Genomic DNA, 72089 nt, shown 5'->3' with positions numbered 1-72089 from the left:
TCAGACCGCAGTGAGGGTGCTGCCTTCAGTCCAGCAGGCGACCCGAGGTAGTCCTGCAGGCGTCTGCATGCCTTGGCGTGACCTCCTATTTTTCCTTTATCCTGTTTCCTTTACTTATTTCAGAAATAGTGTATATTTTATCTTTCAGAATTTGTATGTAGTATTCTTAGATCGTCTGTGAAACTGTGACACCAAATTTTGGGTAGAGTTGTATTTAGGCTTTCGCAGTTCGTATTAAGATAAATTATCAGATTTTGTCTTCCGCTTAATTATTTCCGCTATTTGCATAATATCTACTCATCACTGATAATGGTTTAAAACTGAAAAATGTTAAGTAATTAGAATAATTTGGCTTGCCTAGGTTTCACCAATAGGCGCCATCACGACTCCCGATGGTGAAAAATTCGGGTCGTGACAATATGTATGTATATATACACACACGTAATGTGACTATTTTGATACTCACAAGGGTATAAATCAACATAGAATAATGTGCATTTACTCATTTTGTTTATTCTCGTTAATCCCGATTCTTAAAAAGAGAAACAAAATACCAAAAACAGCATACACTACTAGAATAATGCAAATCGCCCATTGATATTTCCCACGAAATATTATCAGTGGTAATTTTCACCAAAAAAATTGACAAAATCAGCATGAAAGTGGGGAGAAGAAAATTTTATCAAAATTTCAATAGTTCTTACAGGCTCTTCGTTTCCCACCCATTTATGTTGGAATATTATTGGAAATTAATTACATAAAATTAAAAAGAAATTCTCAAGGAAAACGGGGCAAACTAAAAAAAAATTGAATAGTTTTTATATTCCCACAGATTCTCAAGGAAAGTAAATATTAATATAATTTATATTTTTGCTAATAAGGATTTCCCACATTCTTAGGTCACACATGCTTCTTTTCTTTTGTCACATTCATAGCCTGTTTGGCCAAACTTTTTTTGTGTTCAAAAATATATATTTTTTGGCCAAAAATTTGAGTTGTTTGGCCAAACTTTTAGATGGAAAAAAGTGCTTTCGGGGAGAAGTAGAAATATTTTTTGAGAATTAGAAAAAAGTAGCTTCTCTCCAAAAATATTTTTTTGAGAATCATTTTTGAGAAAAATACATTCAGAATTAGTTTTTAAAAGTTTGGCCAAATACTAATTACTGCTTAAAAGTACTTCTCAAATAGATTAGCCAAATAGAAACTGTTTCTTACCAAAAACAACAACAACAACAACTGCCCAGTAAAATCCCATATAGTGGGGTCTGGGAAGGGTAATGTGTACGCAGACCTTACCCCTACCCTGATAGGGCAGAGAGGTTGTTTCCGATAGACCCTCGGCTCAGAAAGACGGAAATAAAAAAAAACAAGAAAAGAGAATTCATTAGTAACTCCAGTAGAAACCGTAATAGTAACAGAAGTATAGAAACCAAAAGATGAATGACATGCAATAACAATAACTAGAGTCTAAGGCCCGGGGCTAAGATAAACAGCAAGAATAGTATGGGTTCAACATAAACTGCAAGCCATCTAAGATCAACCCTAATCCAACCCCGCCTTACCCTCGGTATGAAGTAAGGAAAGCTTAACTACCCCTATCCTACAACCCTAATGTTTGACCTCCAAGCCTTCCTATTAAGAGCCATATCCTCGGAAATTTGTAGTTGTACCATGTCCTGCCTGATCATCTCTCCTCAATACTTCTTCGGTCTCCCTTTACCTCTTCTCATACCCACTACGGCCAACCACTCACACCTCCTCACCGGGTGCATCAAGGTTTCTCCTCTGCACGTGCCTGAACCATCTGAGTCTCGCTTCCCGCATCTTGTCATCCACAGGGGCGACGCCCACCTTCTTCCGAATATCTTCATTCTTAATCTTGTCTATCCTAGTGTGCCCGCACGTCCACCTCAACATCCGCATCTCTGCTACTTTCATCCTCTAGATATGGGAGTTCTTAACCGATCAACACTCTGCCCCATACAATATGGCCAGTCTAACCACAACTCTATAAAACTTACCTTTGAGTATCGGTGGCACTTTCTTGTCACACAAGACTCCAGATGCAAGCCTCCATTTCATCCAGCCCGCCCCTATGCGGTGAGTGACGTCCTCGTCGATCTCTCTGTCCCCTTGAATCATCGACCCAAGGTACTTGAAGCTATCTCTCTTGGGGATGATCTGTAACCCAAGCCTCATGTCCCCGCCTACTTCCCTCGACTCAGCGCTAAACTTGCACTCCAGGTACTCTGTCTTAGACCTGCTCAATTTGAAACCCTTGACTCGAGAGTCTGTCTCCAAACCTCCAATCTCTCGTTAACACCGACCCTCGTCTCATCAATTAAAACTATGTCATCGGCAAATAACATACACCATGGCACCTCCCCTTGAATATGGTGTGTTAAAGCATCCATCACCAAGGCAAATAAGAACGGGCTAAGCGCAGAGCCTTGGTGTAAACCCATAACAACCGGGAAATGCTTCGAGTCGCCTCCCACAATCCTAACCTTAGTCTTAGCTCTATCATACATGTCCTTGATCACTCTTATGTAGGCTACCGGCACGCCCTTCGCCTCAAGACATCTCCAGAGCACCTCTCTAGGAACCTTGTCATACGCTTTCTCCAAGTCAATAAACACTATGTGCAAATCCTTCTTCTTATCCTTGTACTATTCCACCAACCTCCTTATAAGGTGGATAGCTTCCGTAGTGGAGCGGCCCGGCATGAACCTAAACTGATTGTCGGATATAGACGTCGTCTTCCTCACCCTCACCTCCACCACCCTCTCCCAGAATTTCATGGTATGGCTAAGTAACTTGATACCCCTATAATTGTTACAACACTGGATATCACCTTTGTTCTTATACAATAGTACCACTGTACTCGACCTCCATTCCTCCGGCATCCTCTTCGTCCTAAAAATTACATTGAACAACTTAGTCAGCCATTCTAATCATGCTCTACCCACACACTTCCAAAACTCAATCGGAATATCATCTGGCCCAGTCGCTCTACCCCTACTCATCTTACGCAAAGCCCCCACGACCTCCTCCACCTTAATGCGCCTGCAATACCTAAAATCTCGGAGACTCTCCGAATGCCCCAAGTCCCCTAGCGCTATATCCCGATCCCCCTCCTTATTTAGAAAACCATAAAAGTACGTCTGCCATCTCTGCTTAATCTGGGACTCTCCCTTCAATACTCTACCATCCTCATCTTTGATGCACCTTACTTGGTCCAGATCCCAGGCCTTCTTGTCCTTGTTTTAGCCAGCCGAAACAACTTCCTGTCCCCGCTTTTCTCCCCTAATTCCTCGTATAGATGGCTAAACGCTGCATTCTTAGCCTCTGTGACCGCCAGCTTTGCCTCCTTCCTAGCCACTTTGTACCTCTCTATATTCGTTCTCCTCTCCTCCTCGCTTGTGCTCCCTGCCAACTTCGTGTATGCTAACTTCTTCGCCTCCACTTTACCTTGGACTATGTCATTCTACCACCAGTTTCCTTGGTGCCTACCAGAAAAACCCTTCGATATACCTAGCACCTTTCTTGCTACCTCCCTCACATAGTTCGCCGTCGTTGACCACATAGTGCTCGCATCTCCACTACTCCTCCAAGCTCCCATAGCGGCTAACCTCCCTTCCAACTCCAGGGCTTTATCCTTGTTTAAAGCTCCCCATCTAATCATCGGTCGGCCACGAGCATGCCTCTTATTCATTTTCATCATAATGCTAATGTCCATCACTAAGAGCCTATGCTGAGTCGCGAGGGTCTCTCCCGGGATAACTTTTCAATCCTTGCACAACCCTCTATTACACTTTCTGAGGAGAAGGTAATCGATCTGAGTCTTCACCGCTGAACTTCAGAAAGTAACCAGGTGCTCCTCCCTCTTTGGAAAAGTAGAGTTCGCAATCACCAGCTCGAAAGCCTTAGCGAAGTCTAACAGCGAAGTACTTCCTCCGTTCCTATCCCCACGGCCAAAGCCACCATGCACCTCGCCATAACTACCAACAGCCGCCCCAATATGGCCATTAAAATCCCCTCCAATAAATAACCTTTCAGTAGGTGGAATACTACGCACAATCTCGTCCAAGCCCTCCCAAAAGCGCCTCTTAACCTCCTCATCCAAGTCCGCTTGCGGTGCGTAAGCGCTAACTACATTGAGGGTGCACTCACCAATCACCAACTTAATAAACATTAAACTATCATTCACTCGCCTAACCTCAACCACAGACTCTCTAAGATCCCTATCCACCAAGATACCCACTCCATTCTTACCCCTCACGACTCCAGAGTACCACAACTTATAACCATCCGCATTCCTCGCCTTCGACCCTGCCACCTAGTCTCCTGGACACAAGCTATATTAACCTTTCTCTTCTGGAGAATCTTTGCCAACTCAATAGACTTACCCGTCAGCGTGCCTATGTTCCACGACCCGATCCTCAATCTACAAGCTCCCTCTTTCCCCTTACCCTCCTTTCCTCTCGTCCCAACCCCTGACCTCCTCCCCACCCCGCTTCTCACCCTCGGCACCCCTCGAGGACATGACCTTACTCTACCATCCCACACCACAACCACTATACCTACAACAAACTCTGGAAAACACTAACACGAACCCAAACTAGAAAATAACCGGTTGCAACTACAAGTATTCCAATAATATGCTTAAAGTGATGCTAACTAATAGCCACAAATTAACTAACATAGAGAAAGAGACAAGAAAACGGGAGGTACCAACTCCCGATGGAAAGAACCTGGAAATATGACTTGATGCACCCGGTGATGCTCCACTCTACTCGCTCGTATGTCTCGCGCTTGCCTGGACAGCCGCAACAATTCCCGCGAATATAACCTGGGTGCTTTGGAACCCGACGTCCAGCCCTTTGTGACTGCCAAATGGCCTGCTCTGCTACGCTTGCCCGTGCACCTCCTGCCTGTCACCAAACAACCACCAAAAGTGCTACCTGAAACACGCACAACAAACCACGAGACCAAGAAAAGGAGTGGACTGTCACCGGAACGGTCGCCGGAAAACAGTGCCAGTCCGAGAAATAGTGGTGCGACGAGAAAAGGTTCGGAAAATGGGAAACACAGAGTAGGGTGGTGTGGTTGGGCCGGAAAAGCAGAAGAAAAACGAGACGGCGCCGGTGGTTCGCCCGTCGCCGGCCTAACTGCTGCTAGGGTTAAAAGAAAGGGGAAGAAAGAGAGAGACGCGGGGAGGGAGAAAGGAGAGAGAGAGAGGGACGAGTAGTTACCTGGTTTACCTAGACGAGTGCCGGCGCGGGGATTTGCCGGTGGAGATGTTACCAAAAATACTTTTTTAAAAATTATTTTTGACAAAAGCAATTCTCAAAATAGCATGATTTTAGAACCTTGCCAAAATTCTACATTCTCTTCTCCCTTTTGTCTTATATGTGAACTTAAACATCAATTCCGTCCAGCAAGCTTGCGATTCCCTTCACTCCGACGAGTAGGTAAATCGATCTCTCTTCCTCTCTCTCTCCTTTCCCCTTTCCCCGATTTCTCCCCAAAATATACTTAGGGTTCCGCTACTGTATCGAACCCTAGATTTTTTATATGCTTCCTCTATTTCATTTATGTAACTGAAGGCAATTCCTTGATCCTTGGTGTTGTAAAGAAAACTCAGCAATAGTAGGAAAAGGATTTTGGGGGTTTAGAAACCAAATCCTTGTAAATACCAAATTCCAGTTGTAGAACTAGTTAAACTCGTTTCCATATTCTTTCTTTTGTTTCATGTTTCTTTTCCTCTTAGAGAAGGGATTGACTTTGTTTTAATTAACAATTTGATGTTTTTGCACTAGATATGTAGGTTTAAGATGTGCATAGTTAATTGATTGGATAGAACTATTTTATGATGTTTAACCTAACTTGTATGTTATTTTATTTGGAGGTAAGTTTATTTCAGAGTAATTTTACTCTCGTTATGTTTCGATGGACCAGCATTCTATGTTTGTCTTGCATTTGAAAAATAGAAATAAGTCTAACAATTTCTCTCTCTCTCTATATAGATAGATATATATGTTAATTCAATGGTGTTACCGTTGAATTAAGAGGATAGTAGATACCCACTTGCTGCTATGAATGAGGTGTATTATTAGCTTGCTAATCTCATTTTGAACTCAGAGACTGAGAATTATGTATTCATCATTTTAAGTTTCCTCTGTAAATCTTGAGTAGCACTAGTTTCACATATAGTTTTATCTGCTTTTACCAATCCTCTAGGCATCTGATAGTTTTCTTGATAAGTAATAAAGAATTTTATTTGTTAAATAAAAAGGACTAAGTTAGTGCCAAACATAGTTACAATTATATCATTGATGTACTTGTTGTAACAGTAGAGAGCTTTCTGTCAGAATTACACACAGCTTTTGTAACTCATATTCTTCTTCTTTTCTCGGTATAAAATATCTGGTTCATGTCTGCTCTTTATTGCGTGCTTTTGTCATGTGTTAGTTAGGTAAATGCTCTTTTCAAAATAAGATATTAAATTGGATCTTAAGGTCAGATTTGTATAAGTTACAATTGAACGATCTTTTTTAAATGTTTCTTTGGACTGAATCAAGCTGTTGCAACTACGATACTTATGTTCGCATTGAATGTTGCAACCATAATACTCATGTCCACTTCTCCTATAATCAAAAGATGTTTCTCTAGTTCCCAGAAGTACTATGTGGCAGAATTTATGATATTTTTTTTCAACCATAATCAACAATTGATATTTTGAATTTAATACTCCTTGTAAAACTTGTCTTGATAGGTTATCATTTCTTTGCTATAAGGAGATATTGATATAGGAGGCAGTTAAGCTTACACCCAATATTCTTTGACCATTAAGAAACTGAAGTAAGTTCTCTATGTGAGATTATATTCTAGTCTATTTGCATGTTATTTTAATTATTGAGAGACATTGCAATCTGTTAGAATTTTGTAGAGTGAGAATTACATATTTACCAATTCCTTTGATTACAAGACTTAATATTTTTTTTAAGAGCCATGATATTGATGCATGATAAGTATGTTAGAATTTTGATTTGACTTGGTATTTCTAAAACTGATTTCAAGCCCCAATTGCATTTCAGGACCAAACAAATCGAGAAACCATAAGAAATGATGAGCTCAGTAGCGAAACATGTATCCACCATCTTCAATCGACCGAACGTAGCCTTGTTGAATCCACTAAGTTGGGAGCAGCAGCTACAACAATGGCGGGGCATACGGGTGAAGGTGCGGAACAACAACTTAGACCAAGCACTGTTCTTGATGCAGAGGAAAAGCAGTCAAGCGGAATGGAACGCCTCATAAAGCGTGAACAGCTTCACCATATCAAGAACTCGGAGAAGCGCATCTTGGCTCGTAAGCTCTTGAACATAAACTCCGTTCTCAAGACCTTGCTCGTAAGCTCAAATCCATCCTCATCAAGAAAGTTAGGTATAAAAAACAAAAAAAACGAGTAATTTTCGACTTGGAGCGAAATAGATATAGAGGTTTCATATAGGCTCGTGGTGGATGTAGCCCTTTGGTTATGGGTTCATCCAAACCCAATATTTTTGACTTGGAATATAAATATGTATGTGCATACCTACTAAAGTTTCAATAACTATTATATCTGAACTCATAATTTTAGAAGTGCAATGAGTTCAATGCTAAAATATTTAAAGGTCAAACCCATCAAGTTTAAATCCTAGATCCTCCTTTGATATAGCTGAACCCACTAGTTTGGGATTGAGGGTGTAGGTGTTGTTTATGATGTTGCTAAAGTAAGGAAACGTTACTGGGAAGACTAAGCTAACGTTTGGCCATAGATTCTAAATTTATTTTGAAAAATCTGATTTGGGTGAAGTTTGGTTTGAAGATGAAAATGTGTTTGGACATATGTTTTCAAAATATATTTTCCAACTTTATTTTGGAAAAACATGTATATACTTTCCAAGTTTGGGAGTTTGGCCCAAAATCAACAATTGGGGTGATTTTGGAATTTGGGGATTTGCCAAAATGTGGGCAAAATTTATGGCCAAACATGAGTTTTGAAAATAAATCCCAAATTTATTTTGGCAAAATTCATGGCCAAACGGGGCCTAAGAATGTTGTGGATTTTATTAGTGCCAATGATGGACCGTGTTGGGGAGATAGCAAGCTGGTGTTATGATAAGCACAAGCTAAATGACATGGACTGATTGCTGATATTGACTAGAATTCACAGAGATAGTTCTATTCCTCAAGGAGGGCATTGGAAAAAGTAGAAAAATAGCAACTTGAGAACTTGTAGCTGGCTAAGTTATGCTATGATAGTGTAGGAAAGATTGCAATGCTCTAAATGGATCATATTGGGAATGGAGCAAGCTGCTTTTATGTTAATCACATGCTAAATGGCATGAATTGATTGCTGATGATGACTAAAATTTGCCGAGATAGTTATTTCCCTCAATGAGGGCAAAAGAGAAAGAGAGAAGTTGACTAATTTTTGCTATGATGTGTAGAAAAGATTACATTTATCTCAGTGCGAAAGGATTGGCTTCGTAATAAGCTTCAACTGCTTAGAGCGCATTGTTGCATATGGGTGGTTTACTGTGAGGACTTCCAGTTCGCCCTACCTTCTGCGCACAAGGTTTAGTTTAGCTTATTTAAGATGGGTGAAAATTTTAACTAATGTTTAGTTGCCAAGGAATTTGATTGACTCATATTAGTGAACAATCTCCAATTTTTTGTACGCGAGTTTTTTTTAATGAAGTAAGAAATTTCATTGATAAGTGTTGAGACATAATTAAGTAAATAAAAAACGTGTCCTCTCTAACAACTTATATAATTAAGCTTTTAGATGAGATGGTCACACGCTTCAACATGGTTTCATAGTAGCCAGAGATCCTAGGTTCGAGTGTCACTGCCACCAATATTAAAAGAATTTTTATGTGCTTGACTCATCTAAAAGAATCAAGCCCGCACGTGAGGGGACGTGTTGAAGACATAATTAAGTAAATAAAAAGTGTTTTCTCTCTTACCACTTATGCTTTTAGATAAGATAGTCACACACTTCAATAATAAGCATCCAGAAGATGCAAATAGTTACAAAAGGGAAATTAGGTCCAGTAGGATGACACTAGGTAAAGCTTAGGGAGCTAACACAATCTACGATCTGTTCGATACCATTCACATTGTATGAGTTGCTCCAACAAAAAAGCTTTAAAAGACACCTAACATTTAAGGAGTGAATGGAAGTTGAGATTCCATCGAAGCATCTACGGTTTCTCTCTGTCTAGGTACACCAAAAAAATGCATGCAGAACCATTATCCAGCATACCCCAAAAATACACCAGAACGTGCTCCAAATATCTCTTCTACTTTACAATGGAGAAAAAGATGGAAGACATTTTTTGCTTTCGACTGGCACATGTAACACCTATTGCACAGTTGAATGCCTCTTTTGCCAAGGTTATCTCGACTCAAATAAGGTTGCCAAAGGGTTGTCCCTGTTTAAATATGCGAGTGCATATCTAATGTAACAAAAGGTGGGGGTAAAAGGAGTCAAATACTAAAATCGTAATGCAGATAAGATCTAAATGTGTGCAATGTTTGCAGTTTATTTAATCACTGAACTACTCTAGTGCCTTGTCATTGGGTGTATTTTACATAGTGATGACTGAAGGGCAATTTTTTTTTATGGGTAAATAATATATTATATAAATATTTGCACTAAGCTAGTGCAACAGGCGTAATTACAGGTTGTGTAAATCAGCAATTGCGTCTAAAATATCATCTACATCTGGTTTGGAATTAAATATTTCTTTTGTATGGTTTATAATACAATGATTTAAGAAGTTGCACTTTACACTATTTACAAAAGGGAAGAGCTCAGGTGTAAACATCAGAAGTAACCACATTTTCTAACGATACGTGAAATTCATAGGTGTTGAATTGAGATAAGTTCCTTAAGTTGAGATACAATGTATGCAAGTGTTTAGATTCTCTTATCTTTGTCATGTCGTTATTCCAAATTTGAATACGCTAGCTTCAGAGTTTAGGATCTCGCGTGCATTTCACTTAAATGAAGGGATTGGGCACATGGAGAAATGCAAGCACTATGTAGTCTATTTGTTCAATCTTTCTGTCTTAGAACTAGCATTCGTTCACAAAATGACTAAAATGATTCCGTTGAACATTAGCCATTTCTCGTCCTCGGTCACTGCTCATTGGATGTAGGGGATATTAGACATACCAGTCTGTCGTCGGTGCTCTTGTGCTAGACTCACCCCTCCAATTGAAGGGCCAAAAGTTGAGTGGTGCATGGAGAGTGAACTATAGGGCCCGAAGGGATATGAAGCTGAAATGTAGGGTGAGTACGAAGTCATGGGTATCTAGCAAAGCTAAAAAAAGGAGGCTAGGAGCTTTTTGTTCTTGGAAGGAAGTGTACTTTTTCCTAGTTTTTCTTACTGAAGATCATGAGTTACTCATGTTGTTGGAATAAGACTAAGAAAGGATTATCTTGTTCATCATTGTACTCTAAAATATTAGAGGCAACAGAAAGCATGGTGTCCAAGGACAAAACTAGACACCGGGTGAAGAATTTCTCCAAAAATGGCATCTAATTGTTATCCACACCACTGAGCAAAAGAAAAAAAGGATACATTGGGAAAGAAGATATGTGCACTCAGCTGTTTTCTTTAGCTGACCGATGTAATCCTTTTTGTCTCACTCTAATTGGGCACAAGCTTAATAGTAGAGCATGAAAATACTGGGGAGATTTTTTTTGATGAAGTAATGTATTGTATTAAAAGGCATCAAGAAGATGCAAAAGGTTACAAAATAAATCTTGGTTAACTCCATAGGGCAAAAAAATTCTAGAACCTTGAGTTAACCAAGAGCAAAAGCAATGGTTCACTAAACCATTGAGAGAGAATTAAGGAAGTCTAAGAGAGGAATAATATCATTTACAGGGGAAAGGTTACTCCAACTAAAAAGACTCATTAAACATTTTGACTTCAGTTGTCCGTTGGAAGTTGAAATGCCATCAAAACATCTTCGATTCCTCCCTGTCCATAAACACCAAAAAATACATGCCGGGATCATTTGCCAGATCTTCTTGATGGATCTATCAACTTCCCATAGGCTCCAACTAAGTATTGCTTCCCTTATGGTGTGTGGAATTGTCCAGCTGATACCAAAGAGAGCAAAGAACATGTTCCAAAGATCTGATGCCACTGTGCAGTGGAGTAGTAGGTGATTAACTGACTCAGAGTTTAGCCTGCACATGCGGCACCTATTTGCCATCTGAAAATTCCTTCTACAAAGGTTATTCTGGGTCAAAATAGCTTCATAGAGGGCTGTCCAGGAGAAACACTTTACTTTTGTTGGTAGCTTTGTCTTCCATATTAGCTTCCATGGCCAAGATTCAATCGTATCATTCGAGGCACTTAGCTTGCTATATCCTACCTTAACAGTGTAGATTCCTTTTTCAGAGTTGCCCCACCTTAAGTTGTCTGAGACTTGAGGATTTCCTCTAGCATCTTCAAGTGTTCTGTATAGGTCTAATAGCTGATTTAGCTCCCAATCCTGCATATTTCTTCTGAAGTGGAGATCCCATGTGTTTCCTTCTCTATTTTGTGCTATAGAAGAGTTAGGGTCAGAGGCAATCTGGTAGAGTCCTGGATGAGAATCTTTCAGGGGTTGATTGTTGAGTCATCTATCCTTCCAGAATTTAATGTTGTTGCCATTCCCAAACTTATAGGATACTTTTTGAAAGAATGCTTCTTGCAGGTTGTTGATGTGCTTCCATGGGCCAACTCCATGTGGAGCTATATTTTGCTTGGTGCACCACTTGTTTTGTACCTCATATTTGGCATTAACTACCTTCTTCCATATGCATGTTGATTCTTGAGCATACCTCCACCACCATTTCATAAGCAGACTCTTGTTGTGCTTGGTCAAGTCTCTGATTCCCAAACCACCTTGGTTTTTGGCATGATCACTTTTGGCCATTTCACTAAATGGAATTTATGACCTTCACTATTTCCTTCCCATAGGAATGATCTCCTAATTTTGTCCAGTTCTTTCTGCACCTTACTTGGCATAGGGAAGAGGGACATAATGTAGGTGGGGATACTGTCTATAACATTGCTGATTAAAGTTAGTCTACCACCCATAGATAGATACTGCATTTTCCATGTTGCCAATTTTTTCTCCACCCTATTACTCCATTCCATATCTCTGTTGCCTTGTATTTTGCTCCTAGCGGGAGGCTTAAGTAAGTTGTAGGAAGTGAGCCTATATTGCAACCCATTAAGTTAGCCAGTTCCTCCAAGTTAGGGACCTCATTCACTGGTAGATCATGCTCTTCAACATATTGATGTGCAGCCCCGAGATTGCTTCGAACAGAAATAGAGTCAAGTTTAAGAATTGCAACTGAGATCTCTCTGCTCCACAAAATATTAAGGTATCATCTGCATAGAGTAAATGAGTGATTGTGACTGAGGTATCTATGTTGTTTCCCACCCTGAACCCCTCAATCCACTACATTTGTTTTGCCTTATCTAGCATTTTACTTAAGCCCTCCATGGCTAGGATGAATAAGAATGGTGACAGAGGGCCACCTTGTCTTATTCCTTTCTGAGGGGAGAAAAAGCCCATTGGAGATCTATTCACTAGAATTGAGTACTTGACTGAAGTAAGGCTGTATTTTATCCATCTGATCCATGTGTCCCCAAACCCCATGGCTTTCAGCATTGCAAATAGGTAGGACCAGTTGACTTTATCAAAAGCCTTCTCAATATCTAGCTTGCAGAGAATTCCGGGGATTCCTCTTTTCAATCTATCATCCAGCATTTCATTGGCTACAAGTGAGGCATCTGTGATCTGCCTATTCTTCAGGAATGCACTTTGCTCTCCAGAAATTAACTTCCAAATTACTGTCTTTAGTCTCTCAGCTAGAGTTTTGGCAGCAAATTTGTAGATACTTCCAATGAGACTGATAGGTCTAAAATCTTTGAGTTCTACTGCTCCTTTCTTTTTGGGGATGAGAGCAATGAAGGAGGCAATACATGATCTAACCATGAAGCAATGTTTATGAAAGTATGTGAGAGCCCCCATAACTTCAGTTTTGATGAAAGCCCAGGTCTTTTGGTAGAAAGCCATGGTGAATCCATCAGGACCTGGGCTTTTATCTGGAGCACAAGAAGTTATTGTTGCCAGTACTTCTTCCTCCTCGAAGGGTCTTTCAAGCCATTCTTTCTCAGCTGGTGATATGCTGACCAAACATTCAAAGGTCACAACAAGCCTCCATTGCTCATTTTCAGTGTACAGATCTTGATAGAATCTTAAGATTTCATTTTTGATTTCATTACTATCTTCAGTGAATTCTGCCCCAATCAGAAGCTTATCAATGCAATTGTTTCTCCTATGCGAGTTGGCCATCTTTTGAAATTTTTTGTGTTCATGTCTCCTTCTTTGAGCCACAAGCACCTAGATTTTTGCCTCCATGACACTTCTTCTACCTTTGCCAGTTTTTTTAACTCGAGCTTTAATTGCATTAATCGTTCCTTTTCAAACTGAGTCAAGAGTCTGTTTTCTGATGATTGGTCCAGAATAGTTAGCTCTTCCAGGAGCTTGGTTCTTCGAGCTTCCAACTGACCAAAGATTGTTCTGTTCCAGTCTGTGATGTCTTTTTTCAACCTCCTCAATTTTTGTACCAATATGAAGTCTGGACTGCCCCTGATTGAGTAACTGTTCCACCGTTCTTCCATTTTGTTCCTGAAGCCTTCAGCTTGAAACCATATGTTTTCAAATTTGAAGTAGGGGGGATTTGCTTGCCAGTCACCACATTCCAACAGGAGAGGCCTGTGGTCTGATTCAACTCTTGGCAGGGCCAACTGTTTGATTGCTTTGAAATTGTCATTCCATTCTGGTGAGATTAAAAACCTATCAATTCTGGAAGCTTGCAGGGAATCCTCCCCCTAAACCAAGTGAAATTGGCTCCTTGAAGGGGTATATCTATGATGCCTAGGTCTTGAATGATGTTTGAGAAAGATCTCATTGCCCTGGACCTTCTAACGCAGTTGTATCTTTTGCTTTCATATCTACAAACATTGAAGTCCCCTCCAATTACCCATTGATCCTCCCAGATGCCCCTGATAGCTGCAAGTTCGTGCCAAAAGTTCTCTCTCTACGTTGTTGTGAGGACCATAGACTCCTGTGAAGCACCACTTGAAATCTTCCTGTAAGCTTTCGAGCATATATGAAATTGTATAGTGTCCTTTATGTATTCCCCTATTAGACCATTGCCTTTTATCCCTAAGCACAATGATTCCACCACTTCTCCCAATTGAGTTCAGAGTGGCCCAATCGACCCATCTATTTCCCAAACTTGTCTGATAAGTAGAGGTGACCAGTCTGCAATCTTTGTTTCTTGAAGACATACTATATCAACTTTCCATTTTTGAATTAGTGGCTCTATTATACTCCTTTTTTCTGCTTCATTGAGACCCCGCACGTTCCAACTAAGAATTTTGATCTTCATCCAGGGAAGGCTTTATAGTACCTGCCCCTGACCCCTTCCTTCATTCCATCCGAATTCATTCCCCATTTTAGTCTTTCTAGCTTCAAAGATTGTTTTTTCTTCCCCTTTTCACTTGCCTTAATTGAGGATTTCTGTTCCCTAATTTGTTCCTGTCGTTTTTGTTCCATACGAAGGACCATACCGAGAATCTCGTGCTCAAACCCGGAAAAATGGATACCAAATGCCTTGCATGCTTTGACCATTACTGATTTGGTCCATCTTGAAGTTTTGATGCTACCGAAGAGCTGATATGTTGCGTACTAGAGGACCCAGTTCATACCAAGGGAGAGAGAGAGTATCACACGAGGAAACATCAGATTCTGAACTACTTACAACTTCGAATTGCTTAAAGATGGCTGAGATGGGACTATCGACATTCACTATCCAAATGAAAAGATCGAAGCCCTTCTATGGCTTCTATTTCAGCAGCAATTGGGTTGAATTGATTAGTGAGAAAAACTGGGTTGTTTTTATTGACACATGGGTCTAATAATGGCCCAATTACTCTCCATTTCACTGAAGCCCCTCTTTGTTTCAATTTGGGTTTTGGGCCTCGTTTGTAATAGACTTGGTCCATTTTTTGGCCCATTCTTTTTGCAGCCACATTTCCTGACTTGTAATTTTTGAATTGGGCTGGTCCACACGGCGTGTTCTGCAAGGGAGTCTTGTGTACCCCTTTTGAATTAAAGGGGCACGAACACCTATGTTGCTTGGTTTTAACCGCTGGGTTATTAACCATTGAGTTTTCCCCTGTCATATGCAACTGGCTCGAAGAGGCGATCGCCGGCGATGCCTTCAGATCTGATTCCACTTTTTTCCCTTTTAATGTAGCTGATTTCCCCTCACCATCCACTATGATTCTTGTTGGTTGATCTTCTAGGATTGAAATTTTACATCTCATGCCTTCTATCATCAGGTTCAGTTCCTTAGGAATTTCTTCGAATTTGTTTTGAACACAAATTCTAGCTCAGTAAAAGTGAGATCGATTCTTGGTATCTTCATCCACATTGATATAGCCTCCACAAAACTCTCGAATATGACTAAAAGAGTGTTGTCCAACCATGCAATGGGATACCAAAAGCTTTGACCCACTTATGCCCTGATTCTTTGGTCATCGGAGACGACCCATATTCCGGCGACCACCAATCTAAGGATAGACGCCTGCCGTTCCAGTACCAGTCTCCAGCTTTGACTCTAGCAGCTTCTTGTTTTGATGGTAGTTCAAATAGGAACTTGTTATGAGCTATAGGGGTGATTCTAAGGCCGACCGTCACTTTCCATCTTATGAGAAACCATTTCTGTATGACTTCTGAGTTTGGGCTTGAGTTGAATGGATCATTGAAGCAACCTACTAAGCATTTCGCTGAGAAATCTTCTGTTTCCCCTTTGGTTCTGTCTTCCACCTTCTGTAAAGGCCAACTCGAGATTTCCGCAGTAGCTTTGAATGATCTTTTTTGCAAATCTGTAAATTCCTTGTACTTGTAATTTGATGCTTCCCCAAGAAAGTGTAAAATTTTGCCTGATATGTCTCCCCAGCCTTTGTTATGAACCATCTCTGGGATGATTATAGCTTTTTTCCTTTCCCCTACCCAGACTTCAATTCTGAGATATCTACCATAGCTGTTGTAGTTTTGGTAAACTCTGTAAATGTAGGCTTGAATCTTCCTCCCCCATCTTCTGTAAAGATTGCCATATCCCCGCGATACTTGCTGTATTTGCTCACAGATCCATCGTACGTTTTCTTCGTCGATCTGAATTTGACTTGTAAATCTTCGACCTCGTTCTATCCATACAAACCATTTGTCAGTTCCTTTACAATCTTCGATGAGCTCAAAGGATTTGTCTCCTGAAATGAAGAAGGATTTCCTCCCCATAGAGACCAGGGAGAGGACTCGCTGGGAGGAGGAGATCAGAAAGAAAGTTCAGGTGGCACAATTCCCAAGTTAGAGCTCATTTTAGGAAGAGAAATTTTTGCGTATTAAGGTAAAGTTGAAAATACTGGGGAAATTAAGTTGTAGAAAATTTTAGAGCAAATGAAAGTGATACATTCAGTTTATAGAAAGGTTTGTACTTGACCTTTCTAATATAAACAACATTTTATAGCATATGCACATGGATTTAGAGGAATATTGTGAAGCTTTTAATGCGTGAAGCTTTGACTCCCCATTTATAAGAAAGGAAGGGGAAAAAACGTAGGTATTGCTAATCTCAAACTTGAAGATAGGATCTTGCATCTGTTGCCATCCTTTTGGCGTTGTTTTTTTTTTTTTTTTTGATGAAGTAAGGTATTTCATTATAGGCATCAAGAAGATGCAAAAGGTTACAATAGAAAACTTGGTTAACTCTTAGTACAAAAAACTATTCTAGATCAGGGAGTTAACCAAGAGCAAAAGGTAATGGTTACTAAACCATTGAGAGAGAGCTAATGAAATCTATGAGGGGGATAATATCATTTACAGGGGAAAGGTTACTCCAGCTGAAAAGACTCATCAAACATTTAGACTTCAGGTGACAATTGGAAGTTGAAATGCCATTAAAACATCTACGATTTCTCTCTGTCCATATACACCAAAAAATACAAGATGGGATCATTTGCCAGATCTTCTTGATGGATCTATCAACTTCCCAGAGGCTCCAGCTAACTGCCGCATCCCTAATGTTCTGCGGGACTGTCCAACTGATTCCAAAAAGAGCAAGGAACATGTTCCAAAGATCTGCTGTCGCTGTATAGTGTAGTAACAGATGGTTAACCAGCTCTGAGTTAAGCTGACACATGTAGCACCTATTTGCCAACTGAAAATTCCTTCTGCACAGGTTGTCCTGGGTCAAAATAGTTTCCTTGAGGGTTCTCCAGGAGAAGCACATTACTTTTGTAGGGAGTTTTGTCTTCCATATCAGCTTCCATGGACAATGTTCAATCATATCATTAAATGCACTTAGTTTACTATATCCTGCCTTCACTGTGTAAATACCCTTTTCATAATTGCCCCACCTTAAGCTGTCTGAGACTTGAGGATTCACTATGGCTTCTTCAAGTACTCTGTATAGGTCAAATAACTGATTTAGCTCCCAATCCTTCATGTTTCTTCTGAAGTGGGGATCCCATGTGTTCCTTGCTCTATTTTGAGCTATTGAAGAGTCAGGGTCAGAAACAATCTGATGGAGGCCAGGATGTGAATCTTTCAGAGATTGATTGTTGAGCCATTTGTCCTTCCAGAATTTAATGTTGTTGCCATTCCTAATCTTGAAGGATACCTCTTGAAAGAATGCATCTTTTAGATTGTTGATGTGCTTCCATGGGCCAACTCCATGTGGGGCTCTGCTTTGCTTGGTGCACCACCTGTCTTGCACCCCATATTTGGCATTAACTACCTCTTTCCAGATGCTTGTTGTTTCTTGAGCATACCTCCACCACCATTTCATGAGTAGACTCTTGTTGTGCTTGGTCAGGTCTCTGATACCCAGACCTCCTTGTTTTTTTGGCATGATCACTTTTGGCCACTTCACTAGATGGAATTTATGGCCTTCACTATTTCCTTCCTATAGGAAAGTTCTCCTGATTTTGTCCAGTTGTTTCTGCACCTTGCTTGGCATAGGGAAGAGGGACATAATGTAAGTGGGAATACTATCTAAAACACTACTAATTAGTGTCAATCTTCCACCCATGGACAGATACTGCATTTTCCATGTTGCCAATTTTTTCTCCACCTTCTCTATTACTCCATTTCAGATTTCTGTTGCTTTGTACTTTGCTCATAGAGGAAGGCCTAAGTAAGTTGTTGGAAAAGAGCCTATGTTACAACCCATTATATTTGCCAGTTCCTCTAGATTAGGTACTTCATTCATGGGGTAAATCATGCTTTTCAACATATTGATGTGCAACCCTGAGATTGCTTCAAATAGTAGTAGTGGCAGGTTTAGAAACTGCACCTGAGATCTCTCTGCCCCACAGAAGATTAAAGTATCATCTGCATAAAGTAAGTGAGTAACTGTGACTGAGGTAGCTGCATTGTTTCCGACCCTGAACCCTTCAATCCACTGCATTTGCTTTGCCTTGTCTAGCATTTTACTCAGACCCTCCATGGCTAGGATGAATAAGAAAGGGGACAAAGGGTCACCATGTCTAATTCCTTTTTGGGGAGAGAGAGCCTACTGGAGATCTATTCACAAGAACTGAGTACTTGACAGTTGTGAGGCTGTACTTTATCCATTTGATCCATCTTTCCCCAAACCCCATAGCTTTCAACATTGAAATTAGGTAGGACCAATTGACTTTGTCAAAAGCCTTCTCAACATCTAGCTTGCAAAGAATTCCAGGAACCCCTCTTTTCAGTCTGTCATCCAGCAATTCATTGGCTACAAGTGAGGCATCTGTGATCTGCCTATTCTTCAGAAATGCACTTTGCTCTCTAGAAACTAATTTCCAAATTATTGTCTTCAATCTCTCAGCTAGAACTTTGGCAATAATTTTGTAGATACTTCCAATGAGACTGATAGGTCTAAAGTCCCGGAGTTTTATTTCTCCCTTCTTTTTTTCTAACCATATAGCAGTGTTGATAAAAGTGAGTGAGAGCCCCCATAATATCAGATTTGATAAAAGTCCATGCTTTTTGGTAGAAAGCCAGGGTAAATCCATCAGGACCTGGACTTTTATCAGGTGCACACGAGTTTATTGCTGCCAGCACTTCTTCCTCCTCAAAAGGTCTTTCAAGCCATACTTTTTCAACTGATGTTATGCTGGCCAAACTTTCAAAGGTCGCAGTAGGTCTCCATTGCTCATTCTCAGCGTACAGGTCTTGATAAAATCTTAAGATTTCAGCTTTGATTTCATCACTGATCTAAACAATTGTTTCTTCTGTGAGAGCTGGCCATTTTTTGAAAAAAATTTGTGTTGTTGTCTCCTTCTTTGAGCCACAGGCACCTGGATTTTTGTCTCCATGACACCTCTTCCGCCTTTGCCATCTTTTTCAATTCAAGCTTTAAATGCATTTATAGTTCCCTTTCAGCCTGAGACATGAGTCTATTTTCTGTTGTTTGCTCCAGCAAACTGGTTTTTTGTGCTTCCAATTGACCAAAGGTTGTTCTATTCCAGTCTGTGATGTCTTTTTTCAATCTTCTTATCTTTTGCACTAATATGAAGTCTGGACTGCCCCCAATTGAGTAACTGCGGCACCATTCCTCAATTTTGTCCATAAAACCTTCTACCTGGAGCCACATATTTTCAAATTTGAAGTAGAAAGGGTTGGCTTCCCAATCACCACATTCCAAAAGTAGAGGCCTATGATCTGGTTCAACTCTTGGTAGAGGCAGCTGCTTGATTGCTTTAAAGTTGTCATTCCATTCTGGTGATATTAATAACCTATCAATTCTGGAAGCTTGCAAGGAATCCTCCCCCCTGAACCAAGTGTAATGAGTTCCTTGGAGGGGTAGATCGATGATGCCCAAGTCTTGGATGATATTTGTAAAAGTTTTCATAGCCCCGGACCTTCTAACACAGTTGTATCTTTCACTTTCATATCTACAAACATTGACGTCTCCTCCTATGACACATTGATCCTTCCAGATGCCTCTGATAGCTGCAAGTTCATGCCAGAAATTCTCCCTCTCCAGGTTGTTATGTGGACCATAAACCCTGTGAAACACCACCAGAAGTCTTCTTGTGAGCTTTCAAGCATACAAGAAATAGTGTAGAGACCTTGATGTACTCCCCTGTTGGACCATTGTCTTTTATCCCAAAGCACAATGACTTCACCGCTTCTCCCAATTGAATTCAGAGCTGCCCATTCAACCCATTTGTTGCCCCAAACTTGTCTGATCAAGAGAGGTGACCAGTCTTCTATCTTTGTTTCTTGTAAGCAAACTATATCAGCTTTCCATTTGTGAATTAATGACTTTATTGTACTCCTTTTTCTGCTTCATTGAGACCCCGCACATTCCAACTAATAATTTTGATATTCATCCAGAGGATGCTTTGTAATACCTACCCCTAACCCCTTCCTTCTTGCCATCAGAATTCATTCCCCATTTCAATCTTTCCAACTCTAATGGTTGCTTCTTCTTACCCTTTGAACTCGCCTTGATTAAAGATTCCTGCTTCTGGATTTGCTCCTGTCTTTTTTGCTCCATGCGCAAGACCATACCAAGAATCTCATGCTCAAACCCCGAAAATTGGATTCCAAATGCCTTGCATGCTTTGACCATCACTGATTTGGTCCATCTAGAAGTTTCTATAACTGCTGGAGAACTGATTGGTTGCATACTAGGGGAACCCAGATCATACCAAGGGAGGGAGAGAGTGTCACAAGAAGAGACATCAGCTTCAGAACTACTCACTGATTCAAATTGCTTTTAGGAATGGCTGCCCTGGAATGATTAACTTCATCTCTTCTGCCTCATCATCTGCGTCTGATGTTGTGTCACAAGCGAAGTCTCTGGCCAACTGGACTGCTCGTAGCCCTTCCAAGGCTTCTATATCAGCAACGATAGGGTCGAATTGATTTGCAAGAGTGATAGGGCTGTTTTTATTAACACATGGGTCTATTAGAGGCCTAATAGCCCGCCATTTCGCAGAAGGTCCTTTTGCTTTTTGTTTGGTCTGTGGGCCTCTTTTGTAATACACTTGGTCTATTTTTTGGCCCATATTTTTGACAGCCTCTTTGCCTAACTTATTATTTACAAGTTGGGCTGGTCCACGTGGAGGGTTGGCCCAAGTTTTCTTTTTTACCCCATTTGAATTAAGGGATTTTTTCCTATCTATACCATATATGAAACCTTATTACTAAAAATGTGCATATTTCCATTATTACCCGCCATGTTTATATCTTTCCTACAAAATTTATACCATTCATTAAATACCCAATATTAAGAGCTGATTCCTTCCAAATTAGGCGCCTACAAATCTGGGATAAATATTTGAATAGCTTATTCCTTCCAAATTAGGCGCCTAAAAATTTGGGACTAAATATTTTTTCATATTCACATCAGATTTGTTTCCTCCTTTTTCTGTAGGCTTCTCTTTCCTCATTTTCCACGTATTTCTGTTTCTCTAAGTATATACCAGTCTTCCCTTTCTAAAGTTCAGGGTCTTTTTGATTTGGTTCTCCTCTTTTTTCTTTTAGGAATGGCTGAGCATATTTAAATATGCAAGGCTTTGTTTTCGTCAACTATTCGAAGGGAGGAGCTCTTGTTCTTGACGGGAGTGAGCTGATGCGCTTGGGTCAACAAGTTTTCTACAAAAAATCTACAAATAAACTACAAATCAGTTTAAGTATGTATAAAGTAATATTGTTTTAATGGTATCTACAAATTACTATATTTATACTACAATTAAACTGCAATCTATATTGAAAAAAATGTTGACTACAAAATTTTCTCCTAATCTACAAATTTTCTACAAAGAAACTACAAATCAGTTTACGTATGTATAAAGCAGTATTGTTTTGAAGGGTATCTACAAAATTACTACATTTATACTACAATTACACTACAATCTATGTTGAAAAAAATGTTGACTACAAAATTTTCTCTTTATCTACAAATAAACTACAAATCAGTTTAAGTATTGTATAAAGTTGTATTGTTTTTAAGGGTATCTATAAAATTACTACATTTATACTACAATTAAACTACAATCTTATGTGGAAAAAAATGTTGACACCAAAATTTGCTCTTCATCTACAAAATTTCTACAAAAAACTACAAATAAACTACAATTGCACCCACACTGTCACACTTATATTGGATCAGATGTTTGTTAACCTAAGTTTTTTTCTAGTTTGGTCAAGAACTTGTGTGTCAATGCCGGATAAGTGTGACACTTGAAGAATCTCTACCTTTAAAGAACCTCTAAATTGCCTAAAAAGACAATTTATTTAATATTGAAATAATATAGACAAAATGGAGCCGGAGGTTACAGAAGATTCATATGGCTACCCCACAAATTTACAATTGAGAATTGTTGAGTTGATTGATCGATTGAGGAAGTCTTTTGTGTCATACATCTACTCTCGATCTCGTAGTTGTTAAAATTCAGAACAATATCTGACAATTACCAGAAATTACAATAACCGAAACAATGGGTTTCATATTGAATCTCTTTGGCTAAAAATCTGATTATACTCAATGGGTCTCATCTCTGTATTTTTTGAGAAGAAGAAGGAATGGAGAAGAGAAAGAAATGGGAGGGGGAAAACGACGCTGGTCAGATCTTAGGAATTAAAGGGAGAGAGAAACGTGGGATATATGGATACCTTTAATTAAGGAGTAAAAACTGCCCATTAATTAGACCCTTAATTAGGTATGGTATAGGATTGGTAATTTGGTATACGGGTTTGTAATTAAATCAAACCTTAAACATTGAGGGTAATAAGGTTTCCTATGTGGTATAGGAAGGTAAAAATCCCTTGAATTAAAGTGGCTCGGTCGTCTATGCTGCAGGTTATGACTGAAGGGTTTTCCCCTGTCTTCTTCCATAGGCTCGAGGAAGCGACGACCGGCGGTAACTTCAACCCTACTTCCACCATTTTTCCTTTATCTGAAGCTGCTATAGCATCTCCGTCCGCAATAACGTTTGATATTTGGTCCTCCAGAATTGAGATCTTGAATCTCACACCATCAATCATCAGTTCCACTTCCTTTGGGGGGGGGGGGGCTTCGACTTTGCTTTGGACACTAATTCTAGCCCAGTAAAAATGAGTTTTGTGCTTAGTGTCTTCATCCACATCAATAAAGCCTCCACAGAGCTCCCCGATATGGCGAAAATAATTTGTTGTCCGACCATGCAATGGGATACCAAATGCTTTGACCCATCTTTGCCCAGTTTCATTCTCCATCGACAAAGACCCATATTCCGGCGACCACCATTCTAGGGATAGGCGTCTTCCATTCCAGAATCAATCACCTGCTTTGACTCTTGCTGCTTTTTGTTTGGAAGGTAGTTCAAAAAGGAATTTGTTGTGAGCAATAGGGGTGATTTTGAGGCAGGCTGTCACTTTCCACCTTGTGAGAAACCATTTCTGTATGACTTCAGTGTTGGGACTTGAGTTGAAGGGATCATTGAAGCAGCCAACCGAGCATTTTGCTAAAAAATCCTTAGCTCCACCTAGGGTTTTATCATCCTCCTGCTGTAGAGGCCATTTCGAGATTTCAGCAGCAGCTATGAATGGTCTTCTTTTCAGATCTGTAAATTCCTTGTATTTGTAATAATGTAATTTGAAGCTTCCCCAAGAAAGTGTAATATATTCCCTGCTATGTCTCCCCATCCCTTATTGTGAACAATTTCTGGAATGATAATTGCTTTCTTCTTGTCCCCTACCCATACTTCAATTCTGAGATATCTGCCATAGTTGTTGTAGTTCTGATAGACCCTATAGACATAAGCTTGAATCTTCCTCCCCCATCTTCTGTAGAGATTCCCATAACCTCGTGAAGCTTGTTGCATTTGCTCACATACCCATCTCAAGTTTTCTTCGTCAATCTGAATCTGGCTCGTGAATCTACGACCACGTTCTATCCATACATACCATCTGTCAGTTCCCTCACTGTCTTCAATGAGATCAAAGGATTTATTGCCTGAAATAAAAAAAGATTTCCTCCCCATAGAAGGAGAACACCGGAGAGGGGACTTGCCGGAGAGAGGAGTTTAGAAAGAGAAAAATACATGTGGCACATTTCCCAAGTCAGAGCTTCTTTTTTTTTCTTTTCTTTTAGAGAATGCTAAAAGAACATGTGTGCTCTTTCCCTTGTTCTTTCAAGTTTTGTGATGTGTGCCATGTATGGAGCTTTATGTCTGTTGCCAATTCCATCCACTGTTGCCTAAGCAAACTGCACTTGAGATGTTTGCCATTTGCAGATGAAATCTACTCACATTTAATTGTAAAATTATATTTTGAGTCGTGAAAAGTCATTTTATGACTCGAAATTCCTCTCCCAGAGAGAAAAATAAGATATGCATTTGTTTTCTGTTCACATTTTGTGGGTTTCGAGGCATTTTTTGTTGAGACTCTCAGCTACTATAGCTTTGCATGATTCTTTGTATTTTCAATTTTTTCAGGATTAAAGTAAAACACTTTTCATACATTGCCAGCTTCCTATATATAACTATTCAAAGCTGCTTTCATTTGTCAATTGACGGCCATGACTGCTCTGCCTGCAGGGGTTTATAAAGAAGGATGTTCCAGCAGAATTTCTTCATCAACTTTCTGGACTTGGCTGGCTGATTGCTACGGAATCGCCATTTTCTTGCACCTTCCTACGTGGACTACACCTTTGAGAATAATTTTTTGACTTCAATGAGATTTCTCTCCTTGATGTAGAATTTTGGCAAATGTTAATAGAAGATCATTGCTAGTTTGCTACATAGTGTCGTTTCTTTTTCCTCCTCGGGACTAATGCTTAATTCGTCAAATTAGATTGCAAAGAATGCAGCCAGTGGTGGACGAGATCGCCATAGCCAAATCTGATGAGGAAAAGTAGCCGGAGAAACTGATGGAAAAGATAGTTATATTAATAAAAGCAATAAAAAAGTTACCTTGATGCCAAAAATTATTAATTATACTGTGTATCTTCTTCTAGCTTGTATGCTGGAGTTTGAGCAATGCTTTTGATGTTAGGATTGACATTTTTCGGGAAAAGAAGAAATCCGCAACACCAGCAAGAGTTGAACTTCAGTATGAATTCATTTTATTATTTTTCAGTGTGCCAAAAGATAAAGTACTACGTAATAATAAATGTGACATAGGTATATTTTAAATTTGTTTCTTTTTTATTAGATATAGCAATACAGTTATTTTGATGTTCTCTAGAGCAAAAACCTAAAGGTCGTTTGGTAGTCGGTTATATGGTAAGTTATTCATGTATTAGGAGTAACATAACTAATATTATGCTTGGTATTCATTAGTTACTTTGTACAAAAGTCAACATAACTAATACTATTATATTTGGTTACTTTTCATTGAGGTATAAGTAATATATGGATAAGTTATATAACAAATTTATGCAAAGTAGAATGTGGAATAACTAATACATGTATTAGTAATACATGAATTAAACAATCAAATGATCAAATATTTATTTTAAGTTACACATTGTATAATTAAAATAAAGTAAATATTTAACAAAAATTGTTTTTACATTACAATCCATAATTTACTAATTTATGTTTTACTAATCTTTATATTACTAATTCCTTCATTGTTAAACCACACATAACAAAATCGTGGAAATGGCATGGTGTGGCCAGTTTTTAAGATACTATTTAGTATTTGGCCAGCAATCTATGCTAAGCATATATAGCTATTACTTTGTTATAATTAATATGAATAGACGTTTTAGCCTTTCTTCATTTCTTTTCTTTTCAACCCTTTTTCATTATCACAATCTCAAAACCCTCGCTTCTCTCCATTATTTAAGCTCTTGTTTCTTCTCTAAAATTTGGATATTCAAAATCAATTGGGTGTTCAAAATATTTGTTTGGAAACCCATTTCTGAGTTGCTTCTACAGATTTGGACCATTTGGGATCTAATTTGCTAGGGTTTGTCGAAAATTTACGAAGCAGATTTTGGAGAAGACAACCACCTGGGCTTTGTTGATTTCGTGAAAATTAAATCAAATTAGTTATTGGGATGTGTTTGTACTGCTATTGGGAAGTTGTATTCCTTACTTGAGTTTGTTTTGTTGGGATTAACGGGAATCAAATTCAGTTCCTGATATGTCCTTAACTTTTGGACATTAAGCGAAACAAGTAAACGTTAGGACATAATTTTCTAAACGTCCTGAAATATTGAAGGAGGAACTGATATTGAGGACAAACGTTTTTGAAATGTCCTTAACTTTTGGACTGTAAGCGAACCATGTCCTTAATAGTTACACAACACTCATGAAGTTAAGGACACCATCTCCTTAATATTTACACTGCACACATGAAGTTAAGGACATGATGTCCTAAAGTTTAACAATAGAAGGTGCAATACAAGACACTTTGTCCTTAATATTTACACAACACTCATTAAGTTAAGGATACCATGTCCTTAACATTTACACTGCACGTATGAAGTTAAGGACATGATGTCCTAAAGTTTAAAACAGAAGGTGCTAATTCAGAACACTTTGTCCTTAATATTTACACAACACTCATGAAGTTAAGGACACCATGTCTAGCACAGGAGTATTTTTGTCCCGTAGGGTAAAAGTTTATTAAAGCATTGGTTAAAGAGTAAATACATTTTAAATAGTGGCTAAAGAGTAAATACAACTCTAATTAGTGGCTAACTGTGCACTTTCCCTAACAAATCTTACATAACTAATCTCTACATAACTAATTCCTACATTACTAATACCTACATAATACTAACCAACAACCAAACGACCCGTCACCTCTTTGTAAATGGAACATTGTCAACATGAACAATAATGGGCCAAGAATCCAAATTTCTCAGACAAAAGTATCCATCTATTTCTTTTGTCTTTTCAATTCTCTTTCTTTTTTTTTGGGGGGGGGGGAGATAAAAAAAGAAAGTTATGAATTCTTATTTTCCTTATTTCACAAGATCCTTTTAAAATTCTTTCATAAGGGAATGATCGGTGATGATGCAAATAGAGAAAGCTAAAAGAATCTAATTTTCTCTTAGTTCTCATAAAATTATCCTCTAATTCTTTTGTTTTTTCAAGTTTTTTGGATGACGATGCACAATGAACAAGTGAGACAACAACAAAAAGAAAGTAGTAGGTAGACTAAGGTATAAAATAAAGTACGAGTGTCACTTCTGACTCGAGCTTAGATAAAAGAGTCCAATGAGTTCACTGGTCCATCTATAAAAATTCAATAAAAAGCTCAAGTGAGAAAGTCACGATTCATTGAATAAGATCTGACCGAAAGTGAGAGACTTTTAAAGTCAGAATGGGTAGCTACTTGGCAATCATTAAGCAACCACCTAAGTGATATAACACATGTTAGAGTTACAATCACTGAATTGCAACTAAAATTCCAGTTGATAAAACTCGTTAATTTGATTTATTTGAAGAATAATTTCATTTCCACTTATACATTTCGATTATATTTTGATGAACTTCTTTTCACTTTCAGCAATTCATGGTAGAATGAATCGGTAAAAAACTTATGATTGCACCAACTACAAGAAAAGACCTTATGATAGTCAATACGAGGCCTCAACACCCATCAAGACTTTCAACCCTATAAAATTATGAGGAAAAAAAGAGGTTCCTTCTATCACCTTCAAATGTTAAAAATTATGCTCCTAGTATATGCTGGATTTGTTTTAATTACTACTTAAATCTTTCCTCTACACTTATTAAAAGAATTTATAACATATTTAATAATACTTGCCTTATTTTTCTTTTAGCCAAATAGCTCAACAAAAAAATGTTTTTGACACTCTAAGGGGTCGTTTGGTATAAGGTATAAGAAGATATAGTACTGGTATAAAAATTTAATACCATCTTAATACTTTGTTTGGTTAGCAAACCTGGTATAAGTTATCCCATGATTAAAATTAGTATTGGGATAACTTATACCTTGTACAAGATAGGGTAATTAGTGCCGGGATAACTTATACCTTCTTCTTAGAAATTATGCAATTATCATTTTTAATACAACATACCAAACAATGAATAAAAAATAATATCACAATAACTAATCCCATCATAACTTATACGGACATAATCCATATTCAAACCAAACGACCCCTAAAAGGTTGGCCAAACAAAACATAAATATAGCCTTTGGAAATTGTAACAAAGAAAATAGGGAAGAAATTCAAAAATAGCCAGATTTACAACTGGTCGTTCAAAAATAGCCCAGTTTCAAAAGTAATCGAAATTTAGCCGCTTTTCATGTAAAGATAAATCTGAGCGAAAATGCTGTTCAAAACCCTGAAAATACGCTAGTATATTATACTGGAGTTCTAACAGAAATATGCTTGAACTCCAGCATATTATACTGGAGTTCCAGGATAAGTATGCTGGAACTCCAGCATAATGTACTGGAGTTCCAGCAAGTATAATTGTCCAGTATAATCCAAACTCCACTATATTATACTGGAATCAGCAAAGTATACCGGTCCAGCATAATATGCTGGAGTTCATACACAGGTGTACCGAACTCCAGTATATTATGCTGGACCGATCTCTGTTACAGCAAAATAATGGCTATTTTTCATTGATTTCGTAAACACCGATTATTTTTGAATGACCAATCCGAAAACTGGCTATACTGTGCTATTTTTACAGAAAATAGACGGTGAAATGGACTAGTTGGGCAATTTATAGTGAGGTTTTTGCCGGAAGCAGCAAGGGTTTAACTGTTTTAAGTAGAAGAGGGTCTTCAGAAATTGCTCCTTTCTTTGGGTTTGCATGTAAGAAATGGAGGGCGTTAGGCTTCGGTTGTTGTTCAAAGACCCCGACATTCTAAGTGACTTGCAAAAAACTGAGGGTTTCAAAAGGATTTGGTTCCTTCTCAAACCCCAACTACACACAACCATCAATGATCTCTCTTCTTATCTTCTCCGCACTTTTCAGCTCCATGCTTCTTGTCCTCATGGCATCCTCCTCTCTGTAAATATTGAATCTTTTTATGTTTTACTTCAATTCTTGCTTCTACCTTATCATTTATGTATTCCATGTTGTGGGTTTTGCTTCTTTCAACACTGCTTAAGTTTAACTCCTGTGCCCTAAGATTAAAAAAAAAAATCTTTTTTATGTTTTCTTCCATTCTTGATTTTCTTTTTCTGTGCATTACTCATTTTGTTTCCTTCAATTATATAGCTTATTGTTTTTGGATTCCATGCTGTGGGTGTCTCTGTAATTCCCTCCCTCTCCTTTTTTTATTTTCTGCATGTGCCCTAAGTTAAAAGAAATTGTTGATTCTTTTTTTTGATTCCTTACATTCTTGAGTTGTTTACTGATTTTGTTTGCTTCAGTTATTGCCTATAGCTTATCTTTTCCCTAAGTTAAAAAAGAAAAAATTAAAATCTTTTTGTGTTTCCTTAGATTCACGAGTTCTTTTTACCTGTTGATTACTGCTTTTGTTTACTCAAATGTGTCCCCTACCTTATAGCAGTAATTTTTGGATTGGGTGTCTTTTTGGTATGGAGTAAAATAAATAAATAAATGGAAAATGCTTTCCTTGATGAAATCAATTTGTAATGTTTGGTTACCTTGAATTGGGGAAAACATTTTCCCAGAAAGAATTTTCGAAAAATGACTTTGTTCACTTATAGGCGGAAGTTATTTTCATTTACAAATATCGCAGTTCTTACTCCATATTTACTTGCTTCAACCAACACTTTGACATTGTTGTTAACCTTTGATACTTGAAAATAACACCAAACCCCATAATTATTCCCTATCTTCTGGACAAGGGTACATACTCACCTCAATCAAGCACTAACGTTTTTCACGGAGAATGTCTTCCTCTGCAGCCAAATACACCCTCAATGTTGTGGATTTTCTTTTCTGAGCACTATGGTTCTCATGTGCACTTGATTAGTTTGCATTTTTTCTGTAACCCCCTCATTCTGTTCTTGAGTTGTTTCCTCTTGATTACTGTTTTTGTTTGCTTTAACTTTGGCTCCCAGTTTTCTTTTTTTTTTGATTCAATGCTGTGAGTTTTCTTCTCTGGTGCACTTGGTTAGTTTGTGGTGTTGAGGGGAACTGAAAAGAACATTATCTCTAGTTTGGGCTCACTTTCTTGTCATCTCATGCAGATGGATGGTTTTGTCTTGCCTCCTTTTGAATCAACATATATTTTGAAGGACAAAGATGTAGTCAGGTTTTGCTTGATTTTTGATTTGTCTCCCGCGGTTTCTCTGTTTCTCGTGTAGATTGAACTGCTCTAATCTGATATTTTTGCTTCAGTGTGGAGAAGAAAGGAGGCCATTTAGCTGTCGACGGAAATAATGGACAAAAGGTGATTTTAGCTGTCGAAGGAAATGATGGTCCCAATGCAGTTGAGAATCTCCAAATTGTTGAGAAGCAACCTGAAATTGATGGACCACTGTTATTGGCAAATGAAGCGTTTGACCATGAATCTTCTGACGGTGAAGAGTCTGAAGATGAGTCTTCTGACAGTGAAGAGTCTGAAGATGATTCTGAAAAGGAAGAAGAGGCAGAGCCAAAGGAAGATACTTCACACCGGGAAAATGCTACAATTTCCAAGAAAAGAAAAGCATCAGATCAAACGCTTCCTAGCTCAAAGTAATTCTGGATTTCTTGTTTTGGTGTTTCTGACTTGCCTAGATTTGTGGCTTTAAAAATGACATGTTGAATCCTTTGTTCATCATAGGAAAAAGAAACACAGTTCTGATGTTAAGGAGAAGCTTGATGAGCAGACCAAGAAACAACAAGATCTTACTAGCAAGAAGCAGAATAGATCTGATACGAAAAACAAAGATATGGAGAATAATAGAGGAAATGCTGAGAGTAGTGAGGACAATCCTATTACTCCCAGCACGAAAAAGTATGTCCTTTGGAAGCTGTAATCCCTTTCTTTGAGTTATTACAGCAGTATATTTTTTGGTTTTATATGTTCTCTTTCTGCTAACCTTCTTGATGCATTACTTTTGTAACTGGCTCTGTGCTCGCTTCTTGATTGAGGATCCATTTCCTTCGTATAGTTTCAAATACTAAAAGATAATTAAAGGTATTGGCTCTCTTGGTTTAGTTTCTGGCTTTGATTATGTATGCTCTTTGCTGGTTGCTCTGCTGTATAGAATATGATGTTTTTTGTATGTTTGGACTTTACAGTCCTATTTAAAAGGCAAGAACCCATTTTTCCTTCCATGTTCTGCAGGTGAATATTTTGAATTCTTATTCTTCTCCATATACTTCAAATTTCATCCGTAATTCAACTTTTGGTTGTGGTGGCTTGACAAGGTTAATCTGACATTATCATGCAAAAGGGGGTAATCTGAATTATAAAGTACAATTTGACATTCACGTTTAAAATTGAGAAATTGCTTACCCCTTGCTGTGGAGACCTCTTCTCTTTCGTGCAATGTTTACCTTCTCTGACTCTTGGCTGGTAGAGGCATTTGCAAGTGCGAGTTTTATCTCTTTCTTTATCTTGCATAAATGTATTTGATGTGTCTCTAGCTTGTCTCAAAAGTTCTCTCTTTTTATAGAAATGACGAGGTTCAAAAAAGAAGTGTGGAGAATATAGAGACAACAACCCCCAACTCTGATGCAACTAAAAAAAAGGTTCGTAATATTTTGTTACCTTCTCAAAAAAAAAAGGTTCATAAAATAGCTGTCTTTTTCCATCCATTTTCTGTTTACATAGAATTCTTTTACACAATTGCTTCTATTGGTCAGCAGAATTTGGAAGAAATAGTCATAAACTTTGAAAGATTAATATTTGATCTTCACTAGACATGAGATGCTTACATAGAAAGGCGAGATATTGCAATGATTATTTACATGGGGCACTTGCTCTCAGTCAAACTCACACAAGATTGATAAGATTCTATAGTAGGAGGATTACTCAATTCCTATGCTTGTGTGTTTTAGCAGGATAGCTGGCCAGACACCATCATTGGAAAAATTATATTGCAACGAGTACTTTTTTGGGTTTCAGTAAGCTAAAGATTTCATACCAGCAGGAAGTGGTGCTGGTATTACAAAAATGTACCTCCTCCTTTATCCTATCATATAACAAGTCTATAAATTCTTCCATGTTCCTAATCATGCAATAAAAGACATTTACATCAGAGGCCTAATACGCCAAGACACTTGAACTTCAAAGGGTGACCAGCATTCCTTGGCCTTCCGTTCCACAAAAACCATGCTATACACTATACAGGATGGAGTATTCTTCCAAATATTCTGCAGCTCCTTTGTGAGCTGCATCCTTGCCACCAATGAAACAGGTCCTGAGTTATTTTAACAAAGCAATGACACAGGTCCTTCCTCAATCTAACAATCGATAAAACTAGATCCCTCAGCGGACAAGTCACTGTGCATTTTGTAGTAAAAATGATCATTGTCTTCAATACCAATTCCATTGCACAACAGCAGACCCATTTCTCTGGATAATTTCAAACCCGTTTAAGCTTTTCAATTGTAGCATTCCATATTGCATCGTGTACTTTTTAATCAATCAAACGGCTCAATCCCAAACTAGTTTGTGTTCGCTGTATGAATCTTCTGAATCCATTCAGAGGATTCATCATAGATTGATTATAATTGTGCTCGCATTTTGTAAAACAACAACAAACCCCGAGTAATCCCATAAGTGGGGTCTGGGTTGGGTAGTGTGTACATGCAGACCTTACCCCCACCTAGAAGGTAGAGAGGTTGTTTCCGATAATCTAAAAAGATTATATTGCATTGTGAAGTTAGTAAAATACTAGTGTTTTTGGCTAGTTGGAACTTGGAAGTTGTTAATGGTTTAAGTTACTTTATTCTGTATATTAGCATCGACTTGTGCACATTGATAAATACCTTGGCTTGTCCAGAAAACGAAAATTCAGGGTGAATTGCATTTCTCAAATTTGCTTTTGAAAATCTAACTTAATTGTCTTCAAGTACTTAAATGTCAATTCTTTTGTCAGGGTCCTAGTAGAACTGCCAGGAGAAAAAAGGCTAAAAGGCAATGGTTGCGAGAGATGGCCAAAATTCAGGAGAAGAACGCACTTGTTGAATCAGAAGGACTGGTAAGTAATCAAATGGCGCAGATATGCCAACTATTACTGCCATTTTTTAAAATAAGGATGCCAACTATTACTGCCATACAATGTAACTTTTGTTGGGTAAATTCTTACAGCGGAACTGGAAAGAATTGCAAGCTAAAGCTCGAAGAGGAGAGCCTAGCCGCCAACCAGAGGGGCGAGTGACTGATGAGGCTAATGGCCAACCAAAGGGACACGTGAGTAGTAATATATTGATAAAACTTACATTCCCGTTGCTTCTATTTCATGTGCTGGAAACTTAAATCACAAACGTTGCAGCGAAATTGGAAGCAGCAGAAAACTAAAGCTAAAAAAGAAGAGGTAACTGGCCAACCAAAAGGACTAGTGAGTGATCTAACATAGACAAATCTTTTATTTCTACTTTGTTTTTGTTGACAACACAGTCTCACGTGTGTAGTTGCATTGGAAGCAATTTCACGGTGAAGATCAGAATAGAGATACAGATCAAGAAAAGCATGCAGAAGAAAAAAGCAAATCGTCTGGAAAATCATGTCAAAATAGTGACACAGAAGAAGTTGTTCCAGTTGAGATAAGGCCTGGGCATATTCGCTTTGAACCTCTGGGAAAAGGTCTTGCGCCCCTCTCTGTTTTGATTACACGTTCTCGTTCTCGCGATACACGCATATTTACCTGTAGCTCTTTTCCACTTCAGTAACTATTACACAATCTTGTATTTTATCAAATTATAAGATGATTGATTGTGCTGAAAAGTTGAAGTGGGTCATAATTTGGTGCTTGTAGTTGGGAATTGGCATTAATCTTTGTTTTCTGTCCGCGCCAAGGGAATAAATATAACATGCTCAAATTTGGTGTGGCATACTGATTGGTGCAGCAGGCCTTGGTTTAATACAACTTGTGGATTCTTATCAGTTATTGGTTTTCCTCGTTCGCTAGTCTTCTTTTTCCCTCTCCCTCTTTTTTCTTGGTGATGGGTTTTAGATTGTGTATTAATTCCTTGCCCACTCTAAAATACGAATCTGATTCAATGGTGTCAGTCTTGCATCTTCTTAATTTTTATGGAAAAGCTCTAACATAAATCTTCTGGCTGTTGCAGAACTAGTTTTGAAGCAGAGTCAAGTAGAAGTGGTATGTTTTGCTCAAATTGTACTATGATGCCCCTTTTTCTTGATTTTTCCTTGAAACTCTGTATCTTATTCCGAATGAAAAGTTTTAGATCTTGAAATCCAAGTTTTTGAGCATACCTTTTCTCAAGAATGTGTTACTGATAGTCCCAACGTGTCAAGCAATTACAATTTAACCTCAGATTGCTTAAAGGCTTAGTGGATGGTTAGCTGAAAGATGCACCAAAGAGGGAAAATAAAGGGGGGGACTCGTGCGCATATTCATCAGTTTTTACTTTTTCATGATGAACATGGAATTAAATGAGATTGTGCTACGAAATAAAGTTATGCAGCTATACTTTGTGGAAGCTCACATAATGCTATTAGTCTTATTGATTTTCACCATATTTCAGATGTTGTATTATAGTAACAATTGGAGAAAAGAAAATACTTTGGCAACCGTATTTTCATCCAATTGAATATTCGTGTTGTATCTGTTATAATCATTATTGGTTTTTTGTTAGTGTTTCATGGTTGGTGGATATTTCAGAAGTGCTTCACTAACTGTTGTAGCATAGACATGTTTATCCTTTACAAAGTAGTGACTATCTGCTGTGATAGGTATCAATAATCTTCAGTAGGATGCTTGATCCTCCTTTTCCTTTTTTCTTCCATTCTTTTTAGATGTGACGGCGCAAAAACCAGAAAATTGGTTGCCTTTGTAAAACTTATTTGATACATTTGCTCTGGAAATTGCACCATCTTTGATTAGCATAATGATATAGGTTACAGTGTGGGAGACAGGGCTAGTTGTAGGCATGTTGCATGAAATGAAATATATGCACTTAATGGGATAACTTTTCTTTTTTCAAGTGATGAATTTCCATATCATGTGCAGGAAAGTTTCAGGTGGAATGGCATGATGAGCAAGAAAAAGGGTCAGAAATGGGGCCAAGGGAGTGTCTCATTTTCCCAAAGGAATGATTCTCCTGGTTCAAACAAAGAACGTCCTGAGATGATGAATGGTGAGAGACAGAGATGGGGCCAAGAGAAAGTCTCATTTTCCCAAAAGAATGATTCTCCTGTTTCAAACAAAGAACGTCCTGAGGTGATGAATCGCGAGAGACAAAGATGGGGCCGAGAGAAAGTCTCATTTTCCCAAAACAATGATGCTCCTGAGATGATGAATCGAGAGAGTCAGAAATGGGGTCAAGAGAAAGTCTCATTTTCCCACAACAATGATTCTCTAGGTTCAAGCAAAGGACATCCTGAGATGATGAATCATGAGAGACAGAATTGGGGTCAAGAAAAAGTTTCATTTCCCCAAAACAATGATTCTCTAGGTTCAAACAAAGAACATTCTGAGATGGTGAATGGTGAAAAAGAGCCTCGTTGTCATGAATCAATTGACTTCAATACACTTCCTTTTCTTTCTGGTGTGCCCAAGGTTTGTTCTTGTATTCAATGCATCTGTTGCACTGATATATTTGGTTAATTGAGACTCACACGACGCACTCACAGTCTAGTATTTATTGATTTGAGTAACACGCAATTTTAGTATTTAGACAAACTGTTCTCCAAATTTGGCAGGAAGGTCTTGTGATTGCATACCGGTTGCTAGAGTTATCATCAACTTGGACCCCTGAAGTTTCCTCCTATCGGGTATATAAGTTATCTCCATCATATTATGCACTTCTGATTGATAGGCTCATGATAGTAAATTCGATATTCCCTTCTGTTATATAGGTTGGGAAAATATCGTGGTGTAATTCTGAAGCAAATAGAGTTCTGCTGATGCCAGTAGCTGAATTTCCAGTCATTTTTAGTGAGGATGAGTCCTCAAAGCAACCAGATAGCTCTATTTATAATGAAGACGGATCTCTGGAGGTACTTCAGTGAAAGTTGGCTGACCCCCTCTTGCGTGTCATCTGTTATTATTATGCATATTTTGAGTGTCAATACTAAACCACATCTTTTTTGCAGATAGAGTTTTCAGCACTTCTTGAAGTGCGTCTGCTGAAAAATGGTACTCCAGACTCAGCAGGAGTTCCTGGTCGGGTTATTGAAGGTTCTGCTGCCAATGAGTCCACTCCAATGATTGGAAGCAGTAAAAAGAAAACTGAAACCCCATCTACTGGTAATTTTCGTTGTTTTTCCCATGCTTAAGGAATGGTATTGTTAAAACATAAAGTGCATGTTTTTTTTATCCTCTTCTTTTGGGACCTTATAACTGACTGTTGCAGGAGTTGCAGAAGTAAACAATGGGAAAAAAACACAATCTACTCCTTCAGGTGTGAACTACTAATGCTTTCCCGATTACTGAGATGATTACTGATTTATGAATTCATTATTGTAGTTTAATTTCATAGCTAGATCATGACGACCAGTTCCTCTATGTTGATTTGCAGGGGACGGCCGAGTGAACCTGTGGGAGCAATTCAGTGAAACTCTAAAGGCCAAGAAGACAGAATTATCTCAGGAAAGTAGTTGGGGTAAGCCGAGTTCCGGGAAGAGCTCGTCGTCATATCGATCCATGAGAGGCGGTGCGCTGGGCCCTACAATGGCCTTCCTAAGATCCCAGAACAAAATTTGAGATGAAGTTGAACTTGCATATTTTGTTCATATTATATCATATGTTAATATGCTTCATTCTCTAATTTTGAAAAATTCTCACTAATGAAGAGAGTGAAACTACTTTTTAACTTTTAACTTGTCGATTATGAAAGTATCCGGGGAAGTTCTATATAGACTGTTTCTTAAATTCTGATGAGCTTTGTTGTAAACCTGTGTTCTATAAGTAAAATTTGTCAAATTATTGGAATGCAATATCATTGGTCAGATACACCTGTTAGTTTTGGTGGACATAGTATCCACTCCTCCGTATTACTACTATTCAACGGATTAAACATGTAAAATTTCAAGAATTGAGTTCAGGGAAGGTGAGCGGTAGTTAGGTGTTGCTGGAGAGATTTTGAATTTCCGTGAGAGAACAATTATTTCACATGAAACTCTTCGAATGAGTGTTTCAATTTGAATATCCAAGTTTAGTATTTGCCGATAATGGTTTGACCCTAAGTATTTAACGGGTACAGTATAATGTTTTCTCACGGGAGGATGGGCCGAATCATGCGCGCAAGTGTTCAAGAAATTTGGGGAAAGTGCACGGTTAGCCACTAATAACACATGTATTTACTTTTAAGTCACTGTTTAAAATGTCTTTAGTCTTTAGCCACTACTTTAATAAACTTTACCTGCCCGGACGAAAACACTCTTCTGCTCATAAAAGTTCAGGACCAAGTTTTCCTTAACTTTTGAACTTGTAACTCTAAGTTCAGGACTACATGTCCTTAACTTTTGAACTTGAAACTCGAAGTTCAGGACCACCTGTCCTTAACTTCTGTGCTTGTAACTCTAAGTTAAGGGCTACATGCCCTTAACTTTTGAACGTGTAAGTATAAGTTCAGGACCTAATTGTCATTAACTTTTGAGCTTGTTAGTATAAGTTCAGGACCAAGTGTCCTTAACTTTTGAACTTTTAACTGTAAGTTCAAGACCAAGTGTCCTTAACTTTTGAGCTTGTTAGTCTAAGTTCAGGACCTATTGTCCTTAACTTTTGAGCTTGTTAGTCTAAGTTCAGAACCAAGTGTCCTTAACTTTTGAAATTGGATGCACCAAACCGATTTTGCAGAACACCATCCTCACTGACTTTTGTTGCTTTCATTGTATCATGTCTTTCGTATACAATTACTAAATCTCCATCTTTAATGCAGCGTTTAAAGGATAATTTATTTGCTGGATTTATCGGAAGAATCGTTTGGAGTATCAGGTTCAAAGGAAACAGTTTTCAACGACTCGAAAATATGAAGTATGGGGAAATAGAAGGGAGGGTTTATGTGATACATAGGAAAGTTTTAGGTTTTACAGTTTTAATGGGATAGATCAGGAACCTCAGTCGGGTTAATGAATGTCGTTGATCTAGGCCCAGGTACCATTGTATTTTCATTTGGGAATGAAAGAGTAACAACGTCCTTTCATATTAATTTTAATAAATTAGTGATTACTTTTGCTTAGCATTAAAAATTGCTGGATAAAAAATAAATACCACTTTAAATAGTGGCTACCCCATACAATTTTTACAAGAAATTTCATATTACTCTATTCATTTTAATTTAGGGAAACTACCAGCTATATTCATTTATAAGTAGCTTATTACAAAAATTGGTCAATTCATGAAATATTATTAATATTAGCCAAATATTACCATATTAGCCAAATATTACCATATTAGCGAATTAGCTATTTGTGGCTAAAAACAGGTCAAATCTTTTTTTCTTGAGTGGGTATTATTAGAATAGATTGGGTATATCTTAAGGAGTTTGGATCTCAGTTTTGGAATGATTTGGCAGAGTTTTGAGGTGGGTTGAATTGAAAATTCGAAGTAGAAGATGAAACATGAAAAAAATGATATGTGTATTATCATGTGTATTATTTGTGCATCACATATGTGTTATATTTGTATCAAATGTGTATCATTTGTGTATCACATATGTATTATATTTGTATCAAATGTGTATCACATGTATATCCATGTATATCTGTGATGCGAGATACATGCGTGGTACATGTTTGATACATGTGTCGTAGAAGAATTTTTTAAACCCGATTTTAATTACGAATTTTGATACCAAATCAGTCCAAATCACCTCCAATCTTCCTCAAAATTTGTATACTAATTTATATGTTTTCAATGTCTTTCAACCATACCCATTGAAAAAAAAAATGTTTTGCTTAGATTTTTGGATCTTGCATATGTATTTTTTTTTTTGTATTTCATCACCTTGTTTGCTAACCCCATTCATAAAATTTTCTTTCCGTCTTGCATCTAATGTTGTTGATCACGCTTAAAAATATGGAAGGAGATCTTTGCGTGTGATTCTTGTACAGAAAGAGACTTATTTATTTGGGTTTTCAATTTTTATGTGTTTGGATAGTTTTGGTAAGTCTATGATTAATGGCTAAAGGTTGGTAAGTTGGAACTTATTTGGGACATTTATGTAAGATTCCCTTTAATTTATGACACACTTTCCTATTAGTTCGTTTAAAAAAAAATAGATACATTTTTATATTTAAAAACAACTCAACTTTAAACTTTTCATTTTACGCATTTTACCTTTAGTGAGAAGTTTTTATAGTCACACAAATATAATAACCTTACAAAGCTTTTACCCTTTAAGATTTTAAAACTATAAATTTCCAAAAAAAAAATCTTTTTTTCTTTTTTCTAAACTTCGTGAGTCAAACTACTTCATATAAATTGATACGGAAGGAAGCAGTAGCTATTTCTATTCTCATGGAGGAATGAAAGATTAGTCAAATCATGCGATTAAGTGTCCAAGAAATTTCATAAGCTATTTCCACTAGTGTCACCCCTAAGTATCGCAATATTTGCAAGAGTTTGGCATTTGAAAGAAAGACACCCTTGACTATTTCGAGCCATGTGGTATTTGCCATATTTTATGTGAAATATTGGTTCACTCACAATTGCAATTCGCTTTTTAAGTGAATTCACGTCAAAACACAATTAAAATATGAAGAATTAACCTAAATAACTACCCACCAATCGCTTAAACTAAAAATGTCAACTAAACTAAAAATAGCCGGAGATGTATAATAATAATAATAATGTGTATAATTTACGTATATCGGCTAAAAAAATAAGCAATAAATCCAAAAAATATTTCACGCACATATTAATTGAATTAAGAAGCTTTGGAGCCAAACAAGCCCCCTCCTACATTGAACAATTTATGATGAAAACATAAAAAGAGAATTTGGGGTATGTAACAATGCTAAAAGTTCCACGCACATATTGGTGGTGAGTGTACTAGGAACAGGGATAAAGGAGCAGTACACTTATTTTCAACAAAAAGTATATATATATATATATATATATATATATATACAGCAGCTTGTTTGCTCTTCCTCAGATAAATTTGTATCACATCACACAAGCAGAAACCTTCAACTTTCACTGCCTGGGATGCTCACACTAACCAGAAGGATTGAAGAAGCAACCGATCGACAACGGTGTTCTATCCCTACTACATCTAATATGTCTTCTCAAGTGAGAAACAAGGCAGATGTTTAAGAAGCTGCTCAGGTTCCTCACCTTCTTTCACTATCTGCATTCAACTCAAAATAACAATAATTATATTTCAAACAAAATTACACACACACCCAAGAATTATTCTTCTGCAGCCACAGATTTATTTTAACTTAAAGCTAGTCTCTCTACATCACTTGCTTGAAAAGAAGTTGAATACAAGTTTCAAATTTTAAACAAAAGACATTGCAGATATATGAGACATTAAAGGAAGCAACAACTAACAAATAAGGAAAGAGCACATTATCAATTGTTTCCGTTTGAATTAAAAAAGTGGAATAGGTACCTGAACAAGAGAGCTAGTAGCCAGGCCCTTCTGAATAAGAAAACGGCGTCCAACTTTCTCCCAATGAACATGACCATCCTCACACATGGATTCATTGTTGATCACTTGATTTGGACTTTCCTTCCATTGCACATCACGCCCTACCCAAATGTACAAACTATTGGAACTATTTTCATCTAAATTCAAGTCAGGAATGACTATGATATAGACGGACCTCGAATCAAAAAACCCAGAAGCCAATCCTAATTTATGCATAGAAGGCCATTGGTAAAGACCTAAATCAGTTGTATCTGCAACTACAATTGGATGGTCATAGAAACTGCGAGATACATCGTCAGGTTGAACTCCATTTGGGAGTTGATTGTCAGTAATCGAACTCTCAGCATCCAACATTAACTCCTCTTTACTAGTATCGGCAAAATCTCCGTCATTAAGGTTGTCACACTCCAGACACTTTATTGTATCGTCTCCAAAGCTAGGGAGAGAAAATGAGGATGTTCTCACCAACTTTGCTGAAATTTGAGTGGAATCATCATTGCAACGTAACATCATCCTAGGAGGAGGATGACTGCCTCTGCGCTCGGCTAGTGAGGGGAAAGCTTCTTTGTACAGTAAACAACTGTTTGCCTGTCCAAGAGTATGACAGGTTGGAAATGCTTCCTCTGCTGGAAGGGACGTTTCTTTACAAAGTAAAGATGAACTTTCTTTGAAGGAATCATTCTTCACAAAGTTAGGATCTTCGTATTCAAATCTTGTAGGTGAAGGCTGTGCAGATAGGTATGCCAAGTCGGACCAATTAGAAGATGAGGGAGAAAAGGTGAAAGAACTGGAGTAATCTGAGGTTGAAGGTGAGAGTGAGGGGGATGTGGTATCAGACTTTGGTTTATTAACAAGAAAACAAGAGAGAGAATCAAGTGAGCTAAATGAAGGTGATGGCGATAGCAAAGGCTCAGAGTCAAGACCAGAGTTCCCAACATCTCTAAAACTTGGACTGCTGGTTGCATAAGAAGAAAAGGAATCTGGTGAATCACACTGAGGACTTGAAGGTGATGAAGGCAAAGCAGGAGAGATTTCTTTACTTGTGTCCATTTTATCGAGTACAGGACTCGCTTGGCCACCAGTATGACTGTACAATTTGGAGGCTGTGATAAATTCTTTCATTATTCCACTGGAAAACTTTCGCCTCAATCTACTCCATCCATTCTCTCTTGCAGGAAGACGCATCTCAGATTCAGTACCTGATAATGGAAAAGGTGGAACAACCCCACCAGCAAGTGCTTTGTAGAAAATTTCAAAATCAAGGTCATATTCACCAACCTTCTGTTGACCAATATACTGGATGATATTATCAGTAATCGTGCCAGTAGTTCCATCTAACAAACTTGCTTCGACCTTGGTCTTTTCTTTGCTGCAACCACCAGTGAAGAAGCTCCCATGGCTAAGAGCACTCCAAAAATCAGAAGGCTCTTTGCCTTCATTGATAATTATAACAGGACCTTGAGCCTTTTCATAGCGGATTACCTGAAAGGCTGCGGCCCTGGCGTTATCTGACATTACAGAGTCACAATGCTTCCCAATCCACACGTATATAGCAGAAGGAATAAGAACAAGGAAGGCTCCGCGAGAATCAAATCCTTCAGCCCCTGCCTCATTCAGCATTTTTGGTACCAAATGAAGGGGATCATATGGGGAGTGAGGTGCCATCCTGTACATTCTAAGCACAGAACTCGGACTCACAGGTAGAGCATGCACTCGTTTCTGGCACTGCAATAGTTGGCAAGCAAAACCCATATTCGGGTTTGTCACTCCTCTTGCAGCTTTTACATGCTGGAATGCATCTTCAAAGCTCAACCCCTCTTTCCACATAAGATATGCAATAACCAAAGAGGTTGATCGGGACACTCCTTGGTAGCAGTGCACAAAAACTCTCCCACCTTGTTCACGAACATCTTCAAAATAATCAAAGACATCATAGAGAATACTCGTTATATCCTCAGTTGGACTATCCTGCAGCCAGAGTGTCTTGTACACGAGATCATCCTTAAAGTATTCGGGACAACTAAACCCTACACAGTTTAAGACATGAGTGATTCCATTCTCATGGAGAATATCACGATTCTTTGCCACGGTGTCACTTCCTAAATAAATGTGATCCACAATCTTAGAGCATTCCTTATTGAAGAAAGCAAGCTTGTCTTTCTTGAATTCAAATTCTCGCGGAACCCGCTTAGTAGCTGAACCTACATGGGTGCTGACTGGTCCAAGCCTAACACCTGGAGTAGGGGGATTATTAGGCCATACGCCAAGATCATCCGACCCAGCACAAGGCCACTCCTCAGCAGTTGGTCTGGTAATAGAAAGAGGCTGAAGGGGTGGCAAACAAGCCCTTGCTTTACTATTCCATTGTGGTTTGGCACTGGACTTAGTCGGGGACCTATCAGACCAGGAAACAGACCGTGCATACGTTTTCCGATTCCCACCAGGTACCCTGTCCTTCTCATCTACCCCCAACATTTCTAGACATCAAAATAACCAATCACAGCCATATATATAGGGTTTAGTCTAGGAAGGCTCAATTAGAGATGCTGACCATCCAAGTCTCAACTGAAATTCAAGAAATCCAATGAGAACCCAGCTGAAAGAAACACAAAGAAAGCATCAAAAGTGAACTTGAGGTAAAAAGATCAAATTTTTATCTAAAATTCAAGAAATCCGCATACTAGGAAAAGTAACAAGAAGCACAAAATGAAAATGCCCTTTCTGTGGCTGCTCAAAGTTGAAAGCATCAAAAGTGAACTGTGAGGTGAAAAAGATCAAATTTTTACCTATAATTCAAAGAACCCCATATGAGGATCCTTCTAAGGAACCATAAAATTTCCTTTTTTGTGGTTGTTCGGAGTTGAAAAGAAACAAACCATTCAAATATTCAAACTTTATGACAATTTTCCCCCACCTAAAACCCTTGAACATATCTCCTCTATTTTTTGCATGCTTAGCAGAAAAAATAAGAGCAAATCAAACACAAAAGACGACTTGGTAAAACAACGGCAATTATGGAATTCAACGTAAAACAACACAACCCACATAATAATAATAATAATAATAAAAGAATATAAAAAGTCCATTCAAATATTCAAGCTATTGAATTGCATAAAATATACTCCTTATAATTAATTTAAATCAAACAGAAACAGTAGTCAGAATAAACTCACTGGAAAAATTCTGGTAGTTGGCGTGCTTGTAGCAGACATTTGATTCTTGAAAAATTACTGCAAAATTGTATAAATAGAAAATGATTGATGATGAAAAAGAAAAGTGAAGGAGAATGAAAAAAGAATGGGAAAATTACCAATTCAAAGATTGTTGTCGTTGAGAATAGGAAGAAGAAGGGAGAGAGAAGAGGAGTCGCAGGTAAGCCAAACAAAAAAGTGAAAATGACAGGCTGGCAGTTTATACACTCAAAACAGAATCGGTCAAACTGCCATGTCACGCATGATGAACTTTTCCCTCACGGGAATTTTCTTTTAATTTAATAATTCATGGTTCGGTTTGAATCGTTTTTTCCCTAAAAAAAAAATCAAATCAATTAAGTCGGTTCTTCCAATATTAGAACCAAACCAAACCAATTAAGTCGTTTTTTTTTTCGATTCGGTTTATGTCGGATTTTGTCGTTTTTTCGGTTTTCTCGATTATTTGTCGATTTTTTCTTAAATATAAGACATACATTACCAAACACATATTCCGGCGACCACATTTTTAACGTAACACAATCAAATTAATTGCCCTTTGAGAAATCTATTATTTACCAAAATATATTGATGATAATTGAATCAAATAGTGATGAATAATTTAAGGACTCAACTAAAAATATACTTATTTTTAACACGAAATGGATTCTTACACTTAACAAAAGAAAGCTACGAATCAAACTAGAATGTAAAGGTAAAGAACTATACTAAAAGTGCAAACTATTAACATTTACCATAAAAATTTTGAAACTTTGTATAAAAATATACACATATATAGGTGTAATAATAAATTTGAAATAGTTACTCATATAGTCGGTTTGGTTCGGGTTTTTTTCTGATTAAAACCAAACTCAAACCAAATTTGATCAATTTTTAAAATTCAAAACCAAAACAAACCAAACCAAGAAGTATCAGGTTTTTTGGTCGGTTTGGTTCGGATTTTTATGAACACCCCTGCTAGCAATCAAGAATAACCTCATTTGATACAAAGGATAATACAAAAAATTTAGTCCTAATTGTATTTACACCAAACAAATCATGCATTTTGCATAAAATTTTATTATTTAATCAAATTTAATTGATATAGATTTTCATTTTAATTTTTGACTGTCGCAATTAGATTATTTGATTAGATATAAATTTCAAGTATTTCTTCCGTTCTAATTTATGTTTGATTGTTTAAGAAAAAAAGGCAAGACTTTTAAAATTTGAAGTCTAAATAAATCATAAATATTTGTGTAGTTATAAATCGATTCATTAAGGGTAAAATAAAAATTTTAAATAAGAAATGTGACATTTATTTTGGAATTGACTAAAAAGAAAAAAATACTATATAAATTGGGATGGAGGGAGTGTTTTTTCCGATACTAACTTTACGTTTGTCATTTTGAATTTAGAATTCAAATTTGATTTAGTTAATAGAAATTAAATTTAGAGGCAAAAGTTTTAGATTAATATTTGAGAATTTTTGTGTTTAGAAAGAAAAGCAAAATGTTTTTCTAAAACCAAAACAACTAAAAACAGATTTTGCAGTATCAAAATGTTATCCAGAAAAGCATTTTCTCAGAAACTACCTAAGCACGCAACTCTTTTCAAAATAATTCTTCAAAAACTATTAGGGCCATTTGGCCATAGAACTTTTTTCATTTTTGTTTCAAATTTTTTTATTTTTTTTCGAAATCAATAGGCCATAAAATTTTTAATTTTCACTTGAAGATGAATTTCGCAATATTTTATAAATTTAAAAAACTCTAAAAAGTTATTTTTCAAAATTTTTCACTTCAAATCACTCCCAAATTCAAAAATAACCAAAATTGTATTCATGACCAAACACAACTTTAATTTTCAAATACGATTTTCACTTGATAGGATTGGGAATCCTCCCGAACAACCTTTCAGTGACTTCATAATATAAATATCTTAATTTTTATTCATGTTAATTTGTAAATTATTTATTGTTCTTTTTTCTTTTATAGTAGTTGTGAAATAAATATTTTGAAACAATAGGTCAAAAAAAGTTTTAAATGTATGATAATCACATAAATCTTTTTTAAATGACTAGTTAATAGAAGAAAGTTTTTAATTGTGTTTAACTAGGCAAAAAAATATCTTATTCTTAAGTTAACTATTGAAAGAAAAAAAATCATTGGATTAACCTATTACGTAGGATTAAAATTCATGAAAAGGGGAGAATAAGAAAGACAAAAGGAAGAAATTAAATAAAAAAAAAACAGAAAAGAAAATTGAGTTATTAGAGTCAAATTAAAACTGCCGACCTACATCTTGGACTTTCTTTATAATCAACCTAAGGCGTGGAGAATTAGAGAAACCAAGAACATTAGAATAAAATAATTTTATGGCAGTATTATTATTTACTCATATACTATTATAATTTTTTGGATTTAGTGAAGAAAAAAATATTTTTAAACGAAAGCTTTTAGTAGGAGTTGTTGCAATCAATAGTCAAATAAATTGATGGGCAACGTTCAAAGTTGTAACCTATACTGCTAGTAGACTCAGGGCTGTGGACTACAACTGGAGTTTGATTTGACATTCAGTATTTCACTTATTATAACTTATCTTCCTTAAAAAAAAAATAAGGAAAGAAAAAGAGCAGTTGGGAGTTTATTTAACGGGAGAAAAATTTAATCAAACAAATACTCCATGTTAAGTTGGCTATGGAAAATATAGTTTTCGATTTTTGGAAATAATTTTGAAGTAGTTTTACGAGGTTTTTTGTTTGGGAATAAAATAAAATTTATTAAATCATAAATTAATATTCAAACCGTTTACCCACTGTTTGAGCAAAAGATATTTTTTTGTTGAGAAAAAGTTGATTTCCAAAAGTTGCTAAGTTTTTGAAAGAAAAAACGTGCTTTTAAGAAGAAATAGAAGCAATTTTTGAGAAATAGAAAAAAATAGTTTCTCTTCAAAAGCATTTTTTTGAAAAGGACTCTTGAGAAAAATACATTTTGAAGCACTTTTTAAAAGCCTGGTCAAACACTAATTAATACTCAAAATTATTTTTTAAATTTAATAGCCAAACACAAACTACTTCCCATCAAAGTATATTTTTTGAAAAACTCTTATCAAAATAAGTTGATTTTAGAAGCTTGACAATTAGAGCCCGTTTGGATTGGCTTAAAAAAGTGGTTTTTAAGCATAAGTGCTTAAAAACACTTTTTAAGTGTCGGAGCTTGTTTTTATAAATGAGCAGTTCCGTGTTTGGAAAAAAGTGCTGAAGCTGAAAAAAAGTTGTCGGGGTATTTAGTAAACAAATGCTAGCAAACACTTTTTTCTGTTAAAATGACTGAAATATCATTAAAGATGTTAACACTATAAAGATATTACTATAATATTTTATTCTAAATTAACGCACATACAAATAATTTATAATTAAATCACTTTCAATTTCAATTAATTATCTAAATATAAATTTTTTCTTTAATAATATACAATAATAATTATTTGATCAAAAAAGTGATTTTTCCGTTCATAGCTTCAGATTCTTGGGTAACATATAAATTCATTGAAATATTTGATTTAGAATATAGTTTCAGCAATTAAGCAAAGGACGGATTCAACCACACAAAAAAATTTAATTGTTATGTAACCAAAAAAAGAAGCTAAAGAATAATATTTACAAAATATTAGAATATATGAAACATTTATTTAAAAAGCTACTGTTGGCTTCCCTTTTAGCACTTCAAAAAAGTTAACTAATTTTGGTGAACATAGCAGCAACGATAAACTGGAAAATGGTGATGAGAACTAACACTTCAAATAGTAAGGGAAGGGTCGTTTTGGGGTTTAGAAAAAGTAAATGGAATAGTAAGGTAGATTACTTGGTCAAACATAAGGAGCTTATAAGCCAAAAAGTAATAAGTTAGGGTTGCCCAACTTATTGGTTTTGGCTTGTTTTGGATATTTTAGCTTAAAAATATGTAGCTTAAAAGCACTTTTATAGCCTATCCATGATGAATTATTATATGCAGCGGAAGCAATCCCAGTATCAAAATCACATGTAATTTAGACAACTAGCATAAACGGGATTTCACGGGTTACCTCTTGAAGCGTGAACATATCTCTTCTACCACGTGAGCCTTCAGTTCCATAACTTCTCAATGGAATCTCCATCACCCGCACAATCGTGATCCTCGAACGTTCCACGGTCTTCTACTGTGTTACCCAAATAATACCCGAAAATAGCAATTTCGTGTGGGCGAAATTTCTAGGAAAACTTGGCTGAAAATTTCAGCCACCATGTACTCATCCCTCTAGGTGGAAAACCTTATGTATTTATAGCACAAGTTTTAAGGGTTAAGACCCTTTTCCAAAACCTGTTAGGTTTTCTTTTCCACCAGAAAAAGGATTCCTTTATTTCCTATTATTTAGGCACAGTAGGGACCACAGAATTTAATTAACAAGGCTTCCAATTATGGAATTAATTTGTAATTTTCGAAATTAATATCCACCATAATTAATTACGAATTATTCCACTAAAAATTCGTAATTACACTCCTTATTCAATTTCGAAATTCATCCATTAAATCTTATTTAACTCCCCATGTTAAGATTCAGATACGAATCAATTAAATTAAATTACTGACGATTTAATTTATTGATTATTTCCTTTAGACTTTCGCTTAACTTATTTCATGTGTCGGATACAAAATCCACCGGCCGGGTTTACACATGAAAACTTATAAGCTTTCATAAAGGTATATCATCAATCTCTAAACCGAGACATGGATTCCATCAACTAACTATTACTTCGCCAATGTATATTATTATTATCCAATTTACCAGGCATATTGACCCACGAAAGAATCTCGCCTTTTAATAAATCAAAACAATAATAATACACACAGCTAATAATAATTATATCAAGATTAAGAGTATAAGTACATTTAATGGCTAGAGAGTTTATTTTATTAAGTCAGTATAAAATACTTATCTCTACCTGGTCCGTTCAATACATACAAAATGTACTAGCACAAGAAGTTGGAATTAAACCATTCCCATAATCAAGATTAATTATATTTAATCTTGTGCTACAATCATTCCTGATGGTTTGTCCAATTCCATCATTAGATTGTGAACTCAAACTTTATACTTATAAGAACCGATGATTTAATCTTCCGTGTATAAGCTAAACTCTATACACTAAATCATCTACTATATAAGCAAAGGACACAGACTATTATATGATCTATTTAAAACTTTATTAAAACTGAATAAACAATTATTTCATAATAAATACTATATCTAAACCAAACTCATGGTTAATAGTATATATCCCAACAATCTCCCACTTAGACTTTTAACCATGATAATTATTAGAATATACTATATCCAAATGCATGGTTAATAGTATATGCCCCAACAATCTCCCACTTAGACTCATAACCATGCATCTACAACTTTCTCAGGCATTCTTTTACATGACTATTAAAAGTCTTCACCAAATAAGGTTTTGTTAAAGAATCTTGCCAAGTTATATCTGATGCAATATTTGTCCAGTAGTACTTTGTCGTAATTATCTAGTTTGGTATTAAACTCTTCAGAGATCCTGTTACCGAAACTATCCCAAGAATGAACACCGAACTATAATTTTCTTTAGCTTTCTCCCACTAAGACGAAGTACCACTAATATTACCTTCGTTACCTCACGACATTGAAATATTAGTGACTTCTTACTATAGTGTTCAATGTTCAAACATCACTCCCACTCGATAAAGGCATATTATGTCTATTAACGTTCTCCCACTACTTAAATGCAATGGAACGTCAATTCTGACGTGTGGGTTTTGATGTTCTTGAACATCTAGTTATTTCTTTGCCCAGTTCCTGTAAAAATAGTTTACTTCTAGGAACATGTTTTATTAAACAGTCCTTATCTAGAAAAATGCATTTGTTTTAACAATTGCCTTATTTTCTTTAGGACAATAAAATAAAGCTTCATTCGTTTTCTTGGATATTCGATAAACATGCACCTATCCATCCTTAGTTCCAACTTACATATCTGCTTTCCCTTTCAGCACATATGCGGGATAATCCTATATCTGAACATGCCACAGACCAAGCTTACATTCAGTCCACAGTTCTATAGATGTCCCAGGTACTAGCTTAGAAGGAACTAAATTCAGAATGTAATTTGAAGTTTCCAGGAAATATTCCAAAAATAAATAAGGCAAATCTGAATAACACGTCATTAGTCTATCCATATCCAAAAGAGACTTATTTCTTCTTTCTACTACACGACTCTATTATGGAGTTTACGGTGTAGTCAATTGAGATGTAATCCCTATTCTGATATGTAACTAAAAAACTCTTTAGAGAGATGCTCGCCACTACAATCAAATTGTAGTAACTTAATATATTTCTTTGGTGCTTCTCTATTTCAAGTCTTAAAAACCTTGAATTACTTAATTCATTAAGACTTACAGTGCATCAAATAAATATATTAATATTTTGAGTAATCATTTATGAACGTCATAAAATACTCAAAATCTATCTCTTACGAGTATGTTCATTTAACCATACAAATCAGAAAGGATTCATTCTAGCTTATCACTAGTTTTATTTCCTTTTAAAGGGAAACATCTTTTAGTCAAATTTCCTTCCAAACAGGATCCACAAGTTGGTAGTGCCTCTACTTTCAATGAACCTTAAGGTCCATACTTGACCAACTTGAAATCCTATCCAGATTAATATGACTTAGATAAAAGTGCACAGATAAGTTTTACTCAATTTTGAAGAACATATTCTCTTATGAGGTAGACTAATATTGTTCTGTTCAGGAGAGACATCAATATATAATAACAAGGTCATGCATTCATGTACCACAAGAGATAAAGTGTTTATTAAGCTCAATAACTCAAGAGTTATTCGAAAAATAAAACAAATATCCATCTCTTATTTTGCCCAGAAACCGGAATTAAATTCCTTCTAACAAAAGTACATATATTGCATCCTTAAAATTAATGCCTTATCACTAAAAGAAAATTTTAACAAGTAATACGACAAATTGCATAAAATCATTGTGGAGTTGAGATAAAAATATTAAATAGATCATAATAAGTCAAAACACTGAATAGTAAAATTCAGACTGCATTCAATATTTATATACATACATGCATCTGGAATAATAAATTTCGATGGGAAAAGAATTATTCATGCAAAGTATATTATATAATGCAAGAATTATACAATCCAAAAATAAATAGAACCAACTCAGATGGAGAGCATACTATTATTTTCAGTCAATTGTATATAACTTTTTAATACAAAAATTTTAAAACACACTACACATATATGTCATGCATCTTGAATAGCAATTTCGATGGGAAAGAACTACTCATGCAACATACATATGCAATGCCAGATTATTCACTCCAATAATTAAAACAGACCCAACTCAGATGGAGAGTATACTGTTAATTTAAGTCAAGTGAACATCATTTTTAATAGCTCTAGTTTCATTGATCCAACATGTATACTCAGATGGAGAGTAAGTACACGATGTCAATTACTAGTATTTCACCTAGTGAGCTTACAATAAATTTATCCGATATGGAGGAAGACCTAAAGTCAACACATAAATTTATTACTCACTTGAAATTAATAGTGGAAGACCATAGAAATATATTTCTATCACCACTTAATCATGATTGTATTGTAGTTACAAAATTGATTCAACCCTTTAAGCTCAGATGGAGAGTTAATACTGGTTATCAATAACTAGTAACTATAGCCAGTGAGTTCATAATAAATTTATCCGATATGGAGGAAGACCTAATGTCAACACATAAATTTATTATCTCACTATAAAAAAAAAAAATGAAGGCATAGGGGTTTATTCCCATCACCACTTTATCACAACCACGAACTTTTCTCTGAGGATTAAGTTCCATATTAAAAAAAATGCTCAATACCCATTTAAACAGTCTTAAAATACTAAAATTAATATTTCACACTGTATAGTGGTGATTATTGTTGACTGGACTATTTCTGATAAATCTACCAAATTTCATATCAATCAAAAATTGCGACCAAATTTGGAAAATTATCATTTTAAGCATTTTTTTAAGAATTTAAAATATGACCTACATTTTTTTTATCATATACCAATTCATGTCAAATCAACATGTGTTATCATGTTCCAGATTAGACATATAAAATGATAGAAAGAATGACTTTTCGTATGTAAATCACATTTTAATCCGTCAAACCTCCAAAAAACTCACCTAAACGATCCCAAATCATCAAAATACGATGTGATTCACTGCATAGCAGTGAGTTCTTCTTAAATGATCGTTTCCAATGATCCTACCGAATTTCAGGTCATTCGGAGATCGTGAAATTCATGATCGCCAAAAACTAGACCAAATTCGAATAAATTATTTTTTTGGCGTAGTCAGGATTAAATCCATGTGATTTGCATTCTTGCTATATATCATATCAAGTTAAATCATCATGTTTCAGATTTAACACAAATATAGCCGATATATAAAGAATAATTTTTCATATTTATAACAAATTCAATTTAATAAACTGCTTGAAAACCCATCTAAACGACCTCAAAATGCCAAAAAAACAACATGATTCACTGCATAGCAAGGAGTTTTTTTTTCACTAGATCGTTTTCGATGAACCCACCAAGTTTCAGGTTAATCGGAGTCCGTCAAATTCATGACCACTAGCCTGTAACCAAACTCGGAGAATAACCGTTTTAAGTAGTTTCATGAATTAAAATAAATATGATATTGATTTCCATTCTCCTTATAATTACACTATGAGCTCAAGGCATATATTATTTTCTTCCTATTTCTAGGATATATAATATCTCCTTTTGCAATAAATTATCCTTTTATTAAATACATAAGAACCTGAGATATTATATTTTCTCCCGTTCAGTGAAAACCCCAATATCTCTTCTCATGGGTGGAGTTAGTTTCACTAGTACCCAAAGATAAATACTCTTTTTCTAGTTATGAACCTCCACCATTAATGTAGATTTCTCAAGGATAATTTTCACATGGTATATTAAACATATTTCAGTGACTCAAATAAATAGACCATTTTGTGGATCCTACTTATTAATCATAATGCTCAATCCATGAATAGATATAATTTCACATGTACAAATTTACTAAGAATTTTTCATGAGTTCAAATAAACAAACCACTTCAGTGGTAACTATTTATTACTCATAAAATTCTCAATTTACAAGTGAATATATATTTAGCTCATAAAATTATTTTATGGTAGACCATAGCTTAAAAGTCATACCAACATTATAAAACTCATACAACATACCGTCATATTTCACTTAATTAGAACCTCCAATCAGAGAACAAAATTCTTCATCGAAAATCCAAACTAGTAATCACGTAGGGCATGAAAATATAAACTTAAATTTGAGAAATTTTTTATGCACAAACATGCCAAACGCTCCAATCATTAGTCATCCAGGATATCAAATAGAGAATTTTACTTTCTTACAAAATAATTATATCATTACACAATATGAATTATACCTTGTAAGACCTAGTCAATAAAATCTTACACCTCTATTATTGAATTTAATACAACAACACGTTTATTTGCTAATAGTCAATGTGCAAACCTATTATATGACTAGTATTTAATCATGGGGACCATGGGGAGTCATCCCCAACACTATTGAATTAAAAAAGAATTAAAATTATTAAGAAATAATTTTCAGAAAATAGAAAAACGTCCAAAACACAATCCAAACGACCTCAAAACGCCGAAAAATACCATGATTCACTGCTAAGCAGTGAGTGTTTCTCACCTCGGCGTTTCCGATGGACCCACCAAATTTCAGCTCAATCGGAGTCCGTCAAGTTCGCTGACCTCCAAAAATTCCGGCTATTCGGTCAAAAATAGGTTTTGCGTTTTTCTAGGGTTTACCCCAAAAAATTCAGATAATCTCAATCAAATATCAATAAAAAAACATATATCTCATGATTATAAGAATAATCCATAAATTATGCATAGTTAATTCACAAAACAACAGTGCAGTTTTTCAGAAAACCACATATATATGTAATTCAAAAAATGCACATAAACACCATATTCTTGTTTCATGAAAAACTTAGTTATCTAATTAGATGTGAGTGAGCTCTGATACCAATTGATGGATTATTATATGCAGCGGAAGCAATCCCAGTATCAAAATCACATGTAATTTAGACAACTAGCATAAACGGGATTTCACGGGTTACCTCTTGAAGCGTGAACATATCTTTTCTACCACGTGAGCCTTCAGTTCCATAACTTCTTAATGGAATCTCCATCACCCGCACAATCGTGATCCTCGAACGTTCCACGGTCTTCTACTGTGTTACCCAAATAATACCCGAAAATAGCAATTTCGTGTGGGCGAAATTTCTAGGAAAACTTGGCTGAAAATTTCAGCCACCATGTACTCATCCCTCTAGGTGGAAAACCTTATGTATTTATAGCACAAGTTTTAAGGGTTAAGACCCTTTTCCAAAACCTGTTAGGTTTTCTTTTCCACCAGAAAAAGGATTCCTTTATTTCCTATTATTTAGGCACAGTAGGGACCACAGAATTTAATTAACAAGGCTTCCAATTATGGAATTAATTTGTAATTTTCGAAATTAATATCCACCATAATTAATTACGAATTATTCCACTAAAAATTCGTAATTACACTCCTTATTCAATTTCGAAATTCATCCATTAAATCTTATTTAACTCCCCATGTTAAGATTCAGATACGAATCAATTAAATTAAATTACTGACGATTTAATTTATTGATTATTTCCTTTAGACTTTCGCTTAACTTATTTCATGTGTCGGATACAAAATCCACCGGTCGGGTTTACACATGAAAACTTATAAGCTTTCATAAAGGTATATCATCAATCTCTAAACCGAGACATGGATTCCATCAACTAACTATTACTTCGCCAATGTATATTATTATTATCCAATTTACCAGGCATATTGACCCACGAAAGAATCTCGCCTTTTAATAAATCAAAACAATAATAATATACACAACTAATAATAATTATATCAAGATTAAGAGTATAAGTACATTTAATGGCTAGAGAGTTTATTTTATTAAGTCAGTATAAAATACTTATCTCTACCTGGTCCGTTCAATACATACAAAATGTACTAGCACAAGAAGTTGGAATTAAACCATTCCCATAATCAAGATTAATTATATTTAATCTTGTGCTACAATCATTCCTGATGGTTTGTCCAATTCCATCATTAGATTGTGAACTCAAACTTTATACTTATAAGAACCGATGATTTAATCTTCCGTGTATAAGCTAAACTCTATACACTAAATCATCTACTATATAAGCAAAGGACACAGACTATTATATGATCTATTTAAAACTTTATTAAAACTGAATAAACAATTATTTCATAATAAATACTATATCTAAACCAAACTCATGGTTAATAGTATATATCCCAACAATCCAAACACTCAAATAAGCCTAAAAGTGCTTTTAAGCTAATCCAAACACCCTAGTTTATTTGGCCAAGCTTATCCAATTCTAGAAGCACCTCTTTTTTCTTTTAAAAATAAGTTTTTTTTTTCAAAGTCAAAGTGTTTAGCCAAGCTTTTGCAACGGAAAAAATGCCTTAAAAATGAGCAGAAACAATTTTGGAGAAGAAGGAAAAATAGATTTTCTCCATAAGCATTTTTTTGAAAATCACTTTTGAGAAAAATACACTTAGAAGCAGTTTTTAAAAGCTTGGTCAAATACTAATTGTTATTCAGAAGTGCTTTTCAAATTAACTAGCCGAACACGAATTATTTCTCACCAAAAGTACTTTTGAGAAAAACACTTTTTGAGAAAAAATACTTTTCAAATTAAGCTGATTTTTGTCACTTGACCAAACAACCTATATTGCTTTTGGACCCAATTATTTAAATTTCTAATAGTTATTATCTACAAAAATTTCTGCAGCGGAGCCATGCATGAATTTAATTATATATGCCGCAAAAACATTTTTCTTTCGAAAAGCGAAAACTAGTATTTAGAGTTTTTCAGATTTTGAAAAATTTGATGGAGTTTGGATTTAGCTCCAACATATATATTTGCAGCAATAATTCAAAAATTAAATTACAAACTCAACAATTCCAAGAACTCAAACAAACTCTAAGTTGATGCCTCCAATAACCTGGTACCACGACTATACATTAGGTTCAATTTCTCTACATTAAAACTAGAAAAAAGAGAAATAAGAAAGGAAAAAAAAAAGGCAGAGTGGCATTAACATTAGAAAATTGAACAGTTCGACGAACACCCCACACCTATTGTTTTTAAACGAGCTACTAGCTTTCAAATTAATTAACTAGTTTGGTTTTTATTTTAATTAAAAAGATTAATCGTGTTATTTAGCTACCTAAACTGAAGTAAAATAGGTTCTGGCATATTTTGATTGGCACTTTTCATTTATCGCAAGTCAATTTAATCAATATCTTGACCTAAATCAGACAAAAGGAATCATTTAAAAAATCGATTAAATGATAAATTAAAGGTTTTATCATAGCAAAATGATAATACTAGTTACGTAGCAAAAAGTAAAAAACATTTGTGATAGTGGGATTATTATTATTATTTTTTTAAAAAGGATTGTGATGTGTGAAGAATGGGATAAAAACGAATATGCGCAGTGCACTATAAGCTTAGTGATGTAGTGATTGTCATTCTCTGGAATATATACAGTTTCCCATTTGGATTATTGCATACATTTTCCAGTCAAGGAAAGTGGGCGACGAAACTTCCAACTTTTCTTTATATTCTCTCTTACCCAAGACAAAAGGCTTTAGAATAATCTCCCACATATTAATATTATATTTTATTGAAGCTACATGAATAACTCATCCATCATGAACTGAATTACATATGCGAGTTAACTTTTGCTTTTCCTATCGAATAAATAGACAAAAATGACGGTCTTGGCATAATAATAACCATTGTTATAGGAGATTACCGGTTCAAATTGAGAAAATAATCTATCGCAAAATTGTAATAAATTATAATAGACTAGATAATCGATATGGTGCAATCGTCTCTTTGACTGCACATAATCAAAACTTAGTGCACCGACTTTGTAGTTATTTATCGAAAAAGTAGTGCCAATTAATTTAGGGAAAAGGGGTATTTGTATCTATACCCGCTTTTTGGGTCACGTTTAACTTGTGCCCGCTTTGTGAAAAAAAGTTGCAAGCGTACCCACTTTTTCGCGTAACTTCAACATACGAGGCTGAAGTAGCAAAGGCAATCACGCAAAACTTCAGCATTCTAGTAGACGGGCATGAAGTAGCAAGTGTGCTGAACCGAGTATGCTGAAGTTTTTGTTTGTAATTGCACTAAATAAGCTGAAGTTTTTTTGTCCTGGATTTATTAGTTTTGTCATTAAGCTTTTTCAAAAACTTCAGCAGAAGATGTTGAAGTTATTTAGTTCATTTTTTTGTCCTGGATTCATTAGTTTTGTCATAAAGCTTTTTCAAAAACTTCAGCAGAAGATGTTGAAGTTATTTAATTCATTTGTAAAAACTTCAGCACTGTATAAGTTGAAGTTTTTGAAAAAGCTTTCTAACATACTAGATAAATAATCAGATTCCCAACAGTATCTAAATCATAAATTTTGGAAACAATAAACGTGAAAAGAACAGAATTGTCATTGTCTACTAACTTACGTACGTGTCAATATTCACAAATTATTGTCTACTAACTTACGTAATTATTTATAATTTATTTTTAAATAATCTGATAAACATATTTATAGCAATCATCCCATGAACTGAAGTTTCATAGCAGCACCAACAGCAGCAGAAGAAAGAAGAAGAAGAAAACGAAGGAGGAGAAGGAGGAGGAGAAAAAGGGCTGAAGTTGTTTAAAAAGTGGGTACAAGTTAAAACTTTTTAAAAAAAATAGGTATAGGTTAAATGGGGGCGACCAAATAGGACGCCCCGTGCAATTTTTACAAGAATTTCATATAAGAACAACTGGGCTCCCCACTTTTCAATTTTATAGCTCATATTTCAATTTACAACCAACTAGCCCAAAAATAATAGGCTAATATTCAACATCCAACTACAATAGGTTCTCAAAATTACCATTTAATTTTTAAAAAAAGATTGCTCAAGCTTTTAAGTTAATTTTCGAATCAGTAACTGTGACTCTAATATTAGTTAAATAAACCAAATCTATTTGAGTGGTGAAAATTAGATTTTTAACAAGCTTAAATATGTGAGTTTAAATTCCGAATTTGATTTTGTGAGAAATTTGGAGTGAGTGTTATTTAGACTTGTTAGAAATAGTATAAGGAGATTGTATATAAAAATTGAAGTCATTTAATAGAGATTTGGACTGGTTTTGAACAAAAATTGCAACTGAAAATCGTGAAAGAAGTTCGTCTATAGACGTTTGTATAAAGGTGTATTAAAGTGTATAATAGTGTATAAGATGCGTTTATACACTCTTATACACTATTATACAAGATTATACAAAAAACTGACTTCGTCTTCTTCCTTGCGTTTTTTCTTATTTGACTCAAATCTTGCTCAAATTTACTCCAAATCACTTCAAATTTAAATTTTGTACTCCTTTTGATATTTTCAATTAATTGGAACAACACCCAATCCAAACAACTAACAAAATCAAAAAATTCTATTTTCTAAAACAAAGCTTCGAATGGCCTTTAATGGTGGACTTTTACTCTTCAATTTTTTTGCATTGCAACCAGGTGACATAGGAGGAGAAGTATAATGGCAGACGACCCCTTGAAGCATATGTAAAAAATATGAGAAGAAGAGAGAGAGAAAACAATAGTTGTGAGAACACATATTTAACTCCATAACTTTTAGAAGCAATGGTTGTAAGAATACAAATTTTGAATTTGCAAGAAACTAGTTTTCAAAATATGTACAATATGGGCTAGGTCTGGTAAAACTTAAAAATATGGGCTATTTTTTGTTATGGTGTGAAGTCATATATATTTTCTTGTAATTCTTTCATTAATTTAATTTACAATATCACTATTTAAGTAAATAAAAATAAGATCATATAAAAACAAGAGTTTTCTCCCAGTGTCGATAGGCTACCAACCTATCATATACTTATCTTATTAACTCTAATTAATTGTTAGAATAATTTAAGTTTTGTTTTTTAAGGAAAAAAGGGCAAAAGAGATAGAAGCATGCCAAAATCCGAAGAGAATTAGACTGGAGAAAAAGGAAAAACATACTTCTTCTATTGATGTTGAAGAGTATATAAAAGTTAACAACTAACCCTAAAATCTCAAATAAATATGAAAAGGATTACAATGGATCGTAATTTCCTAGTTTAATACAAACAATAAAAATTAACACCGCTTGGTATTTTGTGATTCGCATATCTGTTATGCGAGTCGCATATCAGTTCTGTGGCAAGCAGAATTGCTTGCAAATTACTTCAAAAAACTAGTAGGTTTTGGATAATTCTGCGGTTAATATGCGGCTTATATATCCATTGGTTCACACAATGCGCTTCATAATACCTCTCTCAAATGAGTGCGTGGAGATTCTGAATGCCCAACTTGCGATTTTTTTGACGTCTTTATAAAGATATCTTCCAATTGTTCATTTAAAGGAACAAAACTGGTACGAGCATTTTTACCGACTATCTCGTCACGAATGAAATGACAGTCCACTTAAATATAATTGGTTCATTCATGAAATACCAATTTCTTGGCTATATGTCATGCTGCATGACTGTCACAATAAATATGAATAGAAGCATTACAGTCTACTCCTAGACTAGATAAAGTTCCTTTCAACCATTTTAGCTCACCAATCATCATCACCATGGAGTGGTGTTCTGCCTCTATAGATGAGCGAGATACCATATGATGTTTCTTAGTCTTCCAAGATATGGGCGAGGCACCCAAAGAGATAAACTGGTCTACGAGAGATCGTCGAGTAAAATGCGACCGACCCATTCAGAATCATACCACCCATATAGATGTAAATCACATGTACTCCTCAACATAATACCTTGTCCCGGACTCCCTTTCAGATGGCAAACAACTCGCAAGGTAGCTCCTAATGTTCCTCCTTCACTGTTATGAACATAAACACAATAAAACAGTTTCGGCCGTGTGAAACAAAGATATATGTGGTGGTCAACCAAATGGCGATAATATTCCGAGTCATTTAAAGGTCACCCATCTGATAATGCTAGTTGATGTTTTTGACTCCCACAAGCCTAGCACCCAACAAACCAACCTCCAAAATGATATTCAATGTATATTCATATTGACTCAAGAAGATTCCATCAAATTTTCTTGAAACCTCAATGCCTAAAATATATTTCAAACCACCCAAATCCTTCATGTAAAACAATCACTCAGATATGTCTTGAACTATTTGTAATGACCCAATTAGATGTTTTGAGCTTTAGTACTTTATTCAGGGTTTGAGACTTTGAGTAGCTTCACATTATGCATTATGACTTGCGTGTATAGTTGGTTTTGATTTTTGAGAGGTTCACAGTTAATTAGGAAGAATAATTCTCAATTCGGAAGGTTTAAGTTGGAAGAGTTGATCAAGGTTTGACTTTTGAGTAAATGATCTCAAAATCGGGATTTAATAGTTTCAATAGATTTGTATGATGATTTTGGACTTTGGAGTATGTTTATATTTTAATGTAGATGTTCCTAAGATATTTTGGCTCTAATTGAAAAAAGTAGGAAAGTTAAAGGTTTGGAAGGTTCATAAGTGTGACCGTAAGTTGACTTTGAGGCTATCTGGGTTGAATTGTTGTTCTGGAAGTTGAAATAGGTCTATTATGTCATTTAGGACTCCTGTATAAAATTTGGTGACATTCCAAATTGGTTTGATAGGAACTAGATGCTTGGTTTGAAGTTAAAAGTTTATAAACTTAAGAAATTGATCTTGATCGATGATTCTTGATTTTGACGTTATTTGTGGCGTTTCGAGCCTTTGGATAAGTTTGAATAATTTTTTGGGCTTATTGGCATGATTAGACGGGGTCTCATAGGGCTCATATGAGTTGTGGGGTGGTTTCAGACCATTTTAATTGTGTTGCATTGCTGATTTCTTGTGTTGTTCTGCTGAGAATCACGATGCGGTTGGAGCTTCGTGATCACGAAGTGTGTTTTAGGGTCCCTAGTAGTTTATGCATCATGTTCGCGCTGAGTCCTCACATTCGTGGAGTTGTGTGATAGCTGGCAATCGTATTCACAAAGTACTATGGGAGGATTGTCAGCAGGTCATCACGTTTGTGTCTTGGGTCTCGCGTTCATGCCGTTGGGAGGCTAGTTGGCCTACTCGTTCACGTGCTATGTGCCGCATTCGCAAAGCATCACTTGGGGCAGGTTGATTTTTGTAAATCATGATCGTTATTGTGGTGCCGCGATCGCGATGGGTACTGCTGGCAGTGTATTATAAGTCATTTTCAGGACTTTGAGCTCATTTTATCATATTTTGAGATTGAAAGCTCGGATTGAGGCGATTTTCACCCACTCGGATTGGGTGAGTGTCCTTGACTCGGATTGGATTATTATTCATGATTCTATCTTTGATTTTGACATTTGATTGGTGAATCTAAGAGAGAAAAATGAGGGGGGGGATTGGCAAAAAATTTCTAAAGTGAACAATGGAGATTAGAATCCTGATTTATAGTCAGTTTTGGATGAAACTTGTATTCGAATGTATAGTCGGGATTTGTGACTTTTGTTAGGTTCTAAGAAGCGTGCTCTAATTGACTTTTTGGAATTTGATAAAGGTTGGATCTTTATTACTTGAAATCGATTTCTGTAGTCGTATTTGATGTTATTGAATTATTTTTGACTAGATTCGAGCCGTTTAGAAGTCAATTCGCGTAGGAAGAGATTTTTGGAGCACTAATTTGTGCGCTTTGAGGTAAGTATCTTGCCTAAACTTGATTTGAGAGTAATTTCCCCGTTAGCTATGATATTTTTTCTATGTTGAGGGTGACGTATATGCAAGGTGACAAGCGTATATGCGTGCACCGTGTTTATTCATGATCCGAATAGATCTTAGGCTATTATATACGTTATTTTGCTATCAATCTTCTTTGATGTAGTATTTTCTCCACTTATATGACTACATGAGTTATTACTCATGCTAGAAATCACGTCTAGGCTATTTGCTCATCGGTTGAAACATGATATTCCGTTTTTTCTATATTGAGCTATTTGCCTTATCCATAGTCATACTCCTCATTAATGATATTAAATCAGTGTGTTATATCTCTGTCTCCGTGCAATTTTATATGTTATCTCACATGTTATTGGTGCCTTGTGTGTGATACAAGTTTGATCCAAATTGTGCCATGGTTGTATATTTTGTGCGGTATTTTGATTGATGTTATTGTGAGATGTTGGCACTTTGAGACTTCAGTAGATTAATGACTAATCTTAAGCCATAGAACCGTATTGGTATTGATATTGAGGTGACGAATGCGCTAGGCCCCATGATGGGCTGAGCGGTATTGATATTAAGGTGACGCATGCACCAGGCCCCATATTGGGCTAGATGATATTGACCATTGACTTTGATCTGATCAATGGTTGTGCAAGGACCCGCCACTCCGGAGTCAGGTATTAACCGTGGATGCAAGCACAAGGTCATCTATATATGCTTGGGTAAGGGACTTGTGTCAGGTACCCGTATGGTGCTGAGAGTATGTATGTGTGTGTGAGGGTCAAATTTCCTAAGCTTGAGCTGAAGTGGATTTTGGTGTGATTGATGTCCATTTGGGACTCCGAGCCTTGGAATAGGTTCGTATTGTGATTTGTGACTTGTATGCAAAATTTGGTGTCATTCCGAAATGTTTAAGTGTGATTCAGACGCATTCAACGAAGGATGAAGATTTGAAAGTTAAGTGAGTTGAAGAAATTGAGTTTGATCTTTAATTCTTGGTTTCGATGTTGTAATTTATGTTCCGAGACTTTGAACAAGTTTACATAGGATATATAAACTTGTTATAATGATTGGACGGGGTTCCTCGGACCTTGGGTGAGTTTTGGGGTGGTTTCGGACCACTTTTAGACCATTTTGAACTGCTGTTATCTGATGCCAGGGGTACTCTTCGCGATCGCGGAGGTTTAGGTTGTGATCACAAAGAGCAAAGTGCATTCCAGGTCTTCGTGAATCATGATCACGGAGGGAAGGTCGCGATCGCGTAGAAGGATTTTCTGCTGTCAGGAGTCTGACTTCTAGAGCTTAAATCTTACAATCTATAAGGAATTTGGGGATGATCCAAAAATGAAAGTTTTAGTCCTTTGAATTTAGTTTTTAGAAAATCAAACCGTTTGTCCTTTAGAATTTTTTACAAAACGTTATGACTATTATACTGAAAGGTGTCTGTAAAGAAGAAAAAATGATTTGTACATCGCGATCGCGATGAAGGAAACGATGTTGGAGCTTTTTTTAATTGCGATCGCTTGGCTAATGGCCGCGATCATGAAGAAGGAGTCATGTCAGGTGTACTAAACATTTAATTTAGGGATTTTGAGCTCATTTCTTTACTTTTAAGTTCTTGGAGCTCATGTGGGGCGATTTGGGGTGATTCTTGAAGATCATTTTCGCCATATATCGTAAGGTAAGTTATTCCTACTTGTTTCGAGTTAAATACATGGTTTATATATGGATTTTAACATAGAATTTGATTGAAATTGTCGAATTTTTGGAAGAAAACTTAAAAATGGTATTTTCTGATTTTGACCACAAAATTGGATATGGAATTAGGAATAAATTATATATTTGAGTTCGTGATGTTGTGGGTAATGTTATCTTCAAAAAAATTTGGAATCCGGGCGTGTGGGCCTAGAGGTTGATTTTGTTGACTTTTCGAGCGGAGGTGGAAATTTTTATGAATTGTTAAATTATGAGTAGTGGAGTATATTTTTATTGTTTTGTATGTTGTTTGACTAGTTTCGGATCATTGTGCATCTGTTTTGAGTTTTAGAGAGGCATTGGAGCCGGTTATGGAACTTCGGAGCAAGGTAAGTTTCCTGTCTAACCGTGTGAGGGGAAATTTACCCCATAGGTATTATAATTATTACATGTTATATGTTATGAGAGCTATGCACATATGAGGTGACGAGTGTCCGTGTGTATGCTAGAGTTTCTGATTATGTTCGGGTAGACTTAGATTCACGCCATGCTTTAATTGCACTAATTAAGTTATTCTTGCCTATTTAATTAATTCAATTTGCATTATAACCTGAGACTAGACTCAGTATTTTAGAAATTTGACAAGCTACTTGATTAGCCATAAGAATTGTACTTCTCTTTCGGATTTCTCCCGCGTTATGTGTATTCATCGAAAAGTTTCTCTTGAATTCCATAACTCATACGTAAATTCGTGAGTGGGGTCATAGACCCGTAAAAGCTTCACACTCTTATGGGATCTGGCCGTTCGCCTCAGTGGGATATTGTAACACACTCTTATGGGATCGGGTCATTCGCCTCGGCAGGATATTGTAATACACTCTTATGGATTTGGGTCGTTTGCCTCGGCAGTATCACATATCATATTCTTATGGGATCATATCATTCGCCTCGACAGAATTATGTATCACGCACTTATGGGATTGGGTCGTTTCGCCTCGGCAGTTCTATAAACACTCTTATGGGATCAGGTCGCTCGCCTCGGTAGAATCGTGCGAAATACTTAATAAGGAGTCCGCGTACTCATGAGTTTCCTGACTTGAGATGCGACCGTTGATTTGGTATTAACCATTACGTATTCTATTTGAGGAAGTATCCGATAATTGAGGACTTTTGTGTTTATTGTTCAGTTGTAGACCATATTATTTGCCTATATCTGTACTTATTGCTTACTTACCATGTTTCATACTTGTCTACTTTGATATATTTAATTTACTGGACCACTAGTAAGTATTAGTGTCGACCCCTCGTCACTATCTCTTCGGGGTTAAGCTAGATACTTACTGGGTACGCGTTGATTTACGTACTCATGTTGCACTTCTATACTAAATGTGCAGGATCTGACAGGTTCATTTGGTGATCATTTGGGCGCGTAGGTGCAGCTGCTGAGAGGACTTTATGGTGAGCTGCATTCCATGCTACGATTCGCAGCATACAGAATTTCCATCATAATTATTTACTTTATCCTATCTATATTGTATTCCAGGGTGATGTTGTATTATTATTGTACTTCCTCTCACACTTCCTTTTTACCTACATCCCCGGAAAGGGAGTATATAGGAGTTTTTTTCCAATTAAAGGACAATCGAAACGGGATTTATTTATTTAAAGATTCAGAGTCGCCACTTGGGAGATATATGGTGTCCCAAGTCACCGGTTTAATCCCGAATCGAGGAAAAGTTTGACTCTGTTTAACAGTCCACGAACTAGAAATCAGGGTAAAGAATTCTGTTAACCCGGGAGAAGGTGTTAGGCATTCCCGAGTTCCGTGGTTCTAGCACGGTCGCTCAATTGTTATATTCGGCTTAATTATATGATTTTAATACAAGTTTTAAACCTATATGCAAATTCTGACTTTTTAACCACTTTTATTCATTTTTTCAGAGAAAATTACAACGCTATTAAAATACATCTCGAACCACGTCACATAAATGCACTCGTGGCTTTTGACACATTTTAACATCGTTGAGATTTGGATTTGGGTCACATAAATGCGCACCCGAGTTTAAGAAGGTAATATTATTAAACTGACGCGCCTAAAGCAATTACGAATTTGCAACTTTGCGAGGGCCATGGAAACTAAATGGCACACCTCGATATAATTAGAAGATTCATACTTAATTAAGAGGGCCCAAGATGTCGGATCTGTTCTACATATATATTAACAGTATATGATTGTGAAAACGGGCCAGGTGCAATTTCAGTGCATGGGCTCCAGGATTTCTTCCCTTTTTAAATTAAACCCATAGTCAATATAAAGCCCAATCCCTGAATTTGCTCCCAGGAAACTTCTTGCTTTCCTGGTGTCTTGCGTTGGCACAATAACAGAAAAAAAAACTGCCTATGCCATGAATTCAAAGCTCACTAACTAATTACTATTTTAATAAGGAAGATTTGAAGGAAACAATAGCATTTAAATCTCATAGTATGCTAGATCTCAGCTGGAGAGTTCAACATGATAACCGAATCAAACACAGAAGTGTAACTCGAATCAAGAAAAGGTTAAACATTGAGAACGATCGTCTTCACAACTAAGCAATTTCTTTGCATCAAAATGTTGGCAGCATACATCAACCAGATTTCACTTAAATCATGCAACTCATGAAACTTCATAGTAAACAAGAACCAACAACTTCATGACCACTGAATTCATAATAAAGCATAAACTAAAACATTGCCATACTCAAACTTCATTGCTACAGCTCTGACTGGTTATCAAAATTCTCACCCAATTTGAAGTTTTAACAAAGGGAAAGATGTCCCAAAACTAAACCGCGGAGACAAGAAAGTTCCTATGAATCAACTTAGAGACTCAACCAAACTGGCTGCTGAAGATAGATCTAATCACATACTAAGGAGGGGCCTGCCATTAAACAACAGTATCTATGAAACAGTTTAAAAGAACATCAGATGAACAAAGACCAATCAGTTTGTAGGGAATCTGATCCCAGCTCAAAAACACTTCAATTTACACTAGCAAGCCTTCATTTCAATACAACAAAACCGGCAGAACACCACAAAATATTGTGAAATCAGCAAAAAAACTGGTCACAGAAACTTTAACACTGCTGAATCCTCAAACAGTACACCATGTCTAACAACGCAAAATTTTCAAACAAGAGCAGGAAATAGAGTTGCCTAGACAGTGCGAAATAGGGCAGGTCAACAACTGCTCAAATTGACTTCTTCAACAAATTTCGAACAAGAGCAGGAAACAGAGCTGCCTAGACAGTGCAAAACAAGGCAGCTTTTCAGCAGGCTAACAGTCCAAACAAATGTTCCCAAAATGCTGCATATTTCAACACAATTCATTGCTTGAATCAGTCATTTTTAGTAGCACGACAGAACAAAGTTCTTATAGCTGTAACAATGCAGATAACTTTCGAGCAGGGGAAAAGAAAATAGAGCAAATCTACACATATACAAGCAGCGACACAACTGAGTTTCAACACCAATTTAAACACACACACGAACACACATAGCTGAGAACAGTCCTAGCTTGAACTTGCAAACACACACGAATAAGGTTTCAGCAGAAAATTCGTGAAATAATCCTCCAAATTGCTAATATTCATATTCATTCCCAATCCTTTTACACGAGAAGATAACCGACGATCATCCCACAAGTTCACGGCTGGGGTTCGAAGAACAAAGAATAGAACCACACTAACTTAAACCTGCTTACTGGCAGATTCAACCAACAGAAGCTTAAATGACAGCAACAACGAGATACAAACTCAGAAATTCCAGCATACTCTATTATGACTTGGGAGTATTTTCAATTCAAAAAAGTAACATAAAATGGACCTGAACCAAGGCCAAACGAGTTTAGAACTCGACTAAGAACAAAACAGACATTGAGTTTCCAAATTCAAACTAAACTATGGTGGAATTCGAACACAGACAAACATGGAATCACAAGCGATAAAGAAGAGGATAAGGGATGAACTTGAGTTGCAAAACTTAGATTAACTCTGCCTTGAACCCGATACAAGTGAATTTGACAATAAAACTCGAAGAACAACGACTACAAATGCATTAGGATGCAAAAACTACGAACTCAAACACGAACGATCAACTCGATCTCAACTTAGTTCGTCTCCATTTTTGAAGGGAATCGAAGAAGGATAATGGAAAAACTCTTCTTCGATTTTTCCGGACTTTGAAACAGAACTAAGAACAGAGCAAAAGAGACTGAAATTTTCACCTTCCTCCCCAGAATCGTACCTGAAAACGCAAAAGCCAGCAAGGAAAACTAAAATGATTTTTTTTTCAATCTTTTATCTCCAAATATCAAACTCCGAAAATTTTCTCTGTCTCTCAAAATCGGAACTGGCCCTATTTGAAAACGAATCCCTTGATGAATGTGGGTCTTGGATTAAGTGAAATCGATCCAACGCCTCACACTCATCCAGCTCCTCGTTCTCAGAACCTTACAATTATGAGATATAGCTCAAATTCGAGCGAGTGAGAGGAGAGGGGAATCTTTGGTGTCAGAAACCGTTAGAAATGGTGATGGGGAGAGAGGGGGAACGCGTGAGGTGAGATTTGGGATTCACTCGCCCGAATTTGGACTGAATTTGGGGCTTGGTTCGAGTGATTTTGGAGAAGACGAACAATACGCGTTGGTTTAGGCTTAGGGCTCATCCGCTCATCTCCTGTAGGTTTCATCGATTTATTTGGGGAACGGGTCGGGTTGGTGTGAGCACGTAATTTTTGCCCTATATGAGAATCACTCCCAAAAAATCCAAAATAAAATAATTTTCCTTGGTGTGCAATTTTGAGAATTTTGTGACATTTTTGGACAATTATTTGTATTTATCTGTGCATGTTTATTTGTTAAATTAATAAAAAATACAAAAATATGTCGCATTTTTCATGTAGGATTTAATTATACAATTGTTAGTAATTAAGTTTGTTTTACAAAAATTGAAAATTACAAAAAATAGGCATCTTCTGCATTTTTAGCATTTAATGTCCAAATATACAATTTTATGCTTAATTATTACTTAATTGTGCGTTAATTATTATTGGGAGTTAATTTGCGCTTTTATAACTTAATTTAGTTCTTAATAATAATTTAAGTATTTTTATAATTTAGTTTTAGAAAAATAAAAGAAGAAAAGAGGGCAAAAATACAAAGAAAAATCGGATTGGGCCACTTCTTCAAATTTCAACCCCAGGCCCAAACAATTGTCCAACCTTCCACACGACCCGGTCCATTTCAAATCGGGTCGACCCAATACAAAGACCCAACACCCCTATTTCCCTATCTTTCATTTCAAAAAACAAAACCCTAAAAAAAATTTCACTGTTGAAAAATCCCACCCGCCCCTCTCTTACCTTCTTCTTCTTCAAGGCTTCCAAGCTGCCCTCCCATGTACGCCCGTCGACCACCCTTCGTCCAACAGTCCCAGCTTCACGTCCGCCATTGACGCAGCAACGAAGCTGCTCTCCGACCACCCATGACTGCCTCGTCTTCATCTCCTTCTTCTTCGTCCAACTGTCCCAGCCCTATCCGCCATTGATGAAGCTCGTCGAGCTCCCATGGTTGCCCCGTCGTCATCTTCTTCTTCTTCACTTCTGTTCCTTCACGTCCAAACAGTTCTTTTCTATTTCTTCTCCAACGTCAAGCTCCCATGGTTATTTGCTGAGCTCCGGTCATCTTCTTCCTCGTTCCGCCTAAACAGTCCGTCACCCATAACCCCGCCCAGCAGCGAACCAGCATCCATCGTCCCCAGCCCCGTCGTCTTCATGTCCAAACGACAATCGTTGCCTTCATCGACCAAACAACCAGTAGCAACTGCCACGGCTGCCGCTGCTTAACCTCACCTCTCATGGCTATGGTTTTTGCTCCCTCACGTCAATCCCTCGACCAAACAACCATAGCAACTTCCACAACTACACGCACACACACGGAGGAAAAGCGAAGCAGTCCGGTTAAAGTCCGGCGAAGTTCTGTCAAAGTTTCGTTTGGTTTCGTTTGAGTCCGTTCGAGTTCATTGTTGGTCATTTCCGGTCAGTTGTTTTTAAGTTTCATGGTGTCCATATTTTTGTTTGATATTTTTTTTTTCGGATCTAAAATCGATAAATTATTCAATTCTTGTTTTGTTTGTTCATCGTTGAAATAATTTTCTAGTTTGTTCATATGTTTTGTTGATTTAATTTTCAGATTCAAATGGAACTTTGATTAATTAGTTTTTCAGTTTATTTCATGTGCTTTTATTTTGTATTTTTGTAGAAGAAATTGTTAGTTTAATATTAATATTGTTAGATTTAGTTTAAATTATTTGAATCCGTCATGTTTGTTATTTAATATGGATCTAATGCATGTTTATTCTTTGTTTGAAGTTAATTCAGTGATTTAATGTGAAATTATATTTTGGTTTTTAATTTTTTTTGATTCAATGTATCTTTGTTATAATTTTGTTGGATTTAATTTAAAAAGATTAATTGATTATTTGAAGATTAGTGATTTGAATATGTTTATTTGTGTTTGTTTAAGTTTAATTCGAAGTTGAATAAAGCTTGTTTGTTATTGTTGTTGAATCTTTTCATTTGTGCTCATACTTTGTTTGATTGATCTTGAATCCGAAATTAGTGTAGTTTGATCTTCTTGTTTGTTGATTATCATTTTTTGATTATTACTTCAGTTTGCTTCATGATTTTGTTTAGTTTTAATATAGGAATTGTTGGTTGTAAAGTTGTTAGATTTTAAGTTCAAATGATTATTGAATTTAGAAATCTGAATATATTTGTTTGTTGTTGTTGTTGTTGAATCTGAAAGTAGGTTTGTTTGTTGTTAAAGATGTTGTTCAATCAAGATAATTTTAGTTGTTTCTTTGTTGTTCATCATTTAGTTTGAATTTGTTGTTGAACATTGTTAGAAATTGATCATATTGGCTATATTTTGGTTAAGATTGATTAGGTGAATTGGTTATAGCTGATGGGGTAGTTTGGTAATTTGCAGTACGTTCAGGGGTAAAATGGTAATTGCAATAAGGTCGGAGGGGTAGTTTGGGAATTGAACATTTTGAATAATTCTTTATGTTAAGCATGGGGGACAAAAGGTAATGGGGTGTAGGTGATATAATTGTTTAATATAATGGGGGACAAGACATAATGTAGTGGAGGGGAATATGGTAATTGTTTATGATAAGCATGGGGGACAAGATGTAATGGGGTGAGGTTGATATATTTGTTTAATTTAGTGGGATTAAAATGGGGATGAGTGGGAAGATAATGAGTTTGGTAGGAGAAAATGGTTGTTTTATTAATTAATTAAAGGGTTTGGGGATGTGATATATATAGGAGGCTTGATCAGATTTTAGGAGGAGAGAAGACAAATATAGAGAGAGAAAAAAGAGCTGGATATTTAAGAGAGAAAGAAAATTCCGAAAAATATTAAAACTTTCAAGAAAAAAAAGAAAAGAAAAAAATACAAATAAAAAAGGAGCTGGAAATTAGAAGAGAGAGTAGTACACACCTGATAAATATTCTGATATACAGGTTTAGAAAAGAAGGGTTAAACATTAATTAGCCTTTCAAAATCTGAAAATTCCCTTGGTTTCTGTCCGTTGTTTATTGTTGGTGTTTCTGGATTTTATTTTGATTTTCAAATCTGTCACTGAGATTTCTGTTGACTGGATTGCTGGTTATTATTGTTGTTGCTGTGTTACGTACTACGTGGCTGACTTTATTCTTCTTATATTGACAATACCAGGTACACAACTGTAATTTTGGCCTTTTGTAAGCTGAAAAATGAAGAATGGAAGTTTAAATTTTTAATTTAGTTTTTTTATTAATTGCATTTATGTTATTTCATGTATTATTATTCTGTAAATCGCCGTTGTTATGCATAATTAGGCATATTGTAGCGATGTATTAAATAATGCTTTGCTTTAACCTGATTATTAGGTAGTATATATTTAAGCATGTTCATTACTGATTAAACTGTCAAATAATTAAAATAGAAGAAAATAACGTAAAAATGGCTTTATTAAATCAGTTTGGCAAAATTGATTAAGTTCCTTATTCATAAGGGTTTTAGTATCGCCAACGTTAAGTTAATCGGAATCATGTAGCTGAATTCAGTTAAAACATGAATTAATTTTGCGAATCAAGTATTAGGACATGATTTGAATTAAAACAAGGTTAGTTAAGGTTAAATTATTTAATTTTTAGAAATACGGTTTAGTAATCAAGATTATTTCTAATTTTCAGTATTTGTAAATAATTAATTTCAATAGCTCAAGTCATCTAACAATATGATTTTTAATCCGACTATGGGATAATTAGCTTTTTTTTTTAAAAAAATATTTGACAATTCCATG

At 36.1% G+C, this 72089-nt stretch overlaps 4 protein-coding genes and 2 long non-coding RNA genes across 11 annotated transcripts; 3 read left to right on the top strand and 3 right to left on the bottom strand.

Annotated features, from left to right (window-relative positions):
* Positions 1 to 2669: 2669 nt before the first annotated feature.
* Positions 2670 to 3739, bottom strand: LOC138879824 (uncharacterized). Its single transcript, XM_070159462.1, has 3 exons — positions 3542 to 3739; positions 3234 to 3487; positions 2670 to 2916 (listed from the first exon to the last, which is right to left on the bottom strand). The coding sequence occupies exons 1-3, from the start codon at positions 3737 to 3739 to the stop codon at positions 2670 to 2672; spliced, it is 699 nt and encodes a 232-aa protein (XP_070015563.1).
* A 120-nt stretch (positions 3740 to 3859) lies between these two features.
* LOC138879823 (uncharacterized) lies at positions 3860 to 4195 on the bottom strand. Its single transcript, XM_070159461.1, has one exon. The coding sequence runs from the start codon at positions 4193 to 4195 to the stop codon at positions 3860 to 3862; it is 336 nt and encodes a 111-aa protein (XP_070015562.1).
* Positions 4196 to 5375: 1180 nt separating this feature from the next.
* On the top strand, positions 5376 to 7670 carry LOC104236868 (uncharacterized). The gene is made up of 3 exons (XR_713525.2): positions 5376 to 5474; positions 6779 to 6864; positions 7101 to 7670. It is a non-coding gene; the product is annotated as an uncharacterized lncRNA (long non-coding RNA).
* A 14652-nt stretch (positions 7671 to 22322) lies between these two features.
* LOC138868158 (uncharacterized) lies at positions 22323 to 25227 on the top strand. The gene is made up of 2 exons (XR_011402931.1): positions 22323 to 24239; positions 24717 to 25227. It is a non-coding gene; the product is annotated as an uncharacterized lncRNA (long non-coding RNA).
* Positions 25228 to 28835: 3608 nt separating this feature from the next.
* On the top strand, positions 28836 to 37141 carry LOC104236869 (coilin). Of its 5 annotated transcripts, none has more exons than XM_070160273.1 (16): positions 28836 to 29132; positions 30284 to 30348; positions 30435 to 30773; positions 30862 to 31035; positions 31700 to 31775; positions 33128 to 33229; positions 33340 to 33441; positions 33524 to 33565; positions 33663 to 33834; positions 34320 to 34351; positions 35225 to 35773; positions 35917 to 35988; positions 36073 to 36213; positions 36310 to 36463; positions 36579 to 36617; positions 36735 to 37141. In XM_070160273.1, the coding sequence occupies exons 1-16, from the start codon at positions 28941 to 28943 to the stop codon at positions 36917 to 36919; spliced, it is 2436 nt and encodes an 811-aa protein (XP_070016374.1). In that variant the 5' UTR covers positions 28836 to 28940; the 3' UTR covers positions 36920 to 37141. The 5 variants fall into 5 exon arrangements, with proteins under 5 accessions (XP_070016374.1, XP_009789202.1, XP_009789201.1 ...); XM_009790900.2 differs by having other exon boundaries at positions 36570 to 36617; XM_009790899.2 differs by having other exon boundaries at positions 33524 to 33589; positions 33675 to 33834; positions 36570 to 36617.
* A 2907-nt stretch (positions 37142 to 40048) lies between these two features.
* On the bottom strand, positions 40049 to 44201 carry LOC104236870 (protein-tyrosine-phosphatase MKP1-like). 2 transcript variants are annotated; one of them, XM_009790903.2, is made up of 4 exons: positions 44125 to 44201; positions 43988 to 44044; positions 40776 to 43410; positions 40049 to 40508 (listed from the first exon to the last, which is right to left on the bottom strand). In XM_009790903.2, exons 3-4 carry the CDS (start codon positions 43287 to 43289, stop codon positions 40434 to 40436), a joined length of 2589 nt encoding a protein of 862 aa, XP_009789205.1. In that variant the 5' UTR covers positions 43290 to 43410; positions 43988 to 44044; positions 44125 to 44201; the 3' UTR covers positions 40049 to 40433. The 2 variants fall into 2 exon arrangements, with proteins under 2 accessions (XP_009789205.1, XP_009789206.1); XM_009790904.2 differs by lacking the exons at positions 43988 to 44044; positions 44125 to 44201 and adding an exon at positions 43601 to 43825.
* Positions 44202 to 72089: the final 27888 nt, after the last annotated feature.

This window comes from Nicotiana sylvestris, chromosome 10 (genome assembly GCF_000393655.2).
Source record: "Nicotiana sylvestris chromosome 10, ASM39365v2, whole genome shotgun sequence".
NCBI classification, from domain to species: Eukaryota; Viridiplantae; Streptophyta; class Magnoliopsida; order Solanales; family Solanaceae; genus Nicotiana; species Nicotiana sylvestris.
Note: the sequence above shows the minus strand (reverse complement) of the source record. Positions and strands in the feature narration are given on the sequence as shown.

What these genes read in the sequence shown, in the direction of transcription:
- LOC104236870 (XM_009790903.2), bottom strand. Translation starts at nt 43,289, where the DNA reads ATGTTGGGGGTAGATGAGAAGGACAGGGTACCTGGTGGGAATCGGAAA. An exon ending in CTACTAGCTCTCTTGTTCAG is followed by an intron (nt 40,509 to 40,775) that starts GTACCTATTCCA and finishes AGTTGAATGCAG; the next exon opens with ATAGTGAAAGAAGGTGAGGA.
- LOC138879824 (XM_070159462.1), bottom strand. Translation starts at nt 3,739, where the DNA reads ATGGACATTAGCATTATGATGAAAATGAATAAGAGGCATGCTCGTGGC. An exon ending in TGAGGGAGGTAGCAAGAAAG is followed by an intron (nt 3,488 to 3,541) that starts GTGCTAGGTATA and finishes AACTGGTGGTAG; the next exon opens with AATGACATAGTCCAAGGTAA. An exon ending in AGGCCTGGGATCTGGACCAA is followed by an intron (nt 2,917 to 3,233) that starts GTAAGGTGCATC and finishes TGTAATTTTTAG; the next exon opens with GACGAAGAGGATGCCGGAGG.
- LOC138879823 (XM_070159461.1), bottom strand. Translation starts at nt 4,195, where the DNA reads ATGTTTATTAAGTTGGTGATTGGTGAGTGCACCCTCAATGTAGTTAGC.
- LOC104236869 (XM_009790896.2), top strand. Translation starts at nt 28,941, where the DNA reads ATGGAGGGCGTTAGGCTTCGGTTGTTGTTCAAAGACCCCGACATTCTA. An exon ending in TTGTTGAATCAGAAGGACTG is followed by an intron (nt 33,230 to 33,339) that starts GTAAGTAATCAA and finishes AAATTCTTACAG; the next exon opens with CGGAACTGGAAAGAATTGCA. An exon ending in AACTGAAACCCCATCTACTG is followed by an intron (nt 36,464 to 36,569) that starts GTAATTTTCGTT and finishes TGACTGTTGCAG; the next exon opens with GAGTTGCAGAAGTAAACAAT.